General features: G+C 42.5%; 2 protein-coding genes across 2 annotated transcripts; both read left to right on the forward strand.

Annotated features, from left to right (window-relative positions):
• The first annotated feature begins 15,979 nt into the window (after window positions 1-15,979).
• On the forward strand, window positions 15,980-55,734 carry NANOGNB (NANOG neighbor homeobox). The gene is made up of 4 exons (XM_004766741.3): window positions 15,980-16,270; window positions 16,376-16,455; window positions 42,366-42,557; window positions 55,590-55,734. The coding sequence occupies exons 1-4, from the start codon at window positions 15,980-15,982 to the stop codon at window positions 55,732-55,734; spliced, it is 708 nt and encodes a 235-aa protein (XP_004766798.3).
• A 19-nt stretch (window positions 55,735-55,753) lies between these two features.
• Window positions 55,754-60,672, forward strand: NANOG (Nanog homeobox). Its single transcript, XM_004766601.2, has 4 exons — window positions 55,754-56,091; window positions 58,499-58,764; window positions 59,513-59,599; window positions 59,736-60,672. The coding sequence occupies exons 1-4, from the start codon at window positions 55,941-55,943 to the stop codon at window positions 60,162-60,164; spliced, it is 933 nt and encodes a 310-aa protein (XP_004766658.2). The 5' UTR covers window positions 55,754-55,940; the 3' UTR covers window positions 60,165-60,672.
• The last annotated feature ends 276 nt before the right edge of the window (window positions 60,673-60,948 follow it).

The following is a 60,948-nucleotide window of genomic DNA, read 5'->3' on the forward strand; positions in this document are numbered from 1 at the left end:
CAAAAGTTTGAGAAGCACTTGCTGGGTAGAGAAGGGGCGATGGGGGGTTAGGGAATGTTGCCAAAGGGGTTTTGCTAACCTTTCATAAGCCCGTTCTTCAGTAGAACAGCTATGAGAAGTATTTGTAAGAAGGAAAATGTACTATACTAGAGCCTCTGTACAAAACCTCTGCACCACACCAGCCTCTAGCCAGATCGCTGTGAAACAGATGTGTCCTTTGGACAAATGTACGCTACAGAGATTTCAGATTTGCTGATCTGGAAAGGTTCTGACACATTTCCTTTCATCACTTATCTGTACTGCTGTTCTTTTTCACTCTGGAAACGCAAGCCTTCTGTTCATGTTTTAAGTACAGGTGGTTATTATTTCAACCAGCTAAGTAGGTCAGAACAGAAATACCTCACAGTGTGATTCTCAGATCCCCCAGGGATGATCCCTTTAGCCTTCCTGGACAGCAGCCTGACTTGGACGGTTTGGAATCAGACAGCCCTTTCTCTCCATCGCTGCTAAACTGTGACTTAACCCAGCTGCTGATCTGCTCTAAGCAGCAGCTTCCTCATTCATGAAATGATTATAGTAGTTTCTATCTCCTAGGGCTGTTTTAAGTGTTAAATAAAATTATTTAATATTCTTATTTTTTTTAAAGATTTTATTTATGTATTTGACAGAGAGATCACAAGCAGGCAGAGAGGCAGGGTGGAGGAGTGGGAGAGGGAGAAGCAGGCTCCCCGCTGAGCAGAGAGCCCATTTGGGGCTCGATCCCAGGACCTCGAGATCATGACCCGAGCAGAAGGCAGAGGCTTAACCCGCTGAGCCACCCAGGCACCCCTATTTAATATTCCTATCTTAATAACATATTACTGGGGCTCCTGGGAGGCTCAATGGTTAAGCGTCTGCCTTCAGCTCAGGTCATGATCTCAGGGTCCTAGGATCGAGCCCTGCATCAGGCTCCCTGCTCAGCGGGAAGCCTGCTTCTCCCTCTCCCACTCCCCCTGCTTGCATTCCCTCTCTCACTGTTTCTCTCCCTGTCAAATAAATCAACAAAAATTTTTTTTAAATAACATATTATTGAATAGAAAGCATTCAATAAACAGTTTGTATCATTGTTATTCATTGTTCTTCATCTCACCCATGGAACCCTGCCTCTCTACAAGAAGATACCCTCTCTCCTAACTCACTGACAAACACTAAGGCCATTAAGTGTGATTTTCTTCAATCTCCTCCCAGCCCTCCCAACCATTCTCCCCCAAAAGCATCTCACAAAGTTACCTGAAACCTGTCACTGTCACTTCTGAGGTCTAACAATAAAGGCTGAGGGACTCCTCCTTTTCTTCCTTCTGTTCAAAGCCAACCACTCACTGAGCCTTGACTCTTACCATTTTGTCTGGTCCAGAGACATTTTCTGCTTTTTCCTCTGTCCTTTGAATTTGGTCTCACAATAGCTTCACCCATCTCTCTCCTTTTTCCATTCAAACTTCTGCAAGGGTTATCCATATTTCCTTGTCCATTTTCCCCCAATGCCAGGGAAAATATTTACATTAAGACTGTCAGAAGGGCACCCGGCTACCTCAGGTGGAAGAGCATGTGACTTGATCTCAGGGTTGTGAGTCAGAGCCCCACAATGGATCGAGAGATTATTTAAAAAAAAAAAAAAAAAAAAAAAAAAACAAGAAACAAGAAACAAAAACAAGTTGTCAGTGATTATCATTATGCGGCTGATTGATTTTTTTTTTAAGATTTTTTTTTTTATTTGACAGAGAGAAATCACAAGTAGATGGAGAGGCAGGTAGAGAGAGAGGGGGAAGCAGGCTCCCTGCTGAGCAGAGAGCCCGATGCGGGACTTGATCCCAGGACCCTGAGATCATGACCTGAGCCAAAGGCAGCGGCTTAACCCACTGAGCCACCCAGGCGCCCCCGGCTGATTGATTTTTCCCCTTTAATTTTGTTGTTCCCAAAATATTCGTCTTCTGAACAATTGGGTTTTCACAGGGGTTTGGGGGGACAAAGTTTGGTCTTGAAAATATGATTTTAAAAAAACAGCTGCCTAGATAGAAAAAAAAGGGAAGTCTTTGACTAGTTAAGATAGAGATGGTGGTGATTCACCACATTTTTCCACCCTGAAGTAACTTCTGAAAAGCCATTTGCTGTGTTAAGCAATCTCTGGCTGCATCTCATCCAATTTAATCATTTCGGTACCATGCTGATGGCTCGCCAAGTTCACTGTCTAACTCTGGCCTTTCCTTTAAAGTCGTATCTTCAGCTAGGGGCATGTGTCTTCATTTGTATCTGCAAACTAATTCACACACCCACTTATTTCTCTCCAAAATGTTCTGTTTCTGCTGTTAAACCATCATTCATCGAGCTAGAAACGAAAGAATTCCATCCTTTATTCCACCGCAGTAGGATAATTCCCTTCTCTGGTGGATTTCTCCAGCACCAATTCATTTGCTTATACTCAAGTGTGGCAAAATGAGATGATGAAAGTGTCCAAGCTCTTGGCTTCAAGTCCACAATGTGCAGTTCTGTATACGATACAAAAGATTTTAAAGAAAAAAAAAAAAAAAACTAACGTGAACTAGCTTTGCTCCCCTCTTCTTCTTTACTATGTGTGGATCAAAGATCCTTTCACGTATTGGAAGAAGTTTGCAATCTAAGTTATAGGGGATAGGGGAGGGAAAAGTTTTCCTTAACTCAGTTAGGGTCCCTGGCTGGGTCTGAAAATTAAGGTAACAAAGACAGATTAATGGGGGGAAAAAGGATACAGATATATTAATACAAGTTTGACGTGACCCTGGAGACTAAGAAAATGAAGACCCAAAGAAATGGTTAAATCTAAGTATTTTTATGCCAGGTGTGATGGAGAGCAGACGGCTGAGAAGAAATACAGGATGTCAGAGAGTCTGAGATAATTGTAGGGAACTAGGAGAATTCCAGCCAGGCCTGTTTGTTAGGATTCTTCTTGGCAAATTTTTGTCTTCAGAGATAAGGAAGGTATTTTCCTCTGGGTATAAGGAGAGCACCTTTCACATGAGGGTTTTATGGCCCATTTCTGGGAACAGGAGGAGTGGGGGAGGTCAGAGCAACATTCCTACTCCTTCTGTTTTCTCAGACTCCTTCAGCTGAGAACATTCAATGTAGCAAAATGCTGTATTTCGGAGCAGCCTCTCCTGAACCACATCAAGAGTGTAATAATGTCAGTGAAGGAGATGTTGCATCTAGACTCTGCCTTAAACAAAGTCTAAGACTTGGTAATATGAGACGATACTCCTTTTTAAGAGATCTGGGAGTAGAAACAACTTCATATCCCGCTTTCTAAATATGTTCTTGATATGGCAAACCATTAAGTAGAATCTGGTTTATTCAGTGTCTGTTCCTGAGAGGGCCAATATAATCCCCAGTTTCCCTAGAAGGTAACAATAGATATTTTAAATCAAATGCAAAATAAAGAACTCGCATGATACTGCTCCGCATTGCCCCATGCTCCCCTTCAACACAAGTCAGGACAAAACAGACATTAATTCTGTGATTTAACTATGCCTCTGGGATGCCTAGGAGTTCCAAGGGTCTCTGGCCAAATTTCATACTTCAATCCCAAACGTTCAGTTTCTACCAGGTTTTTTTGTCAGGGCTTGGAGGGACAAGTTTTTGGCTTGAAAATATATATTTTTTAAATTGCCTTGGAAATGTGAGAAACCCAATGAATTTCCTTTTTTTAAAAGATTTTTATTTATTTATTGGACAGACTGAGACACAGCAAGAAAGGGAACACAAGCAGGGGGAGTGGGAGAGGGAGAAGCAGGCATTCTGCTGAGCAGGGAGCCCAATGCAGGGCTCCATCCCAGGACCCTTGGATCATGACCTGAGCTAAAGGCAGATAGACGCTTATCGACTAAGCCACCCAGACACCCCTCAAATTATATTTTCAAGACGTGCCTGGGTGGCTCAGTTGTTAGGCCTGCCTTCCACTCAGGTCATGATCCCAGGGTCGTGGGATCAAGCCCCACATCGGACTCCCTGCTCGGTCGGGAGCCTGCTTCTCTCTCTTCCACTCCCCCTGCTTGTGTTTCCTCTCTTACTCTCAAGTAAATAAATAAAATCTTTAAAAAGAAAGAAAGAAAGAGAGAGAGAAAGAAAGAAAGAAAGAGAAAATATAATTTGAAAAAGAAATAACTGCCCAGGGACGCCTGGGTGACTCAGTCGGTTAAGCGTCTGCATTGGGCTCAGGTCATGATCCCCAGGTCCTGGGATCAAGTCCTTCATCAGGCTCTCAGTTCAGCAGGAAGCCTGCTTCTCCCTCCTTGCCCTCCCTTCCCCACTGGTGCTCTTTCTCTCTCTCTCCCTAATAAATAAATAAAATCTTTAAAAAAAAAAAAAAAACCCTGCCTAGATAGGAAAAACAAGAAAAAGCCATTGGCTAATTGAGATAGAGATGGTAATGATTCATTACTTTCTCCCCACCTGAAGTAACTCCTGAAAATCCAGAATTCCTAATGACTTTTTATAGGTTTGTCAGTACACAATTAAGTTTCAGCTTAATGAACAAAGGGTAAAATATGTGAAGTCAGTTGATTCATTAATCTCACCATGCAACATAGATGGCTGTTGGAAGATCACAAGCATATGGACAGGACTAGAGACGGAAACAGTGCTGAATATGTTGTCCAGTTATGTTCCCAAAGATTCTGGACCTCAAAGTTCAGACTTTTAAGGAACTGACATTTAAATCAGTGGCTTAAGATTGTCAAAAGAGGGGTGCCTGGGTGGCTCAGTCAGTTAAGCCGCTGCCTTCAGCTCAGGTCATGATCCTAGGGTCCTGGGATCAAGTCCCACATCAGGCTCTCTGCTCCTCCTTCTGCCTCTGCCTGCCTCTCTGCCTACTTGTGTTCTGTCTGTCAAGTAAATAAATAAAATCTTAAAAAAAAAAAGAAGATTGTCACAAGAGTTTTCTGTCTAGGATTTAACATGTTCTTCAAATAATAGACTGATTGGGCACCTGGGTGGCTCAGTGGGTTAAGCCACTGCCTTCGGCTCAGGTCATGATCTCAGGGTCCTGGGATCGAGTCCCGCATCAGGCTCTCTGCTCAGCAGGGGGCCTGCTTCCCTCTCTCTCTCTCTGCCTGCCTCTCTGCCTGTTGTCTTGGTATGTCTGCTCTTGGTGCCTTTTTCGTGAATTTTCTCTATGAGGGCTGTACCTCTTACACCTGTCCTGTGGTACTCCCTCCTCAGCACCAGTCTTCTGGTAGTCCCTGTCCCTTTCAAGAGGGACTGTTAGGGGGCACCTGGGTGGTTAAAGTGGGTTAAAGCCTCTGCCTTCGGCTCAGGTCATGATCCTTGGGTCCTCAGATTGAGACCTGCATCAGGCTCTCTGCTCAGCAGGGAGCCAATTTCCCCCTCTCTCTCTGCCTGCTTCTCTGCCTACTTGTGATCTCTCTCTCTCTCTGTCAAATAAATAAATAAAATCTTAAAAAAAAAAAGAGGTACTTATAGGACAGATGAACTGGGGAGCCATAGAAAGCACCCCTGTTATGACAGGCCAAATCCAAACCCTGTCAAATGGTGATATGTATGGCCTGCCTACTCCTCATCAGCTTGTTAGTGAAGCCACTACCCGCAAGTTCTTCTCACCACCATGGACAGCTCCCAATGGAGCCTCTCATACTTCTCAAGCTTTCCAAGTTTGTCTCACAGAACTCAGAGACAATAAAGTCGTTTAATTGCTACAGACTTTATAGTGGGAGATTTGGTGGACTCTGGAGGATTGTTTCTTCAAGCCAATGACCTGTGTGAACTCAATCCTATCGCTATAACCAATTCCTTCTGGAGAGATCCAATTCTCGATGCCTATTCTTCATAGAATCAATACTCTTTTTTTTTTCTTTTATTGTATCTTGAGTTTCAAATTTTCTCGGGATATAGACCTAAGAATATCTTCTTAATTATTTAAACACTGCATCTTGTGTGAGATACTTTCTCTTGATGTTTAAGATTTGCTTTGTTGGGGCGCCTGGGTTGCTCAGTGGGTTAAGTCGCTGCCTTCGGCTCAGGTCATGATCTCAGGGTCCTGGGATGGAGTCCCGCACCAGGCTCTCTGCTCAGCAGGGAGCCTGCTTCCTCCTCTCTCTCTCTCTCTCTCTGCCTGCCTCTCTGCCTACTTGTGATCTCTCTCTGTCAAATACATAAATAAAATCTTTAAAAAAAAAAAAAAAAAAGATTTGCTTTGTTGTAGGGAGGTTTAAAAATACAGAATTCCGGGGTGCCTGGATGGCTCAGGTCATGATCTCAGGGTCCTGGGATCAAGCCCCACATCGGGCTCTCTGCTCAGCAGGGAGTCTGCTTCCCTCTCTCTCTCTCTCTCTCTGCCTGCCTCTCCATCTACTTGTGATCTCTCTCTGTCAAATAAATAAATAAAATATTTTTAATAAATAAATAAATAAAAATAACTTTAAATTTAAATTTAATTTATACTTTTTTTCCCATCAAAGATGTATAACTAATTCTGCCCATTTTCTTGAATTTTAAGAATTCACCAGAATAGGGGTGTCCAGCAGACACAGTCAGCAGAATATGTGACACTTGCTCTCAGGGTCATGAGTAATCTCTACATTCAACCGAGATTACTTAAAAATAAATAAATTAATTGATCAATTAATTAAAAAAAGAATTCACCAGAATATGTATCATATACATATATAGATTATGCACCATTTTTTTAAAAATTGCACTCTAGAGGCAAATAATAGAAACAAGAGCAAAAAGTGTCTCAGGATCTCATATGAGCTTTATCATCCCATTGTCCAAAGTGTAAAACTCCCGGCTGTCTTTCCACTGTCAAATGATCTATACATCAGGGGTGTCTGGGTGGCTCAGCCGGTTGAATGTCTGCCTTCAGCTCAGAATACGACCCCAGGGTCCTGAATTGAGCCCCAAATTGGGCTTCCTGCTCAGTGGGAAGCCTGCTTCTCCCTCTCCCACTCCCCGTGCTTGTGTTCCCTCTCTCACTGTGTCTCTCTCGGTCAAATAAGTAAAATCTTAATAAATATATAAATAATCCGTACATCAGACACTTGCTATCCTGCCTCGTCTGAAACTTCTTTCATAAGTACTACACTCCCAACACTATTTTTTTCTTTTCATTTGCTCAAGAAAAGACAGAATGACACTAACTTCCAATGTTTACTTCACCTGGGCACAGCACACAAAACAGTTCACACTGACTATTTTTTAAATCTATCAGACTGGCATAGTTCCTTTATGAGAACCAGATTTATAACTACCAAGAACTGGTGTGCTGATATCATCATCATTCTTGACATCTGTCTGTGATTTAATTAAAAGAAGATGGATGAGTGGAAGGCTGTGGCCTCATTCCTGATGGCATATTGGGATCACCGGAGGGACTGTATAAACTACTAATGCCTGACCTCTCCCCTGCCCTGCCGAGGTTCTGATTCAGTTGCTCTAAGGTGTAGCCCAGGCTCTCCCAGGTGATTCTAATGTGCATCAAGGGCTGGGAACGACTGGCATAAAGATGGTTTGTTGCTCTAGAAGGTGTGTCTAGGGTGGATATAAGGGAGTGTCTGTTGCCTGCATGACCTAGAAAATCACCAGATAATTTGCACTTATGTTCACTGAATAATTTGTACAGTGGTTGCATCTCCGATAATACACTTAAAAAGCATCTGAGATAGAGATCAAATCATAAAGATAATTTCCATACTACACAAAACAACTTAACTATATCCTTTGTTTGCTGGGAAACTACTTAGCTGAAGAAAAATCTAATCCTAGATATTATTTTCATTCCTTCCCTTAAAATTCTCCAGGAATTGGATAAGTGGGTATGCTGGATGGCCTAAATGTGTAGTCTATTCTTTCTATTTACTTTTATTATACCAGTGGTCCTGCCCATTACAGAAATGCTAACAACTAGAAGCAAGCAAAACGTTAAAAAATTTTAAAAATCACTTCCAGGGACATGGGGGTGCCTCAGTTCATTATGCATCTGACTTTTAGCTTTGGCCAACAGTCTCAGTCCTGGGATTGAGCCTCAGTTGGACTCTGAGCTCAGCAGGGAGTCTGTTTGAAAATTCTCTCCCTCTGCCCCTCCCCCTGCTCTCTCTCTCAGGTTCTCTCTAAAATAAATAAATCTTTTTAAAAAATGACTTCCAGGGACGTCTGGGTGGCTCAGTTGGTTGAGCAGCTGCCTTCGGCTCGGGTCATGATCCCAGCGTCCTGGGATCGAGTCCCACATCGGGCTCCTTGCTCCGCAGGGAGCCTGCTTCTCCCTCTGACTCTGCCTTCCACTCTGTCTGCCTATGCTCGCTCTCGCTCGCTCTCTCTCTGACAAATAAATAAAATCTTTAAAAAAAAAAAAAAAGGACTTCCATTCACATCTGTGAGAAGAAAACCCTTTTAACATTTTGGCACATATTCTAGATTGCCCATGCACATATTTGCCATCTATATGGCCAGTGGTCAGTAAACATTTGTATTAATATAAATTTTTTATAAAAATTGCATCATACTGCAAATAATATTTTGCATATCTATATACATACATCCCTTATTTAAGATTTAGTTTCTTTGCATCTTGATTAAATTGAACATTTTTCACACACCTACTGGAAATGCATTCATTTTTTTAACTCTATATATATACTTTACCCACACTATCACTGGCTGATCATTTTTGTGGCCCACTGACAACCAAGATACAGATAACACCCACCTTAATTCTAGTCACCATTATCACTGTAATCACTCCTACAGTCACCTACAACCCTTCAATGGTGTTCAGTAGTCTCAAATATTTAGCACAAACTCCTTAGCCTAAGTTAGAAAAGCCCTCAGTCTCCTGACTGGCAACCAGATTAGAACACCTCTAATCAATTTTCCAATTTAAGTTTTACCTGATCACAACACAGATTAAAACTCCCCATAGGGGCACCTGGGTGACAGTGGGTTAAAGCCTCTGCCTTCCACTCAGGTCGTGATCCCGGGGTCCTGGGATGGAGCCCCGCATCGGGCTCTCTGCTCAGCGGGGAGCCTGTTTCCCCCATCTCTCTGCTTCTCTCTCTGCCTCTCTCTCTCTCTGCCTGTCTTTCTGCCTACTTGTGATCTGTCTGTCAAATAAATAAACAAAATCTTTAAAAAAAGAAAAGAAAAGAAAACTCTAGATAGTTTCCATTTACCCTCAGATCCTAATCCAGAAACCCTAACTTCATCAAATACTGACTCAAATCCCATTTCTGGTCGCTGCCTCACCAATAAATGTACTTGGAGACTTGGAAAGTAAACCGAAGGTAAGAGAACAGGTCATGTTTTTATTTTGAGAAATAACTTTCTAGGCAGAGGAAATAGCACAGCAAAGTCCATAAACTGGGACTGTGCTTGGCTTGTTTACTAAAAACTCTGGCAACCAAATAAATAAATAAAATCTTTAAAAGAAAAATAAATTTTAAAAAAATTTAAAAACTCTGGCAACCAGAGGGAATGGAGCAAAGAGAGTGAAGGGAAGTGTTAGCAGGTAGGGCGCCTGGGTGGCTCAGTGGGTTAGTGCGCTCTCTCTGCCTTCAGCTCAGGTCACCATCTCAGGGTCCTGGGACTGAGTCCCGCATCAGGCTCTCTGCTCAGCGGGGAGCCTGCTTCCCCCAGCCCTCTTTCTCTCTCTGCCTCTCTGCCTACCTATGATCTCTGTCAAATAAATAAATAAATATTTTTTTAAAAAAAAGAAATCCAAAAGGAAGCAAGAGATCAAATCCTACAGGATTTTATAAGCCCTTGTAGTCTTCGGCTTTTACTCTGAAAAGAATAGATATTGTCAACTTTTGATAAATGGAATAGTATTATCTAATTTATATTTAAAAGGGCCACTCTGCTATGTTGGAAGTAGACTATGGGGTAGGAAGGCAAATACAAAAGGGGAGAGTTATGAAACAAATCTAGTTTAGAGATAATAGTGGTTAAGAAGTGGTAGTAATATTCTGAGGATTTTGAAGGAAAAAAAGCAAAATTTTCTGACAGATTGAGTTTGGACTATGAGAAAAGGAGAAGAGTTAAAGATGCTATCAAGGTTTTTTAACTCAATAAGCTGGATGAATGGATTTGACATTGTTCAGGTGTGGAGTACTGAGAGTGGATCAGGATTCAGTGAGAGGGATCCTGACTGAGTCTAGGATTTTTTTAAAAAAGATTTAATTATTTGAGGGGCACCTGAGTGGCTTAGTCAGTTAAGCGTCTGCCTTCAGATCAAGTCATGATCCCAGGGTCCTGGGATCAAGTCTGCATCAGGTTCCCTGCTTGGTGGGAAGCCTGCTTCTCCCTCTCCCACTGCCCCTGCTTGTGTTCCCTCTCTCACTGGATCTGTCTCTGTCAAATAAATAAATGAATAAAATCTTTAAACAAAAATAAGATTTAATTATTTGAGAGAGAGAGAACTTTGTGCAAAGGGGAGGAGCAGTGGGAGGGAGAGACCCAAGCAGGGCTTGATCTCATGACTCTGAGATCACAGCCCGGGAAGAAACCAAGAGTCAGAAGCTTAACTGATTGCACCACCCAGGTACTCCTGAATCTGAGAATTTTAAGTTTGACTTAAGTTACCTAAAGGATGTCCAAGCAGAGATATTAAATTAGGAGTTGGATATATGAGCCTAGAGATAAAAATATGCATGTAGACACCATTTGGGTAGTATTAAATCCTTCAGGTTGAATTACCAAGGCTAAGACCATGTATATATAGGAAAGAAGAGATCTAGGGATTTGGCCTGTTAGTAACTGGCTGGGGAAAGGTGGGAGGAAAGAGAAGGAACAAAGAAAACCTTGCTCCTTTTGTTTTGACATTTGTTTATTTATAATCTCTAAAGCCAATGCAGAGCTCAAACTCTCCCATTCTGAGACCAAGAGTCACCTGTTCTACTGACTGAGGCAGCTAGGAGCCCCAAAGAAAACTCTGAAGGAGCAGTCATTGGTATAGAAGGAAACTCAGGAAAAGATGGTATTCTGGAAGCCATGAGAAGAAAGCTTTTCAAGGTGGAGAGGACTCCTGACACCTCAATAGATCCTGATATTTCAAGTAAGATGGGGATGGGGGTGGGGGGCAGCGGTACCAGGGTGACACAGTTGGTCAGTTGGTTAGGTGTCTGACTCTTGGTTTAGGCTCAGGTCGTGGTCTCAGGGTTGTGAGATCCAACCCACTTCTGGCTCTGAGCTCAGCAGGGAGTCTGCTTGGCACTCTCTTCCTCTGCCCCCTCATGTGTGCTCTCTCAAATAAATAAATCTTGGGAAAAAAAAAAAAAAAGATGGGGATAAGGAATTGATCATTAGATTTTTGCATCATTAACTTGTGACTTTGACAAGAGGCGTATCTATGGAGATTGGATGTGAAAGTCTGATTGGAGTATTCAAGAGAGAAAGAGGAGGGAAAAATCACCAGCATGCAAATACAGAGAAATTTTTAAAAGAGTTTTGCTACGAAGAAAATACAGACTTAAGGTAGAAGCAATAGATTCAAGAGAGATGTGATTTTTCTTTTTTTTCCTAATCTCATAATAATTATAGTATGTTTATATCACTAGCAGAAATGATAGGGGATGGGCGCCTGGGTGGCTCAGTGGGTTAAGCCGCTGCCTTCGGCTCAGGTCATGATCTCAGGGTCCTGGGATCGAGCCCCACATCGGGCTCTCTGCTCAGCGGGAAGCTTGCTTCCCCTCTCTCTCTCTCTGCCTGCCTCTCTGCCTACTTGTGATCTCTCTCTCTCTCTCTCTTTCTCTCTTTGTCAAATAAATAAACAAAATCTTTAAAAAAATAAAATAAAAAATATTTTTTCTTTTCTTGAACTGTCTGGTTTCGGCATCAGGATGTGACAGTCTTATGAGCAACTTGCCTAGAGACTCAGTTACTCAACACTAATAGAGATACTGCTGAGATTTTTTTCAAGATTTTATTTATTTATTTATTTGACAGAGAGACACAACGAGAGAGGAAACAGAAGCAGGGGGAGTGGGAGTGGGAGAGGGCGCCGATCAGGGCGCCCCATGCAGAGCTCGATCCCGGGACCCAAGCCGAAGGCAGACACCTAAGGACTGAACCACCCAGGTGCCCCATCTGAGATTTTTAAGGTCTCTTTTAGATGCAAGTAAAATCCCTATCAGTTGACTTGTAGGGGAGATTTTTTTCTTTTTAAGATTTTATTTGTTTGACAGAGAGAAAGAGAGAGACACAGCGAGACAGGGAACACAATCAGGGGAAGTAGGAGAGGGGGAAGCTGGCTTCCCGCTGAGCTGGGAGCCCCATGCGGGACTCGATCCCCCGACCCGGGATCATGACTCGAGTTGAAGGCAGACACTTAACCCACTGAGCAACCCAGGTGCCCTGAAGTAGGGGAGATTATCCTAGATACCACAGTAAGCCTAATTCAATCAATTAAAGCTTGAGAAGAAGAGCTGAGGCTTCTCTGGAGAATGAATTCTACCTGTGGAGACCAGCTTCACCAGGTGCCCAAGAATGCCAGGCTTCCTTTTCTCAGGGCTTTCCTAAGGATTCGGAATTGCCTGGACAGTTCCCACAGCTGTGTAAGTCAATTCCTTATAATAAATATCTTTTCTTTAAAAAGATTATATTGGGGCACCTGAGTGGCTCAGTGGGTTAAAGCCTCTGCCTTTGGCTCAGGTCATGATCCCAGGGTCCTGGGATCGAGCCCCACATCCGGCTCTCTGCTCAGCGCGGGGCCTGCTTCCCTTTCTCTCTCTCTGCCTGCCTCTCTGACTACTTGCGATCTCTGTCTTTCAAATAAATAAATAAAATCTACAAAAAAAAAAAAAACCTTTATTATTAAAATAAATAAATAAATAAATAGTAAAAAAGATTATATTTACTTATTTATCAGAGAGCATAAGCAAGGGGAGCAGGAGGCAGAGCAGGCAGAGAGAGAAGCAGGCTCCCTGGAGCCCAAAGCGGGACTCAACCCCAGAACCCCAGGATCATGACCTGAGTCAAAGGCAGAGACACTCAACCAACTGAGCCACCCAGATGTCCCTAAATATCTTAATATATACCTCCTACTGGTTCTGTTTCTCTAGTTGAACTCTGACTGATAACACAGGGTAATCAATAGTGGCCTCAGAGAATGAGTTGGGAAGTATTCCTTTCTCTTCTATTTTGTGGGAAGAGTTTGTGAATTGTTTAATTATTATTTGAATGTTGGTAGATTTCCCCAGTGATGCCATCTGACCATGCAAACATTTATAAAATTTGTTTTTCTGTCCTTTTAAGATTTTTTATTTATTGGGGTGCCTGGGTGGCTCAGTGGGTTAAGCCTCTGCCTTCGGCTCAGGTCATGATCTCAGGGTCCTGGGATAGAGCCCCGCATCGGGGCTTGTGATCTCTGTCTGTCAGATGAATAGATAAATAAAATCTTTTAAAAAAAAAAGATTTTTTATTTATTTCACAGACAGAGATCAATCACAAGTCAGACAGAGATCACAAGTGACCAGAAAGGCAGGCAGAGAGAGAGGGGGAAGCAGGCTCCCTGCCGAGCAGGAGCCTGATGCAGGGCTCAATCCCAGGACCCCTGGATCATGACCTGAGCCAAAGGCAGAGGCTTTAACTGGCTGAGCCACCCATATGTGCTAATTTGAAGTAGTTCTTTTTTTTTAAGATGTTATTTATTCACTTGACATAGATTGAGAGAGAGTGAGAGAACTGCAACAGGGGGACGGGCAGAGGGAGAGGAAGAAGCAGTCTCTCCACTGAGCTGGGAGCCCAACACAGGGCTTGATCCCAGGACCTCAGGATCATGACCTGAGCCAAAAGCCAGACAGACGCCCAACTGACTGAGCCATCCAGGCACCCTGAAGTGGTTCTTTTACTTCAAATATATCTGGGACATCCATCTTTTTATGTTTTTTTTTGTTTTGTTTTGTTTTGTTTAAAGATTTTATTTGTTGATTTGACAGACAGGGATCACAAGCAGACAGAGAGGCAGGCAGAGAGAGAGAGAGAGGGAAGCAGGCTCCCTGCTGAGCAGAGAGCCCGATGCAGGACTCGATCCCAGGACCCTGAGATCATGACCTGAGCCAAAGGCAGCGGCTTAACCCACTGAGCCACCCAGGCGCCCCCATTTTTCTATGTTAATATTCACTGATGCACTTAGTATTTTTCTATTGCTGAATTATATCCCATAGCATAATACATGAAGTGGAGTTTTGGGGGGGGTAGTTGGGGTTTTTTAGCTTGGCAGATCTGAATTTTTTTTTAAGGATTTTATTTATTTGAGAGGGAGAGAGAGAGAGCAAGCAGGAGCAGAGGGGAGGGGCGGAGGGAGAGGGAGAAGCAGACTCAGGGCTCACTCTCAGGACCCTGGGATCAAGACCTGAGCTAAAAGCAGACACTTAACTGGCTGAGCCACCCAGACACCCCTGAGTTTAAATCTTAACTACAAATCTTACTAGCAGCGCAAGTTTGGCTTCTATCTATCTATCTATCTATCTATCTATCTAAGGGACTAGGACAGAACTGTCGAAAAGCTGGATTTATGTGCTCATGTTCTTTCAATGACGCTCCCTATTCTCCAACATCTATCTGATCCACATCTCCCTGCATGTTCTCAAGTCTTCTGTTTTTTGTTTTGTTTTCTCTATTCAGCCTCCCTGTAGATAAACTTTTGATTTTAAAATTTTATTGACGGTTGGTGGGGAAGGGGACATCTAGGTGGCTCAGTGGGTCAAGCATCTGCCTTCAGCTCAGGTCATGATCCCAGGGTCCTGGGATCAAGCCCCACATCGGGCTCTCTGCTCAGCAGGGAGCCGCCTTCCCCCCTCTCTCTCTGCCTGCCTCTCTGCCTACTTGTGATCTCTGTCAAATAAATAAATAAGACCTTAAAATTAATAATAATAATAATTAATAAGATAATAATAATGTCCATTTATGGGCATATGCCAGAACTATCCTGGGAAAACTGAAACATATGAACAAATTTCTATAAAAGTATATATCTTACCAAAATTCTCTCAAGAGGAAGTAAAAGCCTGAATAGTCCTTTAAGTCCTTTAAGTCACTCATAACTTAATTTTTTTTAAGCTAACTTTTTTTTTTAAGATTTTATTTGACAGGCAGAGATCAAAAGTAGGCAAAAAGGCAGGCGGGGAGAGAGGAGGAAGCAGGCTCCCCGCCGAGCAGAGAGCCGGATGCAGGGCTGGATCCCAGGAGCCTGGGATCATGACCTGAGCCAAAGGCAGAGACTTTAACCCACTGAGCCACCCAGGTGCCCCTAAGATAACTTTTTAAAAAATATTTTATTTATTTATTTAGAGCACAAGCAGGGGGAGGAGCAGAGAGAGAAGGAGAGAAAGAACCTCAAGCAGATTCTACGCAGAGCACGGAACCCAGTGTGGTCTCATCATGGGGCTTGATCTCAACCCTGTGATCATGACCTAAGCCAAAATCAAGAGGCAGGCACTTAACTGATTGAGCCACCCAGGTACCCCAAGGTAATTTATTTTTGACTAACATCACAATGAAACATTAATTTCAATTTACAGCCCCTTTCTTTACTTAGTATATATTTAAATCCAAAAATAAATTATTTTTAAACTGATCTTTTGGGGCACCTGGGTGGCTCAGTGGGTTGGGAATCTGCCTTCCTCTTAGCATGATCTGGGGGTCCTGGGATCAAGCCCCGCATCAGGTTCCGTCCTCCCTCTCTCACTCGTTTTCTGTTTCTCTCTCTCTCTCACTCATTCTCTCAAGTAAATAAATAAAATCTTTAAAAATAAATAAATAAACTGATCTTCTTATGAAAATCTTCATTGATTTTGATAACCTTAATTTTTCTTTCTTCCCTTATTTCCAACAATGTACAACACTGCTGCTTTATGAAAATCAAAGAGTCTCACATTGTAGAATGTGGACTATGATCTACATGTCAAATTTAGCTGCAGTTTGAGTTTATTCCACAGATTTTGCTATACAGAAAGAACCAACTATGCTTTGCGATCAAAATCCAGGGCAAGCAAAGAGGAATCGTAGTGAAGATGAAAGAAAGGGAAAGAAAAAATGGAAAGAAAGAGAAAGAGAAGAAAAAGAAGTAGAAATAGAAGACGGACTGGAAGAGGAACAGGAAAAAGAAGAGAAAAATGAAGAACAATATCCCCAGAAAAGAATAGTCAGCAAACCCCTCATGGACACTCTCTGGGCAAACTTTAAGTTAAACAAATGCCCCACAATAGGAGATATCCGATCACTTGCATTTGAATTTAACATGACAGTAAAACAGGTATGAAACCTATTTATCAACAGAGTCACCTTGTAGTACTATCACTCATGTAAACCAATATCCTTATTCCTTCATTCATCATCTCCCCACCTCATTTTTTTACAGATAAAGCAATGGTTTCATAAAAGGAGGAAGAAATACAATAAAGATATGTACAAGCAGAAACCTAAAAAAAGACCCAAAAGGTAAGAATGTTTTATACATAGTACACTAAGTAGTAAGGAAATAAAGAAGGAACATATTGACTTCCAGAGAAAGACTGTGTCCCATAGTTCTTGGATATACCATCAGCTTTCTACAGTCCACCATTGCCATTTGGCTCTGGCTGGAGGGTTGAGTACTGAGTGTTGTGAGAGCTCAGATTGCTATCAGACATGGCCCATGGACATGGAGGTGAACTTGGTTACATTAAACCAGAACTTCCAGATTATAAACTGTGGAAGATAAATGGAAAACCATTAGACACTGCCCAGAAGCTGGCTGCACAAGGCCTAAGGGATCCATGGCGCCTCCATGAAGCTTGGAGATACACGGATGGTTTTGCAAACAGTGTTGCCTTTGGTGCATTATTAAAACAATTCAAATAGGGATTTGCTGCATTTTTGGTAGCTGTAGGGGCTGATAGTAGGATTTAATAAAGTGAGAATACATGTTTTTAAAAAAAAAAAAAACTTTTCATGTTCCAGCCAGTGACACAAAGAACCGCTGACTGCCCTATTTGTTATTCTGCTCAACGTACAAAGAGGCATGTGCGTACACAGACATGACACCATTACCATGTAGTCATATTCCCAAATATACTACTAAAGCCCTTAAATGTTTATTGACTGCAATATGGAATTAATAATTTCATCTTTTTTTTTCCTTAGATGCTGAGTATTTGTGATGCTTGTCTTCTCTGTGTTACCTACTGGCAGAATCTCATGTGACTGGAAAAAGTGAAGATAAGAACAACATCAACATTTTTTATAGTACTAGACTGTACACAGAATTTTTATATATTACTTATGTATATTTATATACAATTTTTTGTGTATTACCTCACTTGATCATCACTCTAAACCATAAGCGAGGAAATTGAACTGTTGGGAAATAATGCGGTTTTGGGGACATCTGTGTGGCTCAGTCAGATAAGCATCTGCGTTCAGTTCAGGTCATGATCTCACAGTCCTGGGATCAAGTCCTGCATCAGGCTCCCTGCTCAGCAGGAAGCCTACTTCTCCCTCTCCCTCAGCGGCAACTCCTGCTTGTGTTCCCTCTCTCTCTCTCTGTCAAATAAGTAAATAAAATCTTTAAAAAAAAAAAAGGTATATCAAGGTTATAAATATATTATACTTCTATCCCTTGTTTTTTAAATCTCATCTTGCCTCCTTTTATGAACTCACCCCCTTCAACTCAGGTTTCATCAATCAAAATGCACATTTCATTCACCACAAGATGAATGGATCTCAGAGGGAGGGAGTCAAGATGGCAGAGGAGTAGCAGACTGAGATGACATCAGGTCGCAGGAGTTCAGCTAGATAGTTATCAAACCATTCCAAACACCTACAAACCCAACAGGAAATTGAAGAGAAGAAGAGTAGCAACTCTAGAAACAGAAAACCGACCACTTTCTGAAAGGTAGGACATGGAAGTGACAGGAAGATAGGCCACAGGGGGAGGGGCCAGCTCCCAGCAAGTGGTGGAGCAACAGAGTGCAAAATCCAAACTTTTAGAATTCTGCTCCACTCAGGGATATTGCTCCAGAGGCTAAGCAGGGGTGGAGCCCTCATGGGAACAGGGCAGTCTCGGGTCCCATGGGGTCACAGAGGGATTGGGGTGTCTAAGTGTAGCATAGCTCCCTGGTATCAGAGCAGGGAATCCAGCTACGAGAAAGATCCAAGGAGTGAGCTCTCAGCTTGGGATTACCATAAACTGTGATCCATGGCACAGTCGGACCACTGCTCTTTGAGCAGGGACCCCACAAGTGGCAGATCCAGGGAGACCCACCTTCCTCCACTTGAAGAGCAGCACAGCAGCAATCTTCTGCGTTTAGAGACTCCAAATGGGGCCGTGTGCCAGAGACAGAGAGGCTCGGTCACAGGCTGGGTGGGTTCAGAGCGCGGCCAGAGACCAGGGAGATGGGAGTGATTGAGTGCTTTTCACTGAGGGTGCACTGAGGAGTGGGACCCTGAGCTCTTGGCTCCTCTGGGCCAGACACTGGGAAGCTGCCATTTTCATTCCCGTGGGAACAAAAGCTCCTGAGAGCAAACCTGAGCAGATTACTTAGCCCAGCCCCTGGCAAGGGGGTTACAATTCTGCCTCAGGCAAAGACACTTGAGAAACACTGCAACAAGCAGTGATTAGCAAGAACATCCAGCCAAGGGGCGCCTGGGTGGCTCAGTGGGTTAAGCCGCTGCCTTTGGCTCAGGTCATGATCTCAGGGTCCTGGGATCGAGTCCCGCATCGGGCTCTCTGCTCAGCAGGGAGCCTGCTTCCTCCTCTCTCTCTCTCTGCCTGCCTCTTTGCCTACTTGTGATCTCTGTCTGTCAAATAAAATAAATAAAATCTTTAAAAAAAAAAGAACACCCAGCCAAGACCAAGTTCACTGATCAATGAGAACTGCAGAACTCCAAAAGAGGAGAGTAAAGCATGGAATTCATGGCTTTCTCCCCATGATCCTTTAGTCTTACAAAGTTGATTAAATTTATTTTATTTTATTTTTTCTTATTCTAATTTAACTTTTCTTCTTTCCTCTTTTAATGATTTTTAACTAGTTTATCTTAACAATACCTTAAAAAATATTTTAAACCTTCATTATTATACTCATATTTTATCCTTCATTGTATGTAACATTATTTTTTGTATACATATAGGGTTTTTTCTTCTAAAAAATTTTGGGATACAGTTTCTTTTAATAGATCAAAATATACCCTAAATCTAGCACAGGGCTTTGTTCTGGTGTTCAGCCTGAGCAAATTCTCTCCACTTTCTTTTTCTTTCTTTTTCCAACCAACTTATCTTATCAATTCCTTTCTTAGAAATTTTTTAGAATTTTCATCTTTATATAAACATATATATGTTTAAATTATATATATATATTTATTTATATTCTTATTAATTTATTTATTTAATTTTTTAGATTTCTTTTTACCCCCTTTCTTCTCCCCCACCCCAGTTTCAGGTCTCTTATGATTTGGTTAGCATACATTTTTCTGTGGTCTTTGTCACCCTTTATTCTTATCTGGATATATATATATATATATATATATATATATATGAATATATATATTCTTATATAAGAATATATTTATATATTCTTTTTTTTTTTTTTTTGACAGAGAGAGATCACAAGTAGGCAGAGAGGCAGGCAGAGAGAGAGGAGGAAGCAGGCTCCCTGCTGAGCAGAGAGCCCGATGTGGGACTCGATCCCAGGACTCCGAGATCATGACCTGAGCCGAAGGCAGCAGCTTAACCCACTGAGCCACCCAGGCGCCCCTATTTATATATTCTTATCTGGATAAAATGACAGGGCAGAAAAGCTCACCACAAAGAAAAAGAACAAGAGGCAGTACTGAAGGATAGGGACCTAATCAATACAGACATTGGTAATATGTCAGATCTAAAGTTCAGAATGACAATTCTCAAGGTGCTAGGTGGGCTCGAAAAAGGCATGGAAGATATTAGAGAAACCCTGTCTGGAGAAATAAAAGCCCTTTCTGGAGAGATAAAAGAACTAAAATCTAACCAAGCTGAAATCAAAAAAGCTAATAACGAGGTACATAAAAAATGGAGGCTCGGGCGCCTGGGTGGCTCAGTGGGTTAAGCCGCTGCCTTCAGCTCAGGTCGTGATCTCAGGGTCCTGGGATCGAGTCCCGCATCGGGCTCTCTGCTCAGCAGGGAGCCTGCTTCCCTCTCTCTCTCTCTCTCTGCCTGCCTCTCTGCCTACTTGTGATCTCTCTCTGGCAAATAAATAAATAAAAATCTTTAAAAAAAAAAATGGAGGCTCAATGCTAAGTAGGATAAATGAGGGGGAAGAGAGAATTGGTGATATAGAAGACAAAATAATGTAAAATAAAGAAGCTTAGCAGAAGAGAGACAAACAACTATTGGATGACGGGGGAGAATTCAATAGATAAGTGCTATCATAAGATGAAACAATATTAGATTATTTGGGATTCCAGAAGAAGGGGGGGCAGAAGGTATTAGAACAAATTATAGTAGAGAATTTCCTTAATATGGCAAAGGGAACAAGCATCAAAATCCAGGAGGCACAGAGAAGCCCCCTCAAAATCAATAAAAATGGGTCCACAACCCATCATCTAAAAATGAAACTTACAAGTCTTAGTGACAAAGAGAAAATCCTGAAAGCAGCTTGGGACAAGAAGTCTGTAACATACAATGGTAAAAATATTAGATTGACAGCAGACTTATCCACAGAGACCTGGCAGGCCAGAAAAAAACTGGCATGATATATTCAGAGCACTAAATGAGAAAAATATGCAGCCAAGAATACTATATCCAGCTGGGCTATCATTGAAAATAGAAGGAGAAATCAAAAGTTTCCAGGACAAACAAAAACTAAAAGAATTTGCAAACACCAAACCAGCCCTATAGGAAATATTGAAAGGGGTCCTCTAAGCAAAGAGAGACCCTAAAAGTATTAGACCAGAAAGGAACAGAGACAATATACAGTAACCGTCACCTTACAGGCAATACAACAGCATTAAATTCATATCTTTCAATAGTTACCATGAATGCAAATGGTCTAAATATCCCAATCAAAAGACACAGGGTATCAGGATGGATAAAAAAATAAAACCCATCAATATGTTGTCTACAAGAAACCCATTTTAAACCCAAAAACACCTCCAGATTTAAAGTGAGGGGGTGGAAAACAATTTACCATGCTAATGGATATCAAAAGAAAGCTGGGGTGGCAATTCTTATAAGAGATAAATTAAATTTTAAGCCAAAGACTATAATAAGAGATGAAGAAGGACACTATATCATACTCAAAGGTTCTGTCCAACAAGAAGATCTAACAATTTTAAATATCTATGCCCCTAACATGGGAGCAGCCAACTATATATACCAATTAATAACAAAATCAAAGAAACACATCAACAATAATACAAATAATAGTAGGGGACTTTAACACTCCCCTCATTGAAATGGACAGATCATCCAAGCAAAAGATCAACAAGGAAATAAAGGCCTTAAATTACACACCGGACCAGATGGTCATCACAGATATATTCATAACATTCCATCCCAAAGCAACTGAATACATATTCTTCTCTAGTGCACATGGAACATTCTCCAGAATAAATCAGTAGAGTATTCTCTACTATAATTTGCTCTCAAATCAGGTCTGAACTGGTACTGAAAGATTGGGATCATTCCCTGCATATTTTCAGACTGCAATGCTCTGAAGCTAGAACTCACTCACATGAGGAAAGTTGGAAAGAACTCAAACACATGGAAGCTAAAGAGCATCCTACTAAAGAATGAATGAGTAAACCAGGAAATTAAAGAAGAATTGAAAATATTCATGGAAACAAATGAAAATGAAAACACAACTGTTCAAAAATCTGTGGGACATAGCAAAGGCAGTCCTGAGAGGAAAGTATATAGCAATACAAGCCTTTCTCAAGAAACAAGAAAGGTCTCAAATACTACAACCTAACCCTACATCTAAAGGAGCTAGAGAAGGAACAGCAAAGAAAGCCTAAACCCAGCAATAGAGAAATAAGAAAAATCAGAGCAGAAATCAATGAAATAGAAACCAAAGAACAGTAGAACAAATCAACGAAACTAGGAACTGGTTCTTGGAAAGAATTAATAAGATTGATAAACCCCTGGCCAGACTTATCAAAAAGAAAAGAGAAAGGACCCAAATAAATAAAATCATGAATGAAAGAGGACAGATCACAACCAACACCAAATACATACAATTATAAGAACATACTATGAGCAACTATACGCCAGCAAATTTGACAATCTGGAAGAAATGGATGCATTCCTAGAGATATATAAAATACCAAATCTGAACCAGGAAGAAATAGAAAACCTGAGCAGACCCATAACCATTAAGGAGATTGAAGCAGTCATCAAAAATCTCCCAAAAAACAAGAGCCCAGGGCCAGATGGCTTCCCAGGGGAATTCTACCAAACATTTTTTTTTTAAGATTTTATTTATTTATTTGACACAGAGAGAGAGAGAGATCACAAGTAGTCAGAGCTGCAGGCAGAGAGAGAAGGAGAAACAGGCTCCCTGCCGAGCAGAGAGCCCGATGTGGGGCTCAATCCCAGGAACCTGGGATCATGACCCATGCCAAAGGCAGAGGCTTAACCCACTGAGCCACCCATGTGCCCCTCTACTAAACATTTAAAGAATTAATACCTATTCTCCTGAAACTGTTCCAAAGAATAGAAATGGAAAGAAAACTCCCAAACTCATTTTATGAGGCCAGCATTAGCTTGACATTACCAAACCAGACAAAGACCTCATCAAAAAAGAGAATTACAGACCAATATCCTTGATGAACACAGATGTGAAAATTCTCACCAAAATACTAGCCAATAGGATCTGACAGTACATTAAAAGGATTATCCACCACAACCAAGTGGGATTTTTTTCCAGTGCTGCAAGTTTGGTTCAACATCCACAAGTCAATGTGATACAATGCATTAATAAAAGAAAGAATAAGAACCACATGATATTCTTAATAGATGCAGAAAAAACATTTGACAAAGGATTGCATCCTTTCTTCATCAAAACTCTTCAAAATGTAGGAATATAGGGTACATATCTCAATATCATCAATGCCATCTATGAAAAACCCACAGCAAATATCGTTCTCAATGGAGAGAAACTGAGAGCTTTTCTACCAAGGTCAGGAACATGGCAGGGATATCCATTATCACCACTGCTATTCAACATAATACTAGAAGTCCTAGCCTCACCATCAGACAACAAAAAGAAATTAAAGGCATCCAAATTGGCAAAGAAGTCAAACTATCATCTTTGCAGATGATAGGATACTTTCTGTGGAAAACCCAAAAGACTCCATGCCAAATCTGCTAGAACTTGTACAGGAATTCAGTCAAGAATCAAGATATAAAATCAATGCACAGAAATCATCTGCATTTCTATATACCAACAACAAGACAGAAGAAAGAAAAATTAAGGGGCACCTGGGTGGCTCAGTGGGTTAAGCCTCTGCCTTTGGCTCATGATCCCAAGGTCCTAGGATCAAGCCCCGCAACAGGCTCTCTGCTCAGTGGGGAACCTGCTTCCTCCCCTCTCTCTGCCTGCCTCTCTGCCTACTTGTGATCTCTCTCTCTCTCTGTCAGATAAATAAATAAAATTTTTTAAAAAAAGAAAGAAAAATTAAGGAGTCAATCCCATTTACAATTGTACCCGAAACCATAAGATACCTAGGAATAAATCTAACCAAAGAGACAAAAAATCTGTACTCAGAAAACTATAAAGTATTCATGAGAGAAATTGAGGAAGACACAAAGAAATGGAAAAATGTTCCATGCTCATGGATTAGAAGAACAAATATTGTGAAAACATCTATGCTACCTAAAACAATCTACATGTTGCAATCCCTATCAAAATACCATCCTTTTTTTTTTTTCAAAGCAATGGAACAAATAATCCTAAAATTTATATGGAACCATAAAAGACCTCAAATAGCCAAAGGAATGTTGAAAAAGAAAGCCAAAGTTGGTGGCATCACAATTCCAGACTTCAAGCTCTATTACAAGGTTGTCATCATCAAGACAGTATGGTAATGGCACAAAAACAGACACACAGATCAATAGAGCAGAAGAGAGAGCCCAGAAATAGACCCTCAACTCTATGGTCAACTAATCTTTGACAAAGCAGGAAAGAATGTCCAATGGAAAAAAGACAGTTTCTTCAACAAATGGTGTTGGGAAAATTGGGCAGCCACATGCAGAAGAATGCAACTGGACCATTTCCTTACACCACACACAAAAATAGACTCAAAATGGATAAAATACCTCAATGTGAGACAGGAATCCATCAAAATCTTTGAGGAGAACACAGGCAGCAACCTCTTCTACATTAGCCACAGCAACCTCTTCCTAGAAACATCACCAAAAGCAAGGGAAGCAAGAGCAAAAGTGAACTATTAGGACTTCATCAAGATCAAAAGCTTTTACACAGCAAAGGAAACAGTTAATACAACCAAAAGATAACTGACAGAATGGGAGAAGATATTTGCAAATGACATATCAGATAAAGAGCTAGTATCCAAAATCTATAAAGAACTTATCAAACTCAACACCCAAATAACAAATAATCCAATCAAGAAATGGGCAAAGGACATGAACAGACACTTCTGCAAAGAAGACATCCAAATGGCCAACAGAGACATGAAGAAGTGCTCCACATCACTCAGCATCAGGGAAATACAAACCAAAACCACAATGAGATACCACCTCACACCAGTCAGAATGACTTAAATTAATAAGTCAGGAAATGACAGATGCTATAGAGGATGCGGAGAAAGGGGAACCCTCCAACACTGTTGGTGGGAATGCAAGCTGGTGCAGCCACTCTGGGAAACAGCATGAAGGTTCCTCAAAAAGTTGAAAATAGAGCTACCCTATGACCCAGCAATTGCACTACTGGGTATTTACCCTAAAGATACAAATGTAGTGATCCAAAGGGGCATCTGCACCTAAATGCTTATAGTAGCAATGTCCACAATAGCCAAACTATGGAAAGAGCCTAGATGGCCATCAACAGATGAATGGATAAAGAAGATGTGCTATATACATACAATGGAATACTATTCAGCCATCAAAAGAAATGAAGTCTTGGGGCGCCTGGGTGGCTCAGTGGGTTAAAGCCGCTGCCTTCGGCTCAGGTCATGATCTCAGGGTCCTGGGATCGAGTCCCACATCAGGCTCTCTGCTCGGCAGGGGGCCTGCTTCCCTTCCTCTCTCTGTGATCTCTTCCCTTCCTCTCTCCTACTGTGATCTCTCTCTGTCAAATAAATAAATAAAATCTTTAAAAAAAAAAAAAAAAGAAATGAAGTCTTGCCATTTGCAACGACGTGGTTGGAACTAGAGGGTATTATGTTGAGCGAAATAAGTCAATCATAGAAAGACAATTATCATATGCTTTCCCTGATATGAGAAATTTGAGAGGCAAAGTGGAAGGTTTGGGGAGTAGGGAAGGAAAAAATGAAACAAGATGGGATCAGGAGGGAGACAAACCATAAGAGACTCTTAATCTCACAAACAAACTGAGGGTTGCAGTGGGGGTTGGGGGGTAGGGAGAGGGTGGTTGGGTTATGGACATTGGGGAGGGTATGTGCTATGGTGAGTGCTGTGAAGTGTGTAATCCTGATGATTCACAGACCTGTACCCCAGGGCAAATAATACATTATATATTAATTTTTTTAAAAAAGAATATAAAACAATAGGATAGATATTACAAAAAAAAAAAAAAAAAAAAGACTGGATCTCTGCATCTGTCTTCCAGGATCTTCAAAGTTATAAGGAGGCCTTAAGTGAATTCAGTAACGTATGCCATCCAGATGGTCCTGATGAAATCTCACTCTCTCAAGGCTGTGTGTCCTTGAAAATGGTTCATGAAGTAACAGTATGCCCTTTGTGTTCAGAACAACATCCAAGGCAATTGCCAAAGAATTGTGGGAAAGAACTGTGGGAACAGTGGACAGAATATACATTCCAAGGATATGGGAGGGATGAGGAGCCTCCAGTTGCCCAGACCTGGGTCACAAGTCAACCAGCAATCACACCCTCTTCCGTTAATTCCTCTGACACTCTGCTTCTTGTGTGACAGTTCTTTAAGAAATTTTTTTTAAGATTTTTATTTATTTGACAATCAGAGAGAGAGAGAAAAAGAGCATATGCAGAGGGAGCAGCAGGCTGAGGAAGAGAGAGAAGCAGGCTCCAGCTGAGCAGGGAGCCCAGACGTGGGGCTCAATCCCAGGACCCTGGGATCATGACCTGAGCTGAAGGCAGATGCTTAACTAACTGAGCCACCCAGGGGCCCCCTCATATGACTTAATAAAGATAATATATTAGCAGACTCATCAGGCATGACCACACAACATTCTCCTTGGATAACCCTTGCAAGGCAGTAATGATGTCCAAGTCCATCCTATTTTGGAGGACAGTTCTTCTCACGAGAGACATTTCAGTAGTCAGTAAAGACAGGCTTTGCCAGCTATCATTTAAGGCATTTGGGTAAATATTATAAGGACTTCTATGAGTGCCACATTTTTCTCCAGGCCCAAAGAGAGGGACAAAGATGGCAGTCAAATAACTGTACAAATGAAAACAGAATGTGCCCACCTGAACTTGAGGAAAAGAAAGTTGGCAGCTTTAGGAACTTGACCTGGTTGTTCATACATGTTACCTGGGGGCAGACAGCGATGTCAGGTGTGAGGAGATGGACTAGGAGTAAGATATGCCCGATGAGGACCCCCATCCTCACCCCTCCCCTCTTCATCCCTTGGGTGTTCCAATCCAGGTAGGGTGCATTTCAATAGGTGCAGCTTGTAGCAAGACAACAGGATCCCAGTGAGATCAAGCTGTACCCCCTCAGCCAGGGGCAAAAAGTAACTCACCCACCCTGATGGGACATCCCACTGCAAATTCTAGTAGATCATTCTTTTTTCAGGCACCACTGGGGCTTGGTGTTCTCAGCAGCATATCACGTGGATCCACAGTAAGACTTGGGGCATTGGTTGTTTCCCATGATTTTTACACTTTTATGACACCAAGTGTCTCAGCAGTAGTCCCCAGTTGGGCACACAGAGCAATAGGCTCTACTGGCTGATCATTCAAATGTATTAAAGGCTGGGGCAGTACTTCAGTCCACCCAGCCCAAGTGGTTTTACTTGTTAATAATACAACCTGCTGGTGCCTGGATGGCTCAGTTGGTTAAGCAACTGCCGTTGGCTCAGGTCATGATCCTAGAGTCCCAGGGAAGGGATCAAGTCCCACATCAGGCTTCCTGCTCAGCAGGGAGTCTGCTTCTCCCACTGACTTCTCTCCTCTCATGCTCTCATTCTCACATTCTCTCTCTCTCTCTCAAATAAATAAATAAAATCTTTAAAAAAAAAAAAATGCGGGCGCCTGGGTGGCTCAGTGGGTTAAGCCGCTGCCTTTGGCTCAGGTCATGATCTCAGGGTCCTGGGATCGAGTCCCGCATCGGGCTCTCTGCTCAGCAGGGAGCCTGCTTCCTCCTCTCTCTCTCTCTCTGCCTGCCTCTCTGCCTACTTGTATTCTCTCTCTGTCAAATAAATAAATAAAATCTTTAAAAAAAAATGCAACCTGCTACTTAAATATTCTATTTTTCCTTTCTACCAGTTCTGCTGCTTACAGGGTATAGGGGAGATGAAACCTCCATTCAATGCCATGCTCTTTTGCCTAGTCTTGCATATCATGACCTTGGAACATGACCCCCCAACTCTATTGAGTGGGAGTACTTGGTACTCAACTTCTCTAATTCCCTAATGGTAACAGCCTGGTTTTGCACGGTGACAGGGAAAACCTTGGTTTCAACCTGATGCAGCGTCTACACAAACCAGGACTCATTTAGAACCTTCCTTCAGGGGGCCCCTGGGTGGCTCAGTTGATTCAGCATCTGCCTTCAGTTTTGGGTCTCAATCCTGGATCTAGCCCTGAATCGGGTTCCCTGATCAATAGGAAGCCTGTTTCTCTCTCTCCCTCTGCTGCTCTCTGCCGCCTTGTGCTTTCTCTTGCTCTTTCTTCCACTGTCTGTCAAATAAATAAATGAAATCTTAAAAAAAAAAAAAAAAAACGCTCATTCAGAGGGAGGGGCCACTATAATCAATTTGCCAACCACTTAGTGGTTGGGTACTATGGCAAATAGATCCACACTTCTTTGGTAATTGCCTTAGGTGTTGTTCCAAACACAAGGGGCATGCTGTTACTTCATGAACCAAGTCACTGTATCTCCAGAGCAAGCCACCATCCTTGGCAAAATGCCATCGTACCCAAGCACCTCAGTGGCCACTCTTCCTATGCACCCAATTTGCTGGGTCTACAGTGGGGCAGTAGCTTCCCGACTGCTGGGGGTGTCAGTCCCTTACACAGGGAAAGACAGTAACAACTACTTCAGGCTCTTGCAAGAGAACCCAAAAGTCTTTCCATATATATATTCTTTTAATTTTTAAAGTCATCTCCACTACACCCAACATGGGCCTCAAAGTCTCCACCCCGAGTACAAGAGTCTCAGGTTCCACCAACTGAGTCAGCCAAGCACCTGTCTTTCCACATATTCTGACCCTACAAGGGTTTATTGCTAAATATCCACCCCTTGGCTTCTCACTGGCGGAGCCATAGGGTAAGATCCCTTTAGAGCAGGCCAGCTGTCAGCACAAAGTGTTAATGGCCAGGCTTTCTGAGTGATCACCCACCAAACTGCTCTAAGTCCAACCCAAGGGCGGCTATAGTTCATTCCTCTTCAATCCAGATGGTGTCAGTGTTGGGCTGAAGAGCCACTGCGGTCCCCAGAAGCAGATGGTCCCACTAGATCTGTAAACAAAGCATTAGCGGGAATTCCTCCCCTCCCCCTCCCTCTCTACCGGCCACAGGAGTCACCACAGGAATAGGGGTGGGGTATTTGGAGGATTTTCATGGATTTACAGGGCCTACTTGCGCTGCATTTCTGGACCAAGTGGGCTGGGGACAGAGTGTTCTTCTGTTACAAACAGGCATGACTCTTAATCAAAGTGTAAGTTTGAGCCATGGCAAATAACATACGTAATGGTAAAACGTTCAAAGCTTTCCCTGTTAGACTGAGAGAATAATCTGTAGCTGCCCATGATTCCTACATCTGTTTGGTATTGTACTGGAAATCCTGATAAGTACAATAATGACACACACACACAAATTACAAGGTATAAGAATTTTAAAAATGAAAAAATATGATTCTTTACATGAAAATTATGTATGGAAAAAAGTTTTAGGTCTACAGATAAATTATTAGGATTAAAAAATTAAGAAGACCGGGGCACCTGAGTTAAGCCTCTGCCTCCGGCTCAGGTCATGATCTTGGGGTCCTGGGATCCAAGCCCAGCATCAGGCTCTCTGCTCAGCGGGGAGCCTGCTTCCCGCCTCTCTCTGCCTGCCTCCCTGCCTACTTGTGATCTCTGTCTGTCAAATACATAAATAAAATCTTTTTAAAAATTAGGAAGATTGCTAGATCAAAAATCAATATATAAAATTCTAACATATTTCAACTTACTAGTAAGAGAAGAAAATAAAATTTAGGAAAGAATGTGATGTACAATAGCATCAAAATTCTCCAGGACCTAGAATTAGATGTAACAAAAGATAAGTAACATGTCTACATAGAAAACTATATTTTAATTCAAGAAATTAGGGGCGCCTGGGTGGCTCAGTCATTAAGTGTCTGCCTTCCACTCAGGTTATGATCCCAGGGTCCTGGGATCCAATCCTGCATCTGGCTCCCAGCTCAGCGGGAAGCCTGATTCTCCCTCTCCCACTCCCCGTTTGTGTTCCCTCTCTCACGATCTCTCTCTCTCTCTCTAATAAATAAATAAATAATCTTTTAAAAAACTAAGATGATAAGAGCGAGGTAAATCTTTGCTGTACTACAAAATTCAATATTTTTTCAAAATTCAATATTTTAAATGTGTAAATATCCTCCAAATTTCTATGTATTCACTGTAATTGCAAACAAATCCTTAAAATATTTTTTTAAAAATTTGACAAATTGACTCCAAGTTTATGTGATGGCCTTTGAGTCAATAACATGGGCCAAAAAAATAGCCTAGACACTGGGTTAAAAGAGTAAAATACGTGAACTTATTCTGTTCAATATCATTATTTATTATAGTTATAACAACTAAGACAGTGTAATCCTGCACATAGGTAGGTAAGTAGACCAGTGAAATTGAATAAATTACACACATATGGAGACTCAATAAAGTTAGCACTGAAGAAAAATGGGAAAATAATCTCATTAACTAGTACTAGGACATTTGTTTATCCATATAATCATCCATATGAAAAATAATAAAATTAGACTTCTACCTAACACCATACACAAAAATCAATTCCAGGCATTTCATAGATCTAAATGGGAAAAGCAAAACAATAAAACTTTTAAAAAGCAATATAATTGAATGAAGTTGGATGCATACCTAATGCCATATAAGAAAGCTACTTGAAAATGGATCAAAGACCTAAATTTAAGACCTAAAATCATAAAACTCCTAGAAGAAAACAAGGCCAAGGTTTCATGAAATTAGAATTGCATAGTAATTTCTTGGCTATGACACCAAAGTCACAGACAACAACAAAATGTACACATATTGGACTTCAATTCAAAGTTCTGAAACTGAAAGGCACCTGGGTGGCTCAGTTGGTTAAGTGCCTGCCTTCAGCTCACCTCATGATCCCAGGGTCCTGGGATCAAGTCCCACATTGGGCTCATAAGGGAGTCTGCTTCTCCCTCTCCCTCTACCCTTTCCCCCCACCCCTGGTCATGCTCTCTCTCTTTTGCACTCCCTCTCAAATAAATAAATAAAACCTTTTTAAAAAAATTCTAAAATTGTAAAAATTTAAAAATTTCTGCACCAGAAGACAGTATCAACAGAGTACAAAGGCAAACCACAGAATGAAAAAAAATACTTACAAATCATATATAAGGATTCAGAAAATCCTTAGGGAACTCCTAAAACTCAACACACACACACACACACACACAAAATCCAACTCAGTTCAAAAATAGACAAAGGGGGGGCACCTGGCTGGCTCAGTCAGTGGAATGCATGATTCTTGATCACAGGGTTGTAAGTTCCAGCCCCATGCTGTGCGTAGCGATTACTTTAAAAAAAAATAGACAAAGGATTAATATTGTGTGTCAACTATATGTCAATTAAAAAAAAATTTTTAATAGAAAAATGGAACTGTGAGGGGGTATCCTAAGGAGAAAAGGAGCAAAAGACTAGAATAAACATTTCTCGAAGAAAGATATACGAGTGGCCAATAAGCACATGAAAAGATGTTCAATATCACTAATTATTAGGGAAATGTAATCAAAACAATAATGAGATATCACCTCATACCCATTAAAATTATTATGTATCAAAATTTTTTAAAAAAACAAACAAACAAACCCAAGTGTTGGCAAGCTTGTAAAGAAACCGGAACCCTTGTGCATTGTTGGTTGGAATGTAAAATGGTACAACCTTTATGGAAAACAGTATGACAGCTCCTTAAAATATTAAAAGTAGAATTGCTATTCTTCTAGCAATTCCACTTCTATACTCCAAAAAGTCTCAAACAGATATCTGTACACTCATGCTCATAGCAGCATTATTCAAAATATCTAAGACATGAAATCAACTCAAATGTCCATTGACAAATGAATGGATAAGCAAAACATGATACATATGTCCAATGGAACATTAGTCAGCCTTAAAAAGTAAGGAAATTCTGACATATGCTACAACATGGGTGAACCCTGAGGAATTTATGTTACGTGCAAAACCAAATTACAAAAAGACAAACATTGGGGTGCCTGGGTAGCTCAGTCAGTGAAGCGTCTTCCTTCAGTTCAGGTCATGATCCCAGGGTCCTGGGATCAAGCTCTGTGTCCTTGCTCAGCAGGGTGACTGCTTCTCCCTCTGCCTGCTGCTCCCCCTGCTTGTGTGTGTTCTTTCTTTCTCTGTCAAATAAATAAACTAAACTTTAAAAAAAAAAAAGACAAATAATGTCTGAGTTCAGTTATATGAGATAGAGTAGTCAAATCATAGACAGGAAGTAGACTGGTGGTTGCCTGGGGCTGGACTAAGGGCAGAATGCAGAATTCATTGGGTATAATCTTTCAGTTTTCCAAGAGGTATGGAGGTCAGTGGTGATGGCTGCACAACCTTATGAATGTGTTTATTGCCACTGAACTCTACACTGAAAAATTATTAAATAGTAAATTTTATGTTATGTGTATTTTACGACAATAAAAAAAATTGGGTAGGGGCGCCTGGGTGGCTCAGTGGGTTAAAGCCTCTGCCTTCGGGTCAGGTCATGATCTCAGGATCCTGGGATCAAGCCCCGCATCGGGCTCTCTGCTCAGCAGGTTAACCTTCTTCCCTCCCTCTCTCTCTCTCTGCCTGCCTCTCTGCCTACTTGTGATCTCTCTCTCTGTGTCAGATAAATAAATAAAATCTTTAAAAAAAATTTGGGGGTAAAAAAACAACATGGAAAAATATAATGACTTCAGGACACAGAAAGATTTCTCAAACAAGACACAAAAAGCATTAAGAAAAAGATCGATAAGTTAGACTGCACTAAGATCATCTGGTCATTAAAAAATATAAAGAACTAATACAAATCAATAAGAAGTCAAACAATCCAATAGAAGAATGGACAAATGAGCTCAGCAGACATTTCACAAAAGAAATGCAAATGCCCAATTTTTACCAACAAAGAAATGCCAGTTGCAAACACTATGAAACATAATTATATACTCACAAGGAAAAACTAAATTTAAAAAATTGATAGTGCCAAGTATAGACAAGGATGCAGTAACTACCTCATATCAACTGTTAATAGGAATATATATTGGCAAAACCATTTTGAAACTAAATGTTTTACAGCGTCTTTTGAAGCTAAAAATATTCCTAACCTATAAATCAGCAATTCCACTACCCGGTATATGTCCTTAGAAATGCTTGTATGTAAGTCAGGAAGGATGGCGAGGATGCAGAGAAAGGGGAACCCTCCTACACTGTTGGTGGGAATGCAAGCTGGTGCAGCCACTCTGGAAAACAGCATGGAGGTTCCTCAAAAAGTTGAAAATAGAGCTACCTTACGACCCAGCAATTGCACTACTGGGTATTTACCCTAAAGATACGAACATAGTGACCTGAAGGGGCACATGCACCCGAATGTTTATAGTAGTTAATGTCCACAATAGTCAAACTATGGAAAGAACCTAGATGGCCATCAACAGATGAATGGATAAAGAAGAGGTGGAATATATACACAATGGAATACTATGCAGCCATCAAAAGAAATGAAATCTTGCCATTTGCAATGACGTGGATGGAACTAGAGCGTATCATGCTTAGCGAAATAAGTTAATTGGAGAAAGACAACTATCATATGACTGCCCTGATATGAGGAAGTGGAGATGCAATGTGGGCGGTTTGGGGGTAGGAAAAGAATAAATGAAACAAGATGGGATCGGGAGGGAGACAAACCATAAGAGACTCTTAAACTGAGGGTGGCCGGGGGGTAGGGAGAGGGTTGTGGGGTTATGGACATTGGGGAGGGTATGTGATATGGTGAGTGCTGTGAAGTGTGTAAACCTGGCGATTCACAGACCTGTACCCCTGGGGCTAATAATACATTATATGTTTAATTAAAAAAAATTTTTTTAGATTTAAAAAAAAAGAAATACTTGTATATAACCAGGAAAAATATATAAGAATGTCACAACATTGTTAGCAATACTTCTAAACTGGAAAAAATCCTATCACCTTGGCACCCAAATACATCTTAAACCACATTTAATCTCCAAATAAGGCAAACAGCAAAGTCATACTTCTGCCTAACATAGTACAACTATCCTGCATACAACCAAAAGCATGCTCTCTCCTGATAAGATGATAACAAAGTCTTTCAGTGATATTCATTCTTCTCTTTGATACCCTATAACTTAAATACTTTGCTATAAAGTTAACAATTACTGGTCGCCTGGGTGGCTCAGTGGGTCAAGCATCTGCCTTCAGCTTCAGGTCATGATTGCAGGGTCCTGGGATCGAGTCCCACATCAGGATCTCTGCTCAGCAAGGAGTCTGTTTCTCCCTCTCACTCTCTCTCCAATAAATACATAAAATCATTTTAAAAAGTTAAAGATTATTAATACATCCTATGTTAGATGATACAGGGATAAGAGAAGGAAGTAAATTGGGGCACCTGCATGGCTCAGGTGGCTAAGCCTCTGACTCTTGGGTTTTTTGTTTTGTTTTGTTCTGTTTTTAAAGATTTTATTTATTTATTTGACAGAGAGAGATCACAAGTAGGCAGAGAGGCAGGCAGAGAGAGGGGGAAGCAGGCTCCCCGCCGAGCAGAGAGCCCGATGTGGGGCTTAATCCCAGGACCCTGGGATCATGACCTGAGCCAAAGGCAGAGCCTTTAACCCACTGAGCCACCCAGGCGCCCCCAACTCTTGGTTTTGACTCAGGTCATGATCTCATGGGTCATGGGCTCAAGTCCTGTATCAGGCTCCCCGTTCAGTGAGGAAATCTGCTTGAAGATTCTCTCCCTTTGCCCCTCGCACCCCCCCCAACCCCGCAACTCTCTCTCCCTCAAATAAATAAATCTTGGGAAAAAAAGGGAAGCGGATTCAAATACTTGCTACACATATACACACAAGCACATACACACATACTTATAACTGTTAAAGACTGAACTATGCCCTCCCAAATTAATGTGTTGAGGCCATAACTCCCAACATGACTATATTTGCAGAAAAGACCTTTCAGGGGGTTATTAAGGTTAAATGAGATTAAAAGGGTAGGACCCTAATCCAACAAGGCTGATGTCCTTGTAAGAAGAGTAAGAGACAGAAGGCACCTGGGTGACTCAGTTGGTTAAGGGACAAACTTGATTTTGGCTCAGATCATGCTCTCAGGGTCACAGGATCAAGACCCACTGTGGGCTCTGTTCTCAGTGCAGAGTTGGCTTGGGATTCTTTTTCTCTCCTCTTCTCCCCTCCCCTCAAATAAAATCTTTTTTAAAAAGAGAGAAGGGGAGGAGGAAGACACACCAGGAGTACACACCCACAGACACAGAGGAAAGGCCATGTGAGGACACACCAATAAGGCCGCCATCTGCAAGCCCAGAAGAGAATTCTGGCCAGAACCCAGCTGTAGGGGCCAGAGGCAGACTGTCCCCAAATGTGCCACTTTAGCATATTGATTATTTTGAACAAAAGTTACTGAAGAGACACCTATGCAATAAGGACACTTCTCCTTATGCAATAAAGACTCCTATGCAATAAAGACACTTCCTCCTCTGTCCCCTGAAAGCAGGAAATAAATCTCCCATGTGAAAGGTAGCCTCCCTGTACCAGGAGGGAAAGAGATATCCTTCACCTGAAATAGGAAATGTAAAGCCCAGAAGGCTGTAGAAACAACCTTTGTTACTTTGTACTAATTCACCACCCCAGCCCAAATTCTGCTTAGAATTCCTTACTGATAGAAACTCTCAACGTTGATTTTCTTTGTCCTGTCATTTCCTCACAGATTTATTGTCTCTTTGTCTAAAAAGTATAAAAACCACCTGTCTGGGGTGCCTGGGTGGCTCAGTGGGTTAAGCCTCTGCCTTTGGCTCATGTCTTGATCTCAGGGTCCTGGGATCGAGCCCCACAATGGGCTCTCTGCTCCGTGGGGAGCCTGCTTCCCCCTCTCTCTTCCTACTTGTGATTTCTGTCTGTCAGATAAATAAATAAAGCCTTAAAAATAAAAAAGAACCACCTGTCTTGATTACTTCTTTAGGTCTCAATCCTGGCATTGGGCCTCTGTGTGCCACAAAAAAAAATCTTTAAGTTTTTCTCCTGTTAATCCGTCTCATGTAAACTTAATTCTTAGTCCTGCTAGATGAAATGTGGACTAAGGCAATTTCTTCTTCCTTGTCACACCCATACAAGCAGTGTGTAGTCTAGGACTTTCCGCCTCTAAGAGTGTAAGAAAATGAGTATCTGTTGTTTAAGTGACCATGTCTGGGCTAGTCTGTTATGGCAGCCTGAGGAGACTCACACAGCAACAAAAAGCTCAGAAACACCTAGAACAATCACAGTTTTTGTTTCTGTAACTGGTCACTGGTCATAGGTGGTATTTGTATCTACTTATTTCACAACTCATTCCATACTCCCTTTGAATCCAATGAGTTGCAAATAAACGCTAGAGGTCTAAAGCTAGTGAATAACGACAACGATACTGTATTACAATCGTCAAACTTGTTAGATTAGCACAAATTCCCTTTGTTCTCAGCAAGCACTTCAGCAGATAGCAATTTTTTTTTTCCTGGTAGTGACTTAAACTTCCCTATATTCTTCAAGGACCATTAATGGTCCTTCCTAGATTGGGTTATTGTCATTTTCTATTGACCCTAAGGATAGAGCATGATCTCCAGGCCAGCAGAACATAACATCATTGGGACTGGAAGCCAAAATTTCCCTAGTGGATCACTAGACATAATAGTACGGATACACTCCTATTTCTACACCTTGGGTTCCTGGACTTGTAAATTCTGGCTAAGGGAAGACAATGCCACGGGTTGGATGATGACTTAAGAGCACACGCAGACTACTGGAGGACACTGCCCCAGACTGGAAAGGTATTGCTACCTAGCTGAGCACAGCAACTGAGTCTTCCGAAGTCTGTTCCTTCATTTTATCGACCCCCAACTACTTTTTTTTTTCCTAAGATTTTATTTATTTATTTGAGAGAGAGAGCAAGTGTGAGAACACAAGTAGGAGGAACAGCAGAGGAAAAGGGAGAAGCAGGCTCCCTGACTTGGGGCTTGATCCCAGGACTCCAGGATCATGACCTGAGCTTAAGACAGATGCTTAATCAACTGAACTACCCAGGTGCCCCAACTCAGCTACTTTGGAATGAAGGGAAATACCATGAGACCAGTGAATTCCCCAAGCATGAGCTCAGTGCAGCACTCCCTTTGCAATAGCTGTGAGCTCCTCCATTCGAAGCAATTCTGTGTGGATAATATGCTCTGTAGGTCCACAGATGGTAGTTTTGGCAGAAGCACTGCATTCAGGAAAGACAAATTCATGTACACACAGTATGTATTGATTTCAATAAGAACAAAGTCTTATTATCTTTCCAAGATGGAAGTGATCCAATGTAATCCACCTGTCACTAGGTAGATGGCTGAGGACCCACCCTGGGGAGTGGTGCTGTGTTGGGGATGCAGTCTTGGTCTTCACTGCTGGCAGATGGGGCACTCAGTGGTGGCTGTAGCCAGGTGAGTCTCAGTGAGTGAAAGTCCCTGTTGCTGAGTCTATACATAAACTCCATCCCTGTCATCATGCCCCATTTTCTACTGGACTCCCTGCCTGACCCTAACCTGAGATCTGCCAGATATCTTTCCTACTGAAATATAAAAATTAAGGGGAAAGTGAGGGGCACCTGGGTGGCTCAGGTCATGGTCTCAAAGTCCTAGGATCAAGCCCTCCATCGGGCTCTCTGCTCAGCAGGGAGCCTGCTTCCCCCTCTCTCTCTCTGCCTGCCTCTCTGCCTACTTGTGATCTCTGTCAAATAAATAAATAAAGTCTTTAAAAAAAAATTAAGGGGAAAGTGAGTCACTTTTTACAACCATGTCTATCCATTTTTTTCTTACACTCTGTCTACCTGGTCCCTAAAATGTTTAAGTTTGCAGCCTTGCTCTGCCTTTCCACTCTGGTTGCCTTTACAGCTTCCATGACCAGCTATAGACCATGAATGCACAAATCTGTGTAAGACGAGATCTCTCTCAAGAGATCTTATTCCAGGGGCACCTGGGTGGCTCAGTGGGTTAAAGCCTCTGCCTTCGGCTCGGGTCATGATCCCAGGGTCCTGGGATCGAGCCCCGCATCGGGCTCTCTGCTCATCAGGGAGCCTGCTTCCTCCTCTCTCTCTGCCTGCCTCTCTGCCTACTTGTGATCTCTGCCTGTCAAATAAATAAATAAAAATAAAATCTTTAAAAAAAAAAAAAAAAAAAAAAAGAGATCTTATTCCAGCAATATCTGGATGTATCTCAGATACATCAGTCTAAAAACACCTGAACTCAAATTATTTCTATTTCTCCACTTATAATTAAAAATTGAGTGATTGAAAAAGTAAGATGAAATAAAATCGAGTGACTGGCAACTATGTCTACTAAGACACTTGAGCCAGAAAAATTGTCTTGGAGATCCCCATTTGTCTTGCCACCTACATCAAATCAGTGGCCAACCCTGATCCAGTTCTACCTATTTTTCTTTTAAGATTTTATTTATTTATTTGGCAAAGAGAGCAGAAGCAGAGGGAGTAGAAGATAAAGGGAGAAGGAGAAGCGGGCTCCCGGCTGAGCTCCTGCTTCCTAGCCCCACATGGGACCCAAGCCAAAGGCAGACACTTAACTGACTGAGCCTCCCAGGTGCCCCTCAGTTCTACCTATTAATGTAATTTGTATAAATGTAGTTCAAACACATTCACTCCCACTTCTCTCTGCATGGCTCCCACTTTCCCAGAGACTCTGATCACTTTTGCCCACATCCAGAGTCGGCAAATTTTGTCTGCAGAGGGTCAAGTAGTACATATTTTAGGATTTGCAAACTGTATGGTCTCTGTTACAGCTACTCAGTTCTGCTGTTATAGCAAGAAAGCAGCCATGAACAGTATGCAAATAAATGAGCGAGGCTGTGTTCCAATACAATTTTATTTAAGGACACTGAAATTTGAATTTCAGATACTATTCACAAGTCACAAAGTATTAATCATTTGACTTTATCCCCTAACCATCTAAAAATGTATAAAATGGGGTACCTGGGGATGCATGGGTGCCTCAGTTGGTTAAACATCTGCCTTCAGGGACACCTGGGTGGCTCACTGGGTTAAAGCCTCTGCCTTCAGCTCAGGTCATAATCCCAGGGTCCTGGGATCGAGCCCCACATCGGGCTCTCTGCTCTGCGGGGAGCCGGCTTCTTCCTCTCTCTCTGGCTGTCTCTGCCTACTTGTGATCTCCGTCTGTGAAATAAATAAATAAAATCTTTAAAAAAAAATCTGCCTTCGGCTCAGGTCATGATCTCAAAGTCCTGGGATCGAGTCCCGCATCGGGCTCTCTGCTCAGCAGGGAGCCTGCTTCCTCCTCTCTCTCTCTCTGCCTGCCTCTCTGCCTACTTGTGATCTCTCTCTGTCAAATAAATAAATAAAATCTTTTAAAAAATAAATAAATAAATTCAATTAATTAAAATGTACTGTATTATTGGTTTCAGAGGTACAGACCTTGATTCATCAGCCTTATATAACACCCAGTGCTCATTCCATCACATGGTGCCCTCCTTAATGTCCATCACCCAGTTACCCCATCTCTCTACCCTCCTCCACTCCAACAACCCTCAGTTTGCCTCCTATGATTGGGAGTCTCTTATGGGTTGTCTGCCTTTCTGTTTTCCTCCTGTTTTGTTTTTTTTCTCTCTTCCCCTCTGATCCTGTCTTGTTTCTTAACTTCTGCATACCAGTGAGATCATATAATACTTGTCTTTCTCTGATTGACTTATTTCACCTAGTATAATACCTTCTAGTTCCATCCACATTGTTGCAAGATTTTTTTTTTTTTGATGGTTAAGTAATATCCCGTTGTGTATATATATACCACATCTTCTTTATCCACTCATCTGTCAATGGACATCGGGACTTTCTCCATAGATTGGTTATTGTGGACACTGCTGCCGTAACCATTGGGGGGCAGGTCCTCCTTTGGTTCATAATATTTGTATCATTGGAGTAAATACCCAGTAGCACGATTGTCGGGTTGTAGGATTTCAACTTTTGAGGAATTTCCATACTGTTTTCCAGAGTGGCTGCACCAGCTTGCATTCCCACCAACAGTGTAGGAGGGTTCCCCTTTCTCCACATCCTCACCAACACCTGTCATTTCCTGACTGGTTAATTTTAGCCATTCTGACTGGTGTGAGGTAGTATTGCATTGTGATTTTGATTTGTATTTCCCCAATGCCGAGGGATGTTGAGCACTTTTTCATGTATCTGTTCGCCATTTGAATGTCTTCTGCCCATTTCTTTTTTTTTTTTTCAAAGATTTTATTTGTTTATTTGTCAGAGAGAGAGAGAATGCGAGTGCACAAGCAAGCAGAGCAGCAGGCAGAGGCAGAGAGAGAAGCAGGCTCCCTGCCAAGCAAGGAGCCCAATGTGGCACTCGATCCCAGGATCCTGGGATCACGGCCTGAGCTAAAGGCAGAGGCTTAAACTAATGAGCCACCCAGGCACCCCTCTTACCTTTTTATAGAAAATGGCCAGTCACGTGATAAAGACTAAAACACTTCTAGGAATTTTTATGAGTTCATTTATCAAACACATTTTGTAAGAACTCACTACATAAAAAGTTCCTTTGGAATTTGGTCCACAAATTTACTTAACAGGCCAGAAATTTAAAACCTTTAAGTAAATGAGAAAGTGGAAAATCCCTAATCCTATTATGTGTAATTACTAAAGGGATATACACACATATCAAAAAGTTTTGCTGGGGAGCCTGGGTGGCTCAGGGGGTTAAGCCTCTGCCTTCAGCTCAGGTCCTGATCTCAGGGTCCTGGGATTGAGCCCTGCATCGGGATCTCTGCTCAGCAGGGAGCCTGCATCCCTCTCTCTCTGCCTGCCTCTCTGCCTACTTGATATCTCTCTGTCAAATAAATAAATAAAATCTTAAAAAAAAAAAAAAGTTTTGCTTACACAAGGTACAAACTATAAATGGGAGGTGCTTTTTGAGTAAAAACAAAGAACTAGCTGATATCCTTGGTTTTGTCACCATAGCTCAGATGAAGAGACCTGAATTTGCTGTCAACTCCCGTGACCGAAAAAAGTGAAGATAAAAAGCTTAATTAGTTTTATTACATATTTTTCCAGCCATTAATGGAGATGTAACTATGAAAGATTAAAATTGCCTTAAAAGGGGGTTGAAATAGCAGCTATGAAAGCAAAATTCAAGCATGATTCCAAGGATGCTTTCAGCGTTAGAGTTAGCTTCCTTTGTCAAACAAAAATCTTCACAACTTCATCAAAAACTTCATCAACAGGAGTGCCTAGCCAGCTCATAGGTGGAGCAGGCAACTTTTTTTTTTAAGATTTATTTGTCAGAGAGAGAGAGTCCACCAAAGGGAGAAGCAGGCTCCCTGCCAAGCAAGGAGCCCAATGCAGAGCTCTGATCCTGGGAACCCCGGGATCCTGATCTGAACCAACTGAGCCAGCCAGGTGTCCCAGAGCCTGAAATTCTTGATCTCTAGGCTGTAAGTTCGAGTTCCACCTTAAAATCTTAAAAAAAAAAAAAAAATAGGGTTGTCTGGGTGGCTCAGTGGGTTAAGCCTCTGCCTTTGGTTCTGGTCATGATCTCAGGGTCCTGAGATCAAGCCCTGCATTGGCCTCTCTGCTCAGCAGAGAGCCTGCTTCCCTCTCTCTCTCTGCCTGCCTCTCTGCCTACTTGTGATCTCTCTAGTTGTCAAATAAATAAAATCTTAAAAAAAAAAAAAAAAGGTAGGGGGCACCTGGGTGGCTCAGTTAGTTGAGCACCTGCCCAGGCCATGATCCCAGAGTCCTGGGATGGAGTCTCGCATCACCTCCCTGCTCATCAGAAAGTCCGCTTCTCCCTCTGCCAGCTGCTCCCCCTGCCTGTGCTCTGCCTCTCTCTTAAATAAATAAATACAAATCTTAAAAACCAAAAAAAAAAAACACCCACAGAAAAAAGACACTCTTACGAGGCACCTGACTGGCTCCGTGGGAAGATCATGGGACTCTTGATCCAGACCTCGAGCCCCATGCTGGATGTAGAGATTACTTAAATAAATAAATATTAAAACACCACCAGCAGCAACTTCATCAACAGACTTAGAGGCATCTATTTGCTTGACTTTCTCCATTCCTTCACATAAGTCAGTAATTGGCTTGGTAAGCTAACTATAGGTCTGAATTCTCCTTTCCAAGCTCCCTTCTACCACTTCTCTTTCTCTTTCCAAGACATTGGTCCATACAGATCTCCTTATCACAGTCAAAACACAGATAGATAGATAGATAGATAGATATAGATATATATATGGCCTGTCCCAACCTTGAAGGTTGTCTTTGATTTCTTGGAAACCCCCCAATCAGGAATCTATTCTGCGCAAGGGCAGCCAGCATCGGATCCCTTTCCCTCTTGAACAGACGGATGGTTATTTCAACTGTCATAATCTTTCCATCTTTAATGGGCTCAGATGAGCCTCAGAGTCTCACATGAGCTCAGAGTCCTGTGAATCTGGGTTCTTCCTTTTCATCCTGAAGTTCTTCCGCAGAAGGCTGTGTGTAGCCCTATTTCTCGCGGACACGGGCGCACTGGATCCCCGGGCCGGAGCGGGGACCCCGGAGGATAAACGCCAAGGTCCGCAGAGCGCGGTTCCAGCACACGACGTGCAGCGGCCCGCAGCCATAGCGGTTCAGCTTCAGCGTACACGGCTTCTCTCCCTGAGGGAGCTGACAGTCGCAGGGTATGGTGATACTCCGATCTCTTAACTGATTTCCCTCTGAGACAGAAGACCCTCCTGGGTACTCTTGCTGTGTTGTGCACACGCACCACAGTTCCGTCACACCTTAACGCACTGCTCTGTTCGCGTGGCTTCTCTTCTATACCACACTATAAAATGCTTTGGTGCAGGAAGCATGCATAATCCGTTTCCTTTTCCTAGCACTTGATATCTCAGACATGCTTAATACATACGTGTTGAGCGAGCGAATTAAAGCATTCCCTAAAACATAGCCTGCATAGAGAATATACAGCGGCAAACATGGACAGAGCATTTCCTGCATGCCATGCCCACATCTGATCAGTTTGTATATATGTATCCTCACTTGTTACAAATATGAAGGAAACAGGCATAGAAATGGGAAACCACTTGTCACTTGGGAGTGGGTAGAATGGGGATTCAAATTCAGGCTCAGGGAAGGGGGATGGCTGGCTGGCTCAGTTCCTACAGCCTACAACTCTTGATGTCGGGGTCCTGAGTTCAAGCCCCATGTTGGGCAAGGAACCTAATTAAAAAAAAAAAAAAATCATGTTGGAAACACTTTTGTGTTTTCTTTTGAAACTGACAAAGGTCTAAGGGACATTGGATTTTGAGATTCTGAGCATTTAACAAAACTGCAAACTAGCCTACTTAGGTGCTGGAACTGCTTTGTCTCTTCAATGGATTTGTATACATAAGTAAAAAATTCATCAAGCTGTACAACTTGAGATTTGCTCCTTATATGCAAATTATTTCTAAATTTTAATTAAAAAAAAAAAAAAAGCTTTGCCTCATTTTCTCACCCTCACTCTTAATAGTACATTCAACAAACGCTTCCTTAAACTTGAATTCCTAGGGTGCCTGGCTGGCTCAGTCAGAAGGGCATGTGACTCTGGGGGTTGTGGATGTAGACATTAATTTTTTTAATTTTATTTATTTATTTATTTAAGATTTTACTTGTTTATTTGACAGAGAGACCAGAAGTAGGTAGAGAGGCAGGCAGAGAGAGGGGGTGCGGGAAGCAGGCTCGATCCCAGGACCCAGAGACCATGACCTGACCTGAAGGCAGAGGCTAAACCCACTGAGCCACCCAGGCGCCCTACTTAAAAAAAAAATAGAATCTTTTTTTTTTTTTAAAGATTTTATTTATTTATTTGTCAGAGATAGAGGGAGAGAGAGCGAGTGAGCACAGGCAGACAGAGGCAGAGGAAGAAGCAGGCTCCCTGCCGAGCAAGAAGCCCAATATGGGACTCGATCCCAGGGCCCTGGGATCATGACCTGAGCCAAAGGCAGCTGCTTAACCAACTGAGCCACCCAGGCGTCCCTAAAAAAAATAAAATCGTAAAAAAAAGTTCCTTTTTCAACATCACACTATTTGCCTTAGCTTTGAACTCTTTTATACGATTAAACTTATTTACTCTTGGAAGGCAGGACCCTCTTGTTCCCTCTTCCTCTATTCCTTTTACAATATTAGAATACTCAGATGTCCTGAGGTATTATAATATTTAGGTGTGATATTTTGAGGGTTAACAGCTTTATTTCATCCCACTACCAGCCAATTATAGCAACAACTAAGGTGCTAGATTTTTCCCTTATTCTCCCCCCCGCCCCCACCAGCTACCATCAAACCCCGCATCCCTCAGCCCCTCCCACCGCCTACTTTTTCCAAGTTCTTTATCCTGTTCTCCCACCTACTGAGAAGCCAGGAGCCTCTCTTTGGGGCCACTTATATCACATTGTTCCAGAGCAGTTTTATACTTTGTTAAATTTTGGTAGATATTCCTAGGTGTTCCTCCCCTTCCTGAGAGCTTACCAAAATAGGGGGCAAAATAGGAATCCCTTTTTCCTTGGGGTCAAAGATCCCCTGAGGGTAAGGTGGGAAAGAGGGAGTACCGCCTTGCTATCAACAACGTTGCTCAGGGTCAGGGTCTTTGACAATTCAGTTTACCCTTTGAACTCTCGGCAGGGAGACCTTAGAATTTGCTACACATAATAATTTAGTTCTTAAATATTAAAAGCCTTTAGTTAAACTTTGACAAATACAAAACAAAATCACTGGGAGGTTGCTCTTTGGGGATTTTTTTTCTTTTTGAGAATTCTTGTAATTCCCCATTTATCTGAATACCAGTGTTTTAAACACAAGAGCTGTGTCATTAATTAAAAAAATACATATCGAGGATTTTTTTTGTTGTTTGTTTTTTAAAGATTTTATTTATTTGACAGAGATCACAAGTAGGCAGAGAGGCAGGCAGGGTGGGCGGGGGAAGGAAAGCAGGCTCCCTGCTGAGCAGAGAGCCCGATATGGGGCAATGGGGGACTGAATCCCAGGACCCTGAGATCATGACCCCAGCCGAAGGCAGAGGCTCAACCCACTGAGCCTCCCAGGCACCCCTGGTTTGTTTGTTTGGTTGGTTGGTTGTTTTTTTTTGCTATGGCTAAGCACTGTATTCTCTCTAGGGCAATAGTTCTCAAACTTCATAACGTACAAGAATTATAGATTCCTAAAAGGCGGATACTTGAGTCCCACTGCCAAAGACTGCAATTCACTAGATTTCAGTTTCTAACAAGCTCTCATGCGATGTTGGTATTTCCAGAAAGGACGACACTTTGAATAACATGGCACTGGGTCAGAGTAACAAACCAGGCCCTTAAGGAGTTATTACTCCAGCCAGCTACTATTCTAAACACAAAAACGTAACTAAAAATACACAGTGACCACTGCCATAGGAAGATTTAGGCACAGAACAGAGACACTTAATTCACTGGGAGAAGGGGACTGTGGAAGGTGACATCTGACCCAAATCTTAAAAGATAACTAAGAGGGGGTAATACTTAAAAAAAAAAAAAAAAAAAAGATAGCTGAAAATGAACCAAACAAAGGGGGCAGGTAAGCATTCAGGGAAAAGGGGATTGCTTGGGTACAGCAGTTTACCAAAGCTCAGAACAGACTGGAGAAGCGGGCAGAGAGTGACAGTAGCTTCCTTTGACAACACTTAAGCAGAGGGATGTTGGGGCATAACTCCAGAGGCACCTGCGTGGCGCAGTGGGTTATGTGTCTACCTTCCATTCAGGTCATGATCCTGGAGCCTGAAGTCAGGCTCGCATCAGGCTCCCGCGGACTCCCTGATCAGCGGGGAGTCTGCGTTTGCGTCTCCCTCCACCCCTCCGCCAGCTTGTGCACTCTCTCTAATAAATAAAATTTTTTTTCTTTCTTCTTTTTTTTAAAGATTCTATTTATTTGACAGAGAGGGAGCACAAGGAAGGGGAGCAAGAGGCAGATAGAGAGGGAGAAGCAGGCTCTCTGCTGAGCAGGGAGCAGGATGTGGGGCTTGATCCCAGGAGTGTAAGATCATGATCTGAGCCAAAGGCAGATGCTTAATGACTGAGCCACCCAGGTACCCCATCTAATAAATAAAATCTAGAAAGAAAGAAAGAAAGAAAGAAAGGAAGGAAGGAAGGAAGGAAGAAAGAAAGAAAGAAAAAGAAGGAAAGAAAGATCACTCTGGTACACAGTTGGCTCCATCTATGGAAGGGTTACTAGAAGTGTGCAGAGGTCTAAGAGATGGTGCCTGGAACCAGGATCCGGCGAGTGGTGTTGAACGTTTAGATGGCAGCCTGGAGAAGTGCTGGGAAGTAAGATTATGGTGACACAGTTGTTGATCGCCTGACCAGAAGTGTGGATAGTGGAAAAGGGGGTCAGTGATGTCTCACATATTTTGTTGGGTGAACTTTTTACTGAACGTCAAACCTTGTGCTCATGGTAAAGTCATCGATAAAACAAGAGTGGTCTTGAATAAATTATTTGAACTGGATGACAGGTTCATTCAGAGGGTTTAAAGTATTGACCATCACATAAGATTTTATTTATTTATTTATTTTTTAAAAAGATTTTATTTGGGCGCCTGGGTAGCTCAGTGGGTTGGGCCGCTGCCTTCGGCTCAGGTCATGATCTCAGGGTCCTGGGATCGAGTCCCCCATCGGACTCTCTGCTCAGCAGGGAGCCTGCTTCCTCCTCTCTCTCTGCCTGCCTCTCTGCCTACTTGTGTTCTCTGTCAAATAAATAAATAAAATCTTAAAAAAAAAAAAAAGATTTGGGGCGCCTGGGTGGCTCAGTGGATTGGGCCGCTGCCTTCGGCTCGGGTCATGATCTCAGGGTCTTGGGATCGAGTCCCGCATCAGGCTGTCTGCTCAGCGGGGAGCCTGCTTCCCTCTCTCTCTCTCTCTCTCTGCCTGCCTGTCTACTTGTGATTTCTCTCTGTCAAATAAATAAATAAAATCTTTAAAAAAAAAAAAAATTTTATTTATTTATTTGAATAAATAATATTTATTTATTTATTTGAATAAATAAATATTTATCTATTTATTTATGCTGAGCAGAGAGCCTGATGCGGGGCTCGATTCCATGACCCTGAGATTATCACCAGAGCCAAAGGCAGAGGCTTTACCCACTGAGCCACGCAGGCATCCCAGTTTTGTTTGTTTTTAAAGATTTTATTTATTTATTTGACAGAGAGAGAGATCATAAGCAGGCAGAGAGGCAGACAGAGGGAGAGGGGGAAGCAGGCTCCCTACTGAGCTGAGCGCTTGATGCAGGGCTCAATCCCAGGACCCTGAGACCATGACCTGAGCCCAAGGCAGAGGCTTAACCCACTGAGACACCCAGGTGCCCCAAGTGTTAAGATGTTTGGTTTTTTTTTTTTTTTTAAGATTTTTATTGGGGTGCCTGGGTGGCTCAGTGGGTTAAAGCCTCTGCCTTTGGCTCAGGTCATGATCCCAGAGTCCTGGGATCAAGCCCGGCTTTGGGCTCTCTGCTCTGTGGGGAGCCTGCTTCCTCCTCTCTCTCTGCCTGCCTCTCTGTCTACTTGTGACCTCTGTCAAATAAATAAATTTTTTTTTTTTAAATCACTCATCCGCAAAAAAAAAAAAGACTTTTATTTATTCATTTGACAGACAGATATCACAAGTAGGCAGAGAGGCAGGCAGAGAGAGAGGGGGAAGCAGGCTCCCTGCCACGCAGAGAGCCTGATGCGGGTCAAGATCCCAGGGCCCTGGGATCAGGACCTGAGCCGAAGGCAGAGGCTTTATTTAACCGGAGCCACCCAGGCGCCCCCCCAAGTGTTAAGTTTTGTATAATAAGTTTCTTTTAAGGGAAGAAAAGTTGTGGCTTTGCTCTTACAGCTATAACAGGCAAGGTAAGTGGGGAATATGCTTTTGTAATTCTATTTGTAATCTCTATCACAGCAGTTTGATGCAGTTCATCTTGATAACACAGGTAAATTCAAAATAATCTATCTCCCAGAAGGGCCAGAAAGATTAAAGTGGACTCTTTTAGAAGAGCTTCAGGCTCACTGAATTTAGTTCAACGGACTTGAGGCAAAGAGCATTGTTGCTTTTTAAATATTATTCTGTATATTACATTGAAATGCAATTTAATATTTAAATGTAAGGAAATGGCTCCTACCCTCTATTTGCTTACAAAGGCCAAGGTCTCATTTAAACCCATTCTTTCATTCTTTCATCAACAAACAAAGGCATGCTAAAGAATCACCTGGAGAATTTTTTTTTTTAGATTTTACTTATTTATTTATTTGAGAGGGAGAAAGTGCACGAGGAGGGGCAGAAGCCAAGGGAGAAGGACAAGCAGACTCCATGTTCAGTGCAGAGCCAGACCCAAGATTCAGTCCCACAACCCTGAGATCATGACCTGGAGCTGAAGTCAAGAGTTGAACATCCAAGTGAGCCACCCAGGTGCCCCACCTGGAGAACTTTGTCAACAGATCCCCTGTCACCCCCTCCAGAGATTCCTATTCAGTATTTCTGTGGTAAAGCCCACCCATTTGTGTCCCGAACAAGCTCACAGGTGATGCTGATGATGGCGGCCTATGGTCCACACTCTTCTAGGGCTAGGGATACTACACTGAACAAAACTGCCAAAAATGGGGGTGCCTGGGTGGCTCAGTGGGTTAAATAAAGCCCCTGCCTTCAGCTCAGGTCATGATCCCGGGGTCCTGGAATCGAGCCCCGCATCGGGCTCTCTGCTCAGCGGGGAGCCTGCTTCCCTCTCTCTCTCTCTGCCTGCTTGTGATCTGTCTCTCTGTCAAATAAATAAATAAAATCTTAAAAAAAAAAAAAACTGCCAAAAATGAAAATAACTGCCCTCACAAAGCTTATCTATGTATTTCATTTTATTTTTAAAGATTTTATTTATTTATTGGACAGAGAAAGAGATCACAAGTAGGCAGAGAGGCAGAAGCAAGCTCTCCGCCGAGCAGAGAGCCCGATGCGGGGATCGATCCCAGGACCCCAAGAACACGACCCAAGCCGAAGGTAGAGGTTCAACCCACCGAGCCAACCAGATGCCCCATCTATGTATTTTAAAGATTTTTATTTTAGGGGCGCCTGGGTGGCTCAGTGGGTTAAGCCGCTGCCTTCGGCTCAGGTCATGATCTCAGGGTCCTGGGATCGAGTCCCGCATCGGGCTCTCTGCTCAGCAGGGAGCCTGCTTCCTTCTCTCTCTCTCTCTCTCTCTGCCTGCCTCTCAGTGTACTTGTAATTTCTCTCTGTCAAATAAATAAATAAAATCTTAAAAAAAAAAAGATTTTTATTTTTTTAAGTTATTATTTATTTAAGTAATCTCTGCACCCATCATGGGGCTTTAACTCAAAACCCCAAGATCAAGGGTCACAGGCTCCGATGACTGAGCCAGACAGAAGCCCCATCACATTGTTCATATTTTAACAAATTTTTTTTAAGTTTATTTATTGATTTTAGCACTCTCTACACCCAACATGGGGCTCAAACCCACAACCCTTAGATCAAGAGTCACACATGCTTCCCGCTGAGCCAGCTAGGCATCCCTTAGTTTATATTTTAGTTGTAGGTAAATAGAAGATGATAGACAGATGACAGAAGATATAGATAGATACATGATAGATAGCCTATATTGTCCAAGACGGTGACAAGAGTTATGAAGAAAAATCAAGAGGAAAAGGATAGGGAGCAGGAGACATTACTGTGAAGGTAATATTAAAGATGGAAAGGAGGGCGCCTGGGCGGCTCAGTCAGTTGAGCGTCTGCCTTTGGCTCAGGTCATGATCCTGGGGTCCTGGGATTGAGACCCCACATCGTGCTCCTTGCTCAGCAAAGAGCTGCTTCTCCCTTTCCCTCTGCTCTTCCTGCACTCATGCTCTCTTGTACACTCTCTCTGACACACATGCTCTCTCTCATAATCTCTCTCTCAAATAAATAAATAAAATCTTTAAAAAATTAAAAAAAAAAAAAAAGATGGAAAGGAGGTGAGAGATCAGCCTGGAAGGTTTTTTGGGGGAGGGACAGATCAGCGAGAGATAAGAGTGACCGCAAAATCCCTGATTCGGGAGAGCTTCTAGGAAGGGAAGGTCAGTCGCAGGAGGGTGGAGAGGCACAAAGGTGACAGGACAGAGGTGTTCCTCCCAACGTGAGAACACTGAAAGAGGATTTTGAGCAAAGGAATAGCTTAATACCACTTGTCTTCATACAAATTCACTCTGGCCAGTATGTGGAGACTACTTTAGGAAGGCTAGGGTGCAAACAGGGAGACCAGCTGGGAGGCTGTTGAAATCATCCAAGGGTTGGATGGTGGTGTGGAGAGAGTGGTAATCTTGGAGCGGTCAGAAAAGATCAAATGCAGCTTAGGTCGGCACACTTGCTAGAGGTCACAGGTAACTTCAAGTCCCCAGCTCTCCTGTGACGTGGGCAATAACACAATATATAAATATTCCTTAAAAGAAATAACCAGGGGCACCTGGGTGGCTCAGTGGGTTAAGCCTCTGCCTTTGGCTCAGGTCATGATCCCAGGGTCCTGGGATCGAGCCCTGCATCGGGGTCTCTTCTCAGTGGGGAGCCTGCTTCCTCCTCTCTCGGTCTGCCTCTCAGCCTACTTCTGATCTGTCAAGTAAATAAATAAATAAATAAATCTTAAAAAAAAAAAAAAAAAAAAGAAATAACCAGAGGCGCCTGGGTGGCTCAGTGGGTTAAGCCTCTGCCTTCAGCTCAGGTTGTGGTCTCGGGGTCCTGGGATCGAGCCCCACATTGGGCTCTCTGCTTGGTGGGGAGCCTGCTTCTCCCTTTCTCTCTGCCTACTTGTGATCTCTCTATCAAATGAATAAATAAAATCTTTAAAAATAAATAAATAAAAATAAAAGAAATAACTATTTCTTGCTACTCTGCTGGTTTTCTAAGCCCTAGTTCATGTGATCAAAACTCACTCCAAGAACTGAAAAAAGAAACACTGGAGGACACAAAAGATTAAAAGAAAGAAGTAACTGGATTCAAGATATATTTTGAAGGCACAGTCCACAGAGATGGCATTAAGGTTTTGGCCTGAGCAACTAAAAAGATGGAATTGGCACACACAGAGATGGAGAAGACTATAAGATGAACCCATCTAATATTTCAATGTTAGTTTGAAATACTAATTTTGTGATGCTTTTTAGAAATCCAAATGGGGATGTGAGGTCATATGAGATTGTGTTTGGGGAATAGGTCTGGGATAGACATACATTTAAAGGTCAAAAGTATATGGGACGCCTGGGTGGCTCAGTGGGTTAAAGCCTCTGCCTTCGGCTCAGGTCATGATCTCAGGGTCCTGGGATCGAGTCCCACATCGGGTTCTCTGCTCAGCAGGGAGCCTGCTTCCCTCTCTCTCTCTGCCTGCCTCTCCATCTACTTGTGATTTCTCTCTGTCAAATAAATAAATAAAATCTTTAAAAAAAAAAAAAAAGTATATAGTTAGGGGGGCACCTATAAGCATCCGACTTAAGCTCAGGTCATGACCTCAGGGTCCAGAGATCCAGCCCGGAGTCAAGTCAGGTCCTCAGGGCAGGCTCCACCCTCAGCAGGGAGTCTGCCTCTCCCTCCGTCCCACCCCTGCCTGGGCTCTGGGCTCGCTCACTCACTCTGTGCCTCTCACAATAAATAAAATCTTTAAAAAAACCAAAACATATCGATGGTATTGAAAGTCATAAGACAGGAAAATCACCAATATAGTGAGTGTGGATAGAAAAGAGGTTTGAGGGGCGCCTGGGTGGCTTAGTTAGTTAAGGGTCTACCTTCTGCTCAGGTCATGATCTCAGAATCCTGGGATCCAACCCTGCCTCAGGTTCCCTGCTCAGTGGCAGTCTGCTTCTCTGTCTGCCCTCTCTCCACGAATGTGTGTGCACTCTTTCTCAAATAAATAAAATAGAGGGAGGGAGGGAGGGACGGACGGAACGGAAGAAGGAAGGAAGGAAGGAGGGAAACAGGAAGGAAGAGAGAGAGAAAGAGGGAAGGAAGAAAGGAAGGGAGAGAAGGAACAGAGGAAGGAAAGAAGGAAGGAAGGAAGGAGAGAAAGAAGGAAGGAAGGAAGGAGGGAGTAAAGGGAGATCCCTGCTCAGCAGGGTGCCTGCTTCCTCCTCCCCCGCTGCCTATTTTGTGATCTCTCTGCCAAATAAATAAAATCTTTAAAAAATAAAGAGAAGAAAGGAGAGGGTTGAGAACTAAGCTTTGGTACACTCTTAACTTTTAGATGTCTGGGGATGAGAGGAACCAGAAAGGAGACAGAGAACCATCAGGATAGCAGGTGGAACACCAACAGAGTATAAATTAAGGAAAGGAGGTTTAATTCAAAACATACAGTTTTGGGGGCGCCGGGGTGGCTCAATGGGTTGAAGTCTCTGCCTTCGGCTCAGGTCATGATCCCAGGGTCCTGGGATCAAACCCCACATCAGGCTCTCTGCTCAGCGGGGAGCCTGCTTCCCCCTTCTCTCTGCCTACCTCTCTGCCTACTTGTGATCTCTGTCTGTCAAATAAATAAATAAATATCTTTTTTAAAAATGCAGTTTTTGTTTGTTGTTGTTTGACTATTTCTGGTCACTTTATTACCTCTCAGGTCTCGTGACCATATTTTCCAATAACCCATTATTTTCTCTAAGACACTGACTTTTGCCTTTGCCGAAAGTGTTCATTTTCCGGAATTTGCTTCCCTACACTTTCAGCTTTTCCATCTCTGCTCAATCAAAAATCCTCCAAGAAGTCTTCTCTGATTGCCCTCCCTGGCCACACCTTCCTTTGTTTGTTCTCCCTCAGCATCTAGTGCACATGTCATTTTTGGTTTTTTATTTTTGGTACTCATCACACGACATTATAATTGTCTTTTGGTCTATTTTGATCTACTCAATAAATTGCTAGCTCCTCAGAGAAGATGTTGTTTAATTATTTCTTTTCTCTCCAGCACAAGATAGGCACTCGTGAACTATTAGTTAAATAAGCAATAAATGGTTCCTAGCCTATAAATGTTAAAAATCACTAAATATATCTATAAACACACATACGTTTGTACTTAAGGGACAAGAAACAGCTACTTATAGACTGGATTTATTACGTAGAGTGAACGTAAAGAAGCAAGAAATAGAGGCAGAAACTTTTACGAGAATTAAATGAAAACAGGTGACCGCCTCCCAGTTTGGATTACACTCAGGTAAACTCAAATGGACAATGGGTGAAGAGTGAAAACAACGATAAGTCGATAATCAATCCGATGATCCCACCAGTGATAAATTAATAATAAGTTTGATAATTCCACATTTGATGAGTACACTATGCCTGAAAATCGAGGGGCAGCAAAGTCTATATTAATACGCATCATGACTGTCGCTTCCTGACAGGTCAGTAATATCTGATGCAAAGCTGGGACACCTGTGTTCCTAAAAGATTCCTAAATGCATTCCTAACATGCATTTCTTAACTTTAAGTAAGGAATAAATTTTTTCTGAAAAATATTTTTCATTTTTAATATCTAGTGCTTTTTTTCTTCTCCTTTCCGGATTATGCTCCTTGGAAAACAAAATCTAAAATCACTTTTGCATTTGCAGGCCTGGACTCTACTTGTAACACAGCCCTCCTCCACCCACACAGCCCACCCCGACAAATCCAAGGTCTCTGACACCTTCCTAAGCATTCTCTCAACCTTATTCAAATTGCTTTCCTGGGCAAAGAATGTAGTAAGTTTGCCTTCTAGCTACCAGCCCCCTTCCCTTTGGTCTTTCACTCCAGAGGCTCTGACCCCAGATACAATGAGACACAGGTGGGGGGATGGGAGGGAATTTGGCCCAGGCTTTAGGCGAAGACCCCCGTCAGCAAAGAACAAAGCTTCTGGGACCTGGGGTTTAGAGAGCTGCGGGCTTGGTGGCCTTGACGGCACTCGTTTACCAACTGTGCTAACTGAAAGCCAGGAAGTCAAGTTTTCTTCTTTTTTGTTTATTTTTACCTCAGTTTTATTGAGACGGAATTGACATATGGCATTGTATTAGTTTAAGGTGCACAACACACCTTAAAGGGACTTAAGGGACTGATAAACGTAAATGTTGAAAGTAGATCGCCACAATTCGTTCACTCCATCCATCCCTCACATTACCCCTTAAAAAAAAAATCATACTCTATCTGTAATGAGACAGAGACTGTCTGCCTGAACCCAATGTATTTCCACCCACCTCTTCCTTGAAACTCTATTTTTACTCTTCTCCCTTCCAGAATGATGGTCTGAGAAGACAAAGAAAAGATTACAGAGAATTCGATCTCCGCACTTTGGTCCTGGGACCCCTCCTAGGCTCACAAATTGGCATCCTTGAGTTGAGAACAGAAATTGTTAGGACAGCAAAGCCAGCAGGTCTAGGTGGAGACCCAAGGAGCAAAGCGCATGCGAGGATTAGTCTGGCTTGCACCTCCGAAAAAGATAGAATTAAATTTGCTAAGGGTTTACTTGGAGGAGTAGGAGACTGAAAAGAGGAAGAAATCTTAGCTTTCTCGAATATTGAATTTGAGAGTGGGGAGGAAAATTGAATGCTGCGAACTGTTATCTTTGTCTATAAATATGTTTGTGCTGAAACCCAACCATAACAACTGGTCCTTTGGAAAACATATGGAAGAAACCAAAACGAAAAACGAAAAAAACAATTTCAGAGTGGGGATGGAGTGGAGTTGCAGGACATGGCAGAAATGCCAGGCCAGGGAAAGAAAAGTGGATTTAAAAAAGAGCCAGAAGGGGAAAGAAAGGCCGGAAGAAGATGTTTGCTTAGGAGGGTCCAACAGAAATTCTAAAAGGAACTGGTCACAAACGCTTTGGCAAGACCATTCACAGGAATATCATTTGCTCAGGGAAATGTTCTTCTTGGCCTCCCTCTTTCCAGGTCAAGAAGTTTCATTATTTTACATCCAGGAATGTCCCAGATAAAATTAGAAAGGGTGCCCTCAATCTATCATGTTGTTTACTGGATTAAAATAATAATCGCAACAAAAAGGTAGTTTCGAACTTGGAGATCATGAGCATAGGATAAGGATAGAATTTCTCTTAAGAGCCCCGATTTGTAGGTGATGGGTGTTAAGAACTATTAGGATTTAGGTCTGTATTTTCTTTACTTTTTACAGCAACACAGAAAGGCACAGATGACGAAACTGAGCAACAGGTACATGAAAACCACTTATAAATTTCCCATACTGATAGCCTAAGTGTAATTACCTGCAGGCACCAAAGTCAGCGGCTACAGCTCCTTTCCTCGGGCTTTTATTAAAAAGGAGACAACAGTCCTGGGGGAAAGACTTGCCCAGCTCTGCGTCTCTCTGAAAGTTAAAAAAAAACAAACCAAAACAAAACAAAACAAAAAAACAATGAGAACACCTTGAAAACAAGTCCTATTTTTAATATCAACTGACACCTTAGCCAACACACAATAAGTGTTTTATTGTGACCTTAGGGGGACTCGAAGAGGAAAACCAAGCTCCCTGGGCGAAGCTTTTGCCAGCAGTAGCTCCATTTGGAGACCCTAAGGGGTCTTAAATCAAGGAATTAATTGTTCTAGTGGAAGATTCGATCACCTTAGGTAGCCTTAGGTGCATCTCTGATTTGAAAAGATGGAAACGTGGCGAACCCAGAAATATTTAATTGTTGGTCTTACTTTTCCTCTCGAGGTCTCGGGGGCCCCCGTTTTCCCGTTCCCCACCCAGTCTGGACTACCCTGCCGCCACCTTTTACATGACAATGGCCTTGGTGAGACTGGCAGACGGGATTAACCGAGAATTTCCAAGGGTGTGTGTGGGCGTGGGGCTGCCAGGAGGGGCGGGTCTGAGGATGGCGGAGCCTTCCTTATAAATCTAGAGCCTAGAGAATCTTCACCTTTGACTCCCTTGGGCTGCTTGGCTCTTACCCTTTCCGGGGTGACCTCCTTCATTCTGTCTTTCTCATACTCTTACACCTGGACGTCTTTCTATTTCTCTCGGCTCTTCCACCTGGATCCAGAAGACTGGGCCTACCTTACAATCTTGCTCTTTCCCCCGCTCTACCCTCAACTCCCCAACATGAGTGCGGACCCAGCTCCGCCCCAGTGCCGGTCTGGCCCCAGACCGCCCGGGTCTAGGGACTCTTCTCCAATGCCTGAGGTTTGCAGGCATGAAGAAAATTACGCGTTCCTACAAATGTCATCTGCTGAGACGCCCCACGCGGAGACCGGTAAGGCAAACGTGAATCCTCGGAAAGCTGATCTTGAGGGAACGTGAAGCAGGAGGAGGGTCACGGTCCTTCGTTTCCCTCGTGAGCATTTGTAGGCCATTCATACTAGCAGGTGTCCCCAGTGAATCCTCTCGGCACCTGTCTCGGTTGTAACTTGGTAACGGGAGCCCTTCCACCTGTCCCAGGTTGTCAGTCGAGAGACGAGGGCCCTGGGGTGCCGGCATCTGGACCGTTCACTGCGTATTTGAGCGAGGAGGGGCCTAGGCACTGTGGAAACGCAGATGTGCCGGAATAAATGAGCTGATCGTCTTAATCTCGCGGTGCAGAGCGCACGCAGTAGGGATGTCACTGCTAGAGCCAGAAGTCCTGGCATCGCAGCTGGGGGACGCGGGGAGCTTCTGAACTTTCTTATTAGTCTTTTTCAAGGGAGTGCCAGAAGTGGCGTGGTAATTGTGAATCTCGCCTTCTTGAAACGTTTTTGCCTTTGTGCGACACCAGTTATCGCCTCTTCTCCCACTCCTGAGCTCTGCGAGTTACTAACCCGGGCAGTTCTGAGTTCCTGGGAGCCTGCTATGCCCATGTCTCCTACATGCCGGGGAGATGTGCATTCCATTTTATGGTAGCTAGTTCTAGGTTTACTCTGCTGACAGAGTGGCTAGAGCCCAAATCTGAAACTCTGGTTGGCTTCTAAATGATGGCTACAGGTGGAACAGGGGGGGCTGTGCTCAGGACACTGTAAAGGTAGTACTTTTTGTAAATCAGGCAGGAGTTGTTGAAAATGAAAATGTAAATTTTTACCATTTTTTAAAGACTTAGGGTAAAGATAATTAAGATTTTAAAAAGTTCTTTTCATGATGATTGCCCCTAAAATTAAGCTGTGCGGAAGGAGGAAGTAGGCAACTACTTTAATGGAATGTTAGATTTTAATGTTACGCTGTTTTCCTAAACTTCGGGTTGATGTCCTTTCATAATTTCAAACTTTGGAAGTAAAGTGCTGAGTCGTGAGAAACAGCTTGGGTATGAGCAAGTAGATGGAAGCAGGTGGGCATGCCCTACTTAGCAAGCCAAGGGCAAGTTTGTAGAGAGAGTTGTTAGGAGATGCCCCACCATAGTCCTTGGTCTAGCCCCACTTTCTTTCCTTCTAGATCTACTTAAAGGAAGCATAAGATTGTGAATTTTTGCCCCATACAGGTTGTCTTTATTCCATGACAAGTGAAATTGAGCATGGGGAATAAATACCTCTGTGCAATTAAGAGTTTAAGAGGCTACCAAATATAGGCAATATAGGAAATTCATTTTTACTTTATTATTTTTTTAAAGACTTCATTTGTGACACAAGCAGGGAGAGTGGAAGGCAGAGGGAGAAGCAGGCTCCCTGCTGAGAAAGAAGCCCGATGCAGGATGCAGGACTCGATCTGAGGACATGACCTGAGCCACTCAGACATCCCAAAGAAATTTTTAGTTAGTAAGTCGATATACGCAAAGTCCTGGTGCTAAGCAATTTTCTCTGTCACTTTGCTTTAATCAATGAAGGAACTCCGTGAAGGACAGAAATACTTTCGGAAATGTGGTCCCAGAGCTAGTAAAGGCAGAGTTTGTACTGAAACTGAAGCCTGTCAGAATTCTCAGTTCCTGCTAGTCCTGGTATTTGGAACTGGGCAGTGGTAAACTGTGGATTTTATTTTATTTTTATTTATTATTATTATTTTTAAAGATTTGTTTATTAGACAGCAAGAAAGGGAACACGAGCAGGGGGAGTGGGAGAGGGAGAAGCAGGCTTCCCGCTGATCAGGGAGCCCAATGGCTTGATCCCAGGACCCTGGGATCACGGCCTGAGCCGAAGGCAGATGCTTAACGACTGAGCCGCCCAAGTGCCCCTAAATTGTGGATTTTAGAGAGTCCCCAGAATCTGATGTAAATGATACGACTAATTTTACAGAAGGGAGTCCAGTGATCATTCCCAACTTTCTAAGCAGCCACAGTGTGGGCTCTGGAGCATTAATTTGCAGTAAAAAGCTTTTGTCAAAGAGGTTCGAGGGGGCTCCTGGCTGGCTCAGTTAGAGGAGCATGTGTGACTCTTGATCTTGTAAGTTCGAGCCCCATGTTGGATGTAGAGATTACTTAAAAATAAAATCGTTTAAAAAAAAAAAAGTTTGAGTCCCACTCTGCTTCCCAGCAGGTGAGCTATTGGCCATGTCCACTGGATGTGAAATGGCCACAACTAGGATACACTTACTGGGTTGGCATCATACAAAGGTGAGCCAAGTGTTCAGGGTCATGGAGGAGTTTTTATTTACTACCTAATTCTGAGGTTGTGAGAACTTCAAAAATACTTTGGAAACAATAAATTTGTGAATATGATTTAATCTTCGGAAAGTTTCAGAGAAAAATGTTTTATTCCCGACAGTGTCTCCTCTTCCTTCCTCCGTGGATCTGCTTGTTCAGGACAGCCCCGATTCCTCCACCAGTCCCAAGGTGAAACTACCGCCCACTTCTGCAGAGGAGAGAACTGGGAGGAGGGAAGACACGGCCCAGGGCAAGAAACAGAAGATCAGGACAGTGTTCTCTCAGACCCAACTCTATGTCCTCAATGATCGATTTCAGAGGCAGAAATACCTCAGCCTCCAGCAGATGCAGGAACTTTCCAACATTCTGAACCTTAGCTATAAGCAGGTAAGGTGTGTTTTGCTGTCCTTGCAGTGACAAATAAAAAGTCTTATTTGAAGGGAAAAAAAAATTTATTTGCAGATGAGCAGTACTAACATCAGTGTGCTCTGTTTGTGTGCCCCCTACAAATAATTTTATTATAAAAGTGGGATCTTGATAACATTTCATGAATGACTTTCTTTTTTTTTAAGATTTTTATTTATTTAGGAGCACCTGGGCGGTTCAGTGGGTTAAAGCCTCTGCCTTTGGCTCGAGTCATAATCCTGGGGTCCTGGGACCGAGCCCTGCATTGAGCTCTCTGCTCAGCAGGGAGTCTGCTTTCCATCCTCTCTACCTGCCTGCCTTTTGCCCTGCTTATGATCTCTGTCGCATAAATAAATAAAGTCTTTTCTTTTCTTTTTTTTTTTTTAATTTTTATTTATTTATTTGACAGAGAGGACAGAACGGGGAGGGAGAGGCAGTCTAGATCCCAGGACTCTGGGATCATGACTGAGCCAGAGGCAGACGTTTAACCAACTGAGCCACCCAGGCTCTCCTCATGACCAACTTTAAAGCCAACTAACTTGAGGGGCTTTTGACATTCATACACAGAGCATTGTTTCCAGATTGCAGAAAGGACTCTAGAAGTCTCCATTTTAGGTAATTGTGCTTGTTAGGGGGGGAAAGACGTTAACAATACTGGTACATGCACACTACCAGTATTTTATATTTTCCTGTCACTTTTTTTTTTTTTTTTTTTTTTTTTTTTTTGTAGGTGAAGACCTGGTTCCAGAACCAGAGAATGAAATGTAAGAGGTGGCAGAAAAACCATTGGCCAAAGGAGAGCAAGAGTGTGACTCAGGTAAGGGGAAGCTTTTATTCTCTGGTTTCTTTTCACTGACTTCTTAGTTTTGTTTATTGTTAAACCGGACAACCTCTGCCACAGACAATTCTGATTTCCCTCCAAGCTTTTCAGGTAATCTGCCATTCCCTTTCAGAATAGCACAGCAGCCACGGAATACCCAGCCTTCTACTCCTACCACCAGGGACACCTGATGAACACTTCTGCAAACCTTCCAATATGGAGCAGCCAGACCTGGAATAACCCGAATTGGAGCAACCAGACCTGGAACAGCCAATCTTGGAGCAACCACTCCTGGAACGGCCAGTCTTGGAGCAACCACTCCTGGCCCAGTCAGACCTGGTGCCCCCAAGCTTGGAACAGCCAGCTCCACAGCTGTGGAGAGGAATCCCTGCAGCCCCAGATCCAGTTCCAGCAAAATTCCGTCAGCGATTTGGAGTCCCTCCTAGAAACTTCTGGGGAAAGCTATAGTGTAATACAGCAGTCTGCTAAATATTTCAGTACCCAGCAAATCATGGATTTGTTCCCAAATTACTCTGTGAACATCCAGCCTGAAGATGTGTGACGACGAGTATTACTTGATCTTGGTTTGGGCAATGGCTGTGTCACGTCTCCTAGATTTTGTCTTTTAGAGTCCTGTATCTTTGCCTTAAGATTGTATTTCCCATTATTCTCACTGTATCTATTGAAGGGGTATGATTGGAGTCAAAGCTCTCAGTAGCATTGGCTGTGCACAACATGGAACAGGTGTTTCTGGCTGTAGCTAACTGGGTACAGTCCTACTGTGGGTATCCTCAGGCTCTAGAATCTAACATCAAGAATAGGAAGTAAAGATACAAAGACCTGTGATGAAGGATAATGGTATATTTTGAGATTTTGAGGCTTTCTTGTTAACAACCTTAGTTTTTAATGGTGAAGGGTAAAACTAAAATATGCTTCATTGATTTCCTCTGCCTCTTGTGAGGTTTTACTAGAACTGTTAATTCTAGTATTTGTAGAAAGATGTTTTGTATTTTAACATATGATAATAGTACAAGTTTGGCTGGTTGGTGGATAGGTTTAAATACAAATAAATAAAAATACCCACTTTACCCTTTGTTGTCTCTACCTTGATTTTACCAGTAGTACAGTGAGTAAAAATTGGACTAAAACAGGGTTTTTTAATTTAGTTTTTAAATATTTTATTTATTTGGCAGAGGGAAAGGGAGAAGTAGGCTCTCTGCAGAGAAAGGAGCCCAGCCCACCAGAGTAGATCCTAGAACCCTTGGGATCATGACCTGAGCAGAAAGCAGATGCTTGATGGACTGAGCATCCAGGTGCCCAACATGGGTCTTTTTTTCTTTTTTTTT

The sequence above is a fragment of the Mustela putorius genome, unplaced genomic scaffold, assembly GCF_011764305.1.
Source record: "Mustela putorius furo isolate JIRA1106 unplaced genomic scaffold, ASM1176430v1.1 tig00003988_pilon_pilon_pilon, whole genome shotgun sequence".
Lineage (NCBI taxonomy): Eukaryota > Metazoa > Chordata > Mammalia > Carnivora > Mustelidae > Mustela > Mustela putorius.

What these genes read in the sequence shown, in the direction of transcription:
- NANOG (XM_004766601.2), top strand. Translation starts at nt 55,941, where the DNA reads ATGAGTGCGGACCCAGCTCCGCCCCAGTGCCGGTCTGGCCCCAGACCG. An exon ending in GACGCCCCACGCGGAGACCG is followed by an intron (nt 56,092 to 58,498) that starts GTAAGGCAAACG and finishes TATTCCCGACAG; the next exon opens with TGTCTCCTCTTCCTTCCTCC. An exon ending in AGAGCAAGAGTGTGACTCAG is followed by an intron (nt 59,600 to 59,735) that starts GTAAGGGGAAGC and finishes ATTCCCTTTCAG; the next exon opens with AATAGCACAGCAGCCACGGA.
- NANOGNB (XM_004766741.3), top strand. Translation starts at nt 15,980, where the DNA reads ATGCTTTGCGATCAAAATCCAGGGCAAGCAAAGAGGAATCGTAGTGAA. An exon ending in TTAACATGACAGTAAAACAG is followed by an intron (nt 16,271 to 16,375) that starts GTATGAAACCTA and finishes ATTTTTTTACAG; the next exon opens with ATAAAGCAATGGTTTCATAA. An exon ending in AGGGAGCTGACAGTCGCAGG is followed by an intron (nt 42,558 to 55,589) that starts GTATGGTGATAC and finishes TTCCCCACCCAG; the next exon opens with TCTGGACTACCCTGCCGCCA.